This window comes from Schistocerca serialis, chromosome 6 (assembly GCF_023864345.2).
Source record: "Schistocerca serialis cubense isolate TAMUIC-IGC-003099 chromosome 6, iqSchSeri2.2, whole genome shotgun sequence".
Classification (NCBI taxonomy): domain Eukaryota; kingdom Metazoa; phylum Arthropoda; class Insecta; order Orthoptera; family Acrididae; genus Schistocerca; species Schistocerca serialis.
The window spans coordinates 397,238,998-397,311,086 of NC_064643.1; positions in this window are offsets into that span (position 1 = coordinate 397,238,998).

Genomic DNA, 72,089 nt, shown 5'->3' on the forward strand with positions numbered 1-72,089 from the left:
AGCAGTCCCCTAGAACTTAGAACTACTTAAACCTAACTAACCTATGGACATCACACACATCCATGCCTGAGGCAGGATTCGAACCTGCGACAGTACCGGTGGCGCGGTTCCAGACTGTAGCGCCTAGAAGCGCTCGGCCACCACGGCCGGCGATATCCTCTTCACTTCTGCATATCGACAATTATTTTTCTACATAAGCAGCAAAATTCGTCTATTAATTTTGAGATCTCCTTTGATCACCTAATTCCTTTAGCATCACCAGATTTAATTCCCTTATGTTCATGGTAATATTTAACTGATCTTCAAAATTCTTTGCGTTTCAGACCGACAGTTTCTTCGAGACCCCTTTTACTCCTTTAATAATAGCAGAACGTCCTACGATGGTCGTATAAAGACGAAAAATGAGTCCAAGAATTTTTAACGTTCAAATGCAAGAGGTATTCATTGGTGAATATAGAAACGAGCAAATTACGCATTTTTAACCAGTGAGTAATTGGTATAATTTTAACCCATAGAGATTATTTTATTCATTTATTCAACTATCACATAGTTAAAAACCTGTTGCCCACTATTTCAAAACATTCTTACCAATGAGTGACACAGAACAACAAAATGAAATAAATATAATTAAAACAGTTGCTCATAATAATGGATATAAACCCACAATAATAGAAAAACTCCACAACAAAATGCAGACAAAAACCACAGATCCACTTGACAGCAGTCACTTCAAGCCAAATCAGTGTGCCACTGAAGCCAAATCTAAATATGCCACTCTCCCATACACAGGCCCACTTTGATACCAAATAGCAAACTTATTTAAAACGAAGAAAAATATCACAATCAGCTTTTCCACAAGTAATAAATTACAACAAAAAGTAATCCATGATGTAAATACCTCCAAGAGTCCCTACTGTAAATTAGGAATATACACACTCAAATGTGATACATGCCTAAAATTCTACATTGGACAGACAGGCAGAAGTTTTGAAATTAGATACAAAGAACATATTAATGCTCTAAGACTTGGTAACTTGGAAAAATCAGCATTTGCAGCCCATATTGCTGAAGAAAACCATTCAGTGGGAACATTGAGGACAACTTAAAAATTTTGCATGTAGCAGAAAAAGAAGCCACTATGAATATATTAGAAGAATTAGAAATACACACACACAAAAACAGCACCCCAGACTATATCCTTAACAAACAAACAGAGTTAGCTAACACCCTTTCCTGAAAAATTTCCAAAAATTACTTTCCAGCCTCCAAAGCAAATAATATTAGTACACCTATCTGCAGTTCAAGTAGCAAATTTATATGTTACCATAATTCTCATGATGCTAAATGTGATTAAATAATATGCTATTTTACCTATACAGCTCTAAATATATATAAAAAACTTAGTAATTAATTTAGCAATATCAACTCAAAAATTCAATGTCTCTGTACTAATGTAAAAGGCATTACAGTTGTGTAAATGAATATATGATCCTTTCCAAACATAGGACATCATCGTCATATGTTACGATATATCATAGCATCTGCGATACTCATATGTTTGTAGGTTCTTTGTATGTATCAAAACATGTGGTGCGTGGTTGAAATGATCTCAGCGACAAATCTAAAGTGTTCAGTGAGAACTATTTACGTGTGCAACAACGAGGATGCAGTGGGAATAAATTTAAATCTGTTGGACGAATGTTATGAAAACAAACACTCGAAACCGACGTTTCACGTAAGTCACATGCAACGAAAATCTGTAACGCAACCATCTGTGTGTGGCATGTTTATAATTATGTACTATTCATATTTTAGGACAATTAATCTGTAAAAACACACCACATGTCATAAGGAAAGCGTGTAAACCGTCTGAGGATGAATCACAACGATTCGAAACCGTTAACGGCTTCCTTTGAATAAAGGAACTAAAAGTAAATTTGTGGTTGGTTGCTATCCTAACACCATCAACATTTGTCTTCAAACAACAGCCACGGTCTTCATCATATCATCATATGACAAAATTGCATTCTTACATTTTCCGAAATAATAACACAAATTGTTTTATATTTAGGGGTAAGTTTTGATTCCAACAAAGAAAATCAAAGTAATAATTAAAAGTTACAAATAAAATGAAGCAAAAAATAATCTACAAATCAGGTAAAGCAGAATTAAATCTGCTAGTAATTAACTCACAGTTAATCTTAGCAAATCGCACTTTATCAAAACTTCTATAAAATTTCTTGGACATGTAATTTCAGCAGAAGGCATTGCGCCTGACACGGAAAAACTTCAAGCTTTACGTGACATTACTGTACCTACAACGAAGAAACAACTACGCACCTTTTTGGGTTTAATTAATTTTTTTCGTAAATTTATGCACTACTCTGCTTTAGACACCCCTAGATTAGGAAATGAGGCACTTAAAGTAGTAAAGGAGTTTTGCTATTTGGGGAGCAAAATAACTGATGATGGTCGAAGTACAGAGGATATAAAATGTAGACTGGCAATGGCAAGGAAAGCGTTTCTGAAGAAGAGAAATTTGTTAATATCCAGTATTGATTTAAGTGTCAGGAAGTCATTTCTGAAAGTATTCGTATGGAGTGTAGCCATGTATGGAAGTGAAACATGGACAATAAATAGTTTGGACAAGAAGAGAATAGAAGCTTTCGAAATGTGGTGCTACAGAAGAATGCTGAAGATTAGATGGGTAGATCATGTAACTAATGAGGAAGTATTGAATAGGATTGGGGAGAAGAGAAGTTTGTGGCACAACTTGACCAGAAGAAGGGATCGGTTGGTAGGGCATGTTCTGAGGCATCAAGGGATCACCAATTTAGTATTGGAGGGCAGCGTGGAGGGTAAAAATCGTAGAGGGAGACCACGAGATGAATACACTAAGCAGATTCAGAAGGATGTAGGTTGCAGTAGGTACTGGGAGATGAAAAAGCTTGCACAGGATAGAGTAGCATGGAGAGCTGCATCAAACCAGTCTCAGGACTGAAGACCGCAACAACAACAAAAGATTATGTCAATTGACGGGTAAAACACTATTTGGTCTTGGGATAGCCAAGCACATTCTGAATTTGTCAATCTGAATCAAGCTTTGTTGAATGCACCACTTTTGTCACATCCAGATCTTACTAGAAATTTCTCCATTGCCACCGACAGTTCTAACACCGCTTTACGCGTACACATTTTTCAGGAAATTGAAGAAGACGGTACTACAGTAATTAAAAACATCGCCTTTGCGAGTCGCATTCTGTCACCTGCTGAACGCAATTATTCTGTTACAGAACTTGAAACATTATATGTTGTATGGGCATTTACGAGATTTCGGCATTTTCTTTATGGAAGACATAACGACTGTTTACACAGATCATAGAGCGATACAGTTTTTACTTTCCGCTAAATTTACACATGACAGATTAAGCAGATGGAAACTTTATTTACAGGAATTTAATTTTACAATTGTTCACATTCCCGATACACAAAATGTTGTAGCAGGCGCACTATCCCGTTCTCTCAGCAACAATCAGCAAGGCATCGCCACCAACTTCTGCCAAGCAAATTTTAGCGTCATGTATATTCAACAAGTTGCATTTGTAAATTTCATTTCGGCATCATTACGAGACATAGCACAAGAGCAGAGTAAAGACAATGAATGGAAAGAAATAAAACACCTTTGGCAAGATAGGAATAATGTTACCATTAGAAACCATTACACTGTACGCAATAATATTCTGTTTCGCCGCTCTCACCCTGACAGCAACAATTGGTTACTATGCATTCCTGACGAGCTTATTAACAAATTAATTTGGTATACTCATTTAAGTTACGCACATTATGGAGCCAGAAAATGTTTTCTTATACTGAGACAGAACTGTTATTTTGCCAACATGAAGTAACGTATTCGACGAGTTTTAGCGTCATGTAAAAAATCTGCCAGAAAGCTAAGTCAGACACGACATCACATATTCCTCCGTTACATCCCATTGTATCTGTTAAATGGAGACACATGGCCGCTGTAGACATTTTTGGTCCGATTCCCAGATCTAATAGAGGTTTTTGCTACATCTTTGTCGCTGTTGAACTCACTTCGAAATTTGTTACCTTCACTCTGTTACGCAAAGCTACTGCTAAATCTGTTTCGAAAGCATTTGTAAAACATTTTCTATTTCATGTAGGGCATGTATTGAAAGTAATTTCCGACAATGGAGCACAGTTTCGATCTGCTATATGGACACGTATGTTACGAGCAAGAAACATTTCTCCGATCTATATATCCAAGTATCACGCTTCTTCGAACCCTTGTGAACGACTAATGAAAGAAATTGGTAAACTATGTAGAATATACTGCAATAAAAAACATATTGATTGGGATACACACATACTGTCATTCCAGGGTGTAATTAACTCCATACCAAATGAATCTACTATGCTATCTCCGACTGTTGTATTGAAAAATGTTGAACCACCTAACAAAATTAAAGAATTATTATCCTTTCCTACATCTCGTCGACTGCGACACCATGAAATAATTGACATTGCGCTGAACAACATCAAACGTGCCGCAGAGCGCCGGAGAAGACAGCAAAAACAGGTTTGTACACGCCGTGACTTTCACATTGGACAGAAGATATTAGTACGTACACATTATTTATCCAACAGAGGAAAGAGTAGATGCAGTAAATTTGAGCTTCTATATGCAGGTCCATATAGAATTCGCAGCATTCCTCACCCCAATGTAGTACACGTCGAAACTCTGAGAACCAGAAAAAGTAAAGGCAATCACCATGTCTCCAATATTAAGCCCTTTATTGAATGAGCATAATTTATGATTTATCACACTGTAATGGCATTTTCTGATTTTTATATGACCACTTATGCAATTATATTTATATGAACACATACTGATGATTGTCATATTTTTTTCTTGGCAAGTGCCCGGCAAGGTAAGGTTAGCCGGTCGCTTTTCTTGTCGTTACACATCAGACCGTGGACATTTTCCATTTTTCCTGTATGTGTGATTGTTTTCCTGTTTTGTTTGTATGCACTATGTAATCTTTAAGATATAACAAACACCAGTTGACTTTGACTCTTTGCCTTATGATATCTCAACATCGTGACTATTTTACATTTTTTTGCTACTACATTATGATACTCTGTGTACATTTTTGCACCTGAACACTCTCTATGTTTTTGACATAATACGTTTTCTGTCATGCTATGCAGTATGCTTAATTATATCACTAGAAACAAGATTTTATTTAATGGGTATATGATTTAAATGCAAGATATTAATCCTTATTCATCATTTTCAGAAAGCAATAACGTGTAAAAGAAATAAATTAAACAAACCAGAGTGGATTACTATGAAATGGGAATTTCACCTTCGGAATGAACGAAAGAAAATGGAATACCTTGTGATGAAGAGTAAATGGATCAGAATTAACAAGCATCAACAAGAATATACTATACACATCGTATGATAGCAGTCTTAACTAATTATTTTTCTTTCAGAATACAAGGCAATTGATGCAGGCTGTCAGACAAAACTACACATCTTAGTTTCAGTGATGAAATATGCTAGAAATAAGAAACTCTATACTATGAATAGTTGTATGAAGTAAATGGTAATATGAATTATGAATAATGAAGTGTCTTTTTGCAGATGATAATGAATGATGATGAATAGTTATATGAAGAATATGCTAATATGAATAATGAGGTTTTTCTTTGCAGCTGATGATAGTGATGAAGTTATGGTAATATGAATAATGAAGCTTTTCTTTGCAGATGAGGATAATGATGAAGTTTTTATATTTACTGTTAGTTAAGAGAAGCTATGTAGTTATTTAAGTATTTGTTGCAGTTCGTTTTGACAGTATGTCTTATATTGCATGGTGTAATGGCTGAATGTTTTTGAAAGGACAGCTAGAGTACATATATATTGATACACGTTTCATTACCTGTTAATTCGAAGTTCACTACATTTCAGCATAATATGCGTTTCTTATTTCAGCTTAATAAACCATTTTGTATTTTTTCCAGGAGAAGCTATTCATGAAATTAATGTTCTATAAGCAGTTAGTTATTATATCTGTTCTAGTACTTGCATTTTTTTACCCATTTGTGTGTGTCATTCATGAATGTGATCACATACACTCTACTTGTTTCATAACCTTGCTACAGCTGACTCATGACGAATGACGTTACTAATCCTTATTCGCAGCAATAAGTCAAAAGCAAATATTTTCATGCCCCAGCAATTAATTATCGATCCCAACGCAATGCATTGCTAGCACACAAAAAAAATGTATTACCAGTCCCAAATAATGCTACTAGTTTAAGAGATATTTATAGTACTAAATATAATGCAGATTTGTCAGATGTATTGAATCCATTATATCTATGTATTATTGAACCACAGACCTTGAGTAATAGTTATAGTGTGTTACATTTTAAATATGTCCTACGTACTTGAATGATGAGTTCTGATTAATACTGAATGATGTTTTGTAATAATGCATAAATGCTATGCCAATAATTTCTGTAAATAATATTTATGTTATACTCTATAAATGCTATGCCAATAATTAATCTCATTTTGAATGATGACTTCTGAATAATCCATATAAATGGTTTGTAACTGGCCAATGAGTGCCAATGATTACTATAATTAGATGAATTATGTAAATGGTATGCCATTAATTAACTCTTGCTTTGAATGATCACTTCTGAATAATGCATAAAAATGATTTGTAACTGACCAATGAGTGCCAATATTTAGTGTAATCAGATAACTTATGAATGATGTTCTATAATACTCCACACATAGTACAGAAATGTTCAGTAACTAGGGAATGAGTGCCAACAATTACTCAAATCGGTTAGTAGACTAGTGTAATTCTCAATGACGACTAGCATGAGACTTAATGTCCTTCACCTTCTGACCTAATTACCAGAAATTACTGCAATATCTGTTTGTCCTGTCTATCCTCATGATCATGGAGCGCTATATTTGGTTTTTTCACTAATTCTACGTTGGTGTACCTTACAAGAATATGATGTTGACACATCATGTTGTCCACCACCTTGAACTATGGAGATGTTATTATGTTCCCACTCTTTGGTGTACCTAATGTACTACCAAAATGATAACATTGAATATTAATATGACATTTCAGTGTCTTGGCTACACTGATTAATACTTCAGGGAAGAGAACTTCAGATTGTCTCAATTGCTGTTGTGGTTTTGTAGAAAGATATGGGCTTTCAGTGCAGCTACATGCAACCTACTGTGCTATAACCATGATGCAATCCTTCCCTTTCCTTTCCTAGTTCTTATAAAATGGTAAAAAAATAAATAAATAAATATATATATATATATATATATATATATATATATATACAGTGCATGTGCACTTTATGTCATTTATTAATATGTTTTGTACTCATTGCATATCCTAGTTCTTGTAAAATGGTAAAAAAAAATATACTGTGTGTGTGCACATTATGTCATTTGTTAATATGTTTTGTACTCATTGCATATATATTTTGTCATTGCTTGATATGTTCTGTACTCGGTGCATGTGCACTCTATTTCATTTCATGTTCTGCACTTATATATATATGTATGTGACTGTAAAATTAGTTGTAGATTTTAGAAAAATTTGTTGCTCATGGCAAGTCCAATTGACTCACCATCGCTGCCAAATTTTTGTCCCCCCAGTGGAGGGTTATGTAAGAGGTCCGAGCAGATGTAATTTCGATGTATTGCTCATGTGCTGCCTGTGATATGCAAGGACTCTGACCAGAGAGCAGTGTTGACTTCAGTAGGAACTGTGTAGATGTAGCAGTAAGTTGTTGCTAGTCTGGAGTCTGCCCTGGTCTGGTATGGTGTATCGTGTTGGCTGGCCCAGTCGCGGTGCAGCGATGCCGGAGCCTGAGTATTATTGTATAAGGTAAAAAAAGCAGCCTCCCGCATATGTAGTAATGTTATCTCAAGTCCCATGTAAAAGTTTTTAAAAATCTCGTAATAATAATCTTGCTCATAAAAAATAACTTTTAACAACCATTCATTTCAATTTAAAGAATTTACTAATTTCTCCCATCCATGATCATCCCGATTATTGCAATACAAAAATTAGTTGCTTCCTATTATAAATGACAGATAGGTCGGTCAGCATTGCACATAGCTGTGCCGGAAAAATTTATTGTAAGAGCAGATATATCCGGTGACTTCATTGAGGTAAGAATTTTTGATTTTTTTATTCAGAATGATCTTTCAAGGCCATGACGCAGCACTGCTGTCGTCAAACATTTACCAGGTTAAATTCACAGTGAATTATTGAAAAGTCATAAGTGACCGACAATTTGATTGAGAGGTTAGTTACATTGTTTTGTTACCAGGTTACTGAATTTTTTTTTTATTGCGACGTTACACTGAATGTGAACGACATAATTGTAACTATTACTGTTGAGAGGTTTAGGAATTTTTCTGTTTTGAGCTTACATTAAATGGGAACGAATTTTATGGGGAAGAATTTTGTCTTGAGGTTACACTAAATCAGAATCATTATCCATAATATTTATTTTATTTCATGGGGAGGAAGAAAACGGAAAAATGACTTGTTCCCTCCAAGCAGAATTAATAATAGCGTATTTAGAATTAGATGGATTAATGGTGGAAAGAGAGGGAGCTGCCAAGTAATAGGCAAAAGAAGAAAACGTCAGAAACCACGTCCCAAATTTCGCTTAGCTACCAGTTTGGCCTGTTACCTGAAATTGGGGGCGAGGGAACCCTCGAAGAGTGTTTCAACTTAATAGGGTATAGCAGACTCGTAGGAACGACTTTAAGGACAGGTCGGTAGAAAAGTCACGTAGCGAAAAGTGTCTAGCTTCTATGAAGTAGTCACGAGGAAGTTACGGATCAATTGCTACAGGAAACGCTAGATGTAGATTACCAGGTCACAAGCATCGTGAAACTTAGCGCCAAGCTTAACCGGTAACAGGGAACATAGTGGCCTTTCTATGGATTTTGATGACGAGGATAAGGTATTTATTGTAGGAGGAGCAGCAAGCAGTCTTGCTAACAACTTAGAATATAGTATTAAAGGTGACATGGAGAAAATAAGAGCAGCAACAACTCAAACTCGTCTGGCGTTTCGCAAAGTTTTGCAGTGACATGACCAGCCATGGGTTAACACGGCTGTTAGGCACGTGAACAAAGAGACCGGGTGCTTATGAATGGAACAGAGTATCGTATTTGTGCCGTGCACGTTGCTACGGTTAGGATATGGGGATACGCTAATGCGGAAGGAAAGATTAACTCAGCACTTAGCAGAAGTTGCAAGGGGAGCCACAAGCACACAGCCGGCCGCGGTGGCCGTGCGGTTCTAGGCGCTTCAGTCCGGAACCGCGTGACTGCTACGGTCGCAGGTCCTAATCCTGCCTCGGGCATGGATGTGTGTGATGTCCTTAGGTTAGTTATGTTTAAGTAGTTCTAAGTTCTAGGGGACTGATGAACTCAGATGTTAAGTCCCATAGTGGTCAGAGCCATTTCATTTCACAACCACACAAACAAAATACCTGTGATTGCTGGAATCAAAGGGGTACATTTCTTAGATTAGAGTCACATTACATACATAGAATATTGAAAGAAATTTGAGCAGTATAACACGATAACACGTGTGACAGCTCAAGAAAAATAAAATTAGTTTGCTTCATCAGACCATTATAGGTTTAAAATAAAAGATTGATGTGCATATTGTATGCCCAGCAGATGTGATAATTCTGAAAGGATAGTTGCTCTGTGCTTCTCTGAACACCACGTAACCATAGGCATGGAGAAGCCCAATTTCAAGTTTTACAATCATTTTTTGTAGAGTTAACATGGAAAAAGGAGAAGTTGGGACATATGTGAAAGCTGGATACACAGTCGAAAATATTGAAACAAATGGTTTTTGTTTGGATCAGAACCTAGTAGGCCGCTGCGGCCGAGCTTTTCTAGGCCCCTCAGTCCGGAACCACGCTGCTGCTACGGTCGCAGGTTCGAATCTTGCCTCCGGCATGGATGTGTGTGATGTCCTTAGGTTAGTTAGGTTTAGGTAGTTCTAAGTCTAGGGGACTGATGACCTCAGATGTTAAGTCCCATAGTGCTTAGAGCTACTTGAACCATTTTGTACCTAGAAGCATGTGCTTGTGAGTTGTTACTGCAGTCTACTTCTCTGATAACTGTAACAGTCTACAGATTCCCTCTAACATCTGAGAAAAATCTGGATGCATTATTGAGCTACCAGTCAGACAAGAAGAAGGAATTAGTAGTTTCTGGCGATATCAGGGAAGATGTCTTAAAAGGTACGAAAAGTGAGCCGTGGCGGGACAGGCGTCAATAGTACCTCTGACATGAGTACGATCTATTTACTAGTACAGAGATTTGCCTTGGGGCTTGGGCAGAATCGGGATATAAGTGCGAGCCTACCGCGAGTATGGCGGGACAACGTTTTGAGAACGGAAAGCGGCGATGCGCGAGTCGGCGATTGGTTGGTGTGCAGAAGCGAAGACGGCGTGCCTGAGGCTGGGCGGCGGTTATCACGTGGCTATACCGGAAGCTGTGGAAGATGGCCGGTGCTGTGCATTCTCCGGCAACCTCGTGAGGCGTGGGTGTGCCATCTTCCTTGGAGGGACACGCTGTTAAGGTCTTTCGAAGTGATGGTCTGATATATTCGCAAAATCGCCCCAGCGTCAAGACACCCAGTTAAGTACTCTAATTGATAAGAGCGCTTAGTTAACTGTGATTGTGATCGCTCTTGGTATAGTAAGACCTTGCCGTCGCGTGATGTTATGTGTGTCCGATTTCATTTGATGCCTCTTACTAAGCGTGTGCTCTGCTTCCGCATAATATTCATGTATTTGTAGAATGTTAGTTCATTAGTTATAATTAGTAAGTATTTAATTTGCTTACGATATTGGTTAATCCATGTCAATACGTCCTCTGTGGGCAAACTGAATTTTTATTTCTAAAGGTTACCGTGTTGAGCTTTCGAGGCCCACTTAAGGTGGCCAATATGTGTGTCATTACGTTCTAGTGAGTGTCGGTTCTCGTGAGACAGTTCATTTTCAACTTTAGCGTTCGTTTATCAGGTACTGTTTCACTTAAAGAAAGGACTTGCGAGTGAAATTAGTTGTTGTTTAGCCTGGAATTTATAGAGTTAATTTACTGGTCAATCATGAATGTTAAAGTTAAGAAGAGTTTTCTTTAGCCTCCTGTTGTCGGATGTGGTCTGTGTTTCAGTGAGGCGAGGCAGCGGGCAACCGAAGCGCAGAGCTTCACTTCAGATTACAAGTTAGACTTACGGGCGGTGGACTTCGCCTAAGCTCGTGTGTTCGTCTTCGGTAACGTTTGCTGGGTTCACATTTCTGTGGCCTACTCGATGTGGGGCTGCAAACGGAGCCACGTCTTGGTTCGAAGTTATGTATTACTTCCGTCAGTCGGCTCCACCGTTCGTGGTTAAACGTCAGCCTTACAAGCTTGGGCCTTACTCCTGTTGTTACACATTTATGATTGTACAAAGTGGTAACATTCTATGCCCTAAAAGCCCATCTTACAAGCCAATGGGCATTTGAATAATTTCGTGGTTCACTCTGCAAGGTTCTCTAGTCTAGTAATTTGCAAGTTTGCCAAATTACGTTTTAATAAATATGTTCTAAGTATTCGTGTTAAAATTGACGCTGTGTGTCCACTGCTATTGCACACGTAATGTTAATGTATTGGAATTTAAATGGTCTTAAATAACGTGTCTTAACTATAGTTGTTTTGTTAAAGTTATGATAAAATTCAGCCTTAGTGGCATTTCTCAATGTTTATGGGAGATCGTTGGCTAATGATTTAGTAACTTGCTTATGATTTTACGTAATGAGTGTTTCATAAATAATCTTGCCTGTGTGGCATTTGTCAATTTCTATGTGAGATTGTTTTTGGTAGTTAATAAACACATTGGAATAGAAATGTTCATTTTATTGGGTCGGCCCCTCCACACTCTTTAGATTTAAATGTTAAACAAAGCAAGTGTTAAGTAAAATCGTTGCAAACAGCAAAAATTAAGTATGATATTATTTGAGTGTTTCAGGCTAATATCAGTAGTCAATATTCCTTTTCGTGTGCAGCAAAGTACTGGAATACCGTTTGACAAATTTTTTTTACACAGCACTCAGGCTGGAACAATTACTGTGCACCCAATTGTTAATGGAGTGTCTGATCACGACCAGCTCCAGAGGAGAGCGGAGATAGGCAGTAGCAGCAGCTTCTCGTTTTACACAGTTTGTTTACGTCGTTCTAACTTACTTCTGAGCAGAAGTGAACAGTAGCAGAATATTCAGCTGCTTTTAGTTGTGCTATACATTTTTGTTGGATGTTTGGATCGTTGCTGCAGCGTATGTGCGCTATGTATGCACCCGTGGTCTTGGAGAAAAGTTCCGGCTTGTGCGTCGAACAAGGTGGTTGTCCTTACTTCTGCCTGTACCGCCACCCCGCGCGTGTTTAACTTGTGTGTTTATCGGCCGGTGTAGCATCGCTCTTGCCTAGCAGAGTTAGTTGTTGGTTTCTTCTCTGGCGGCGCCGTCTCTGCCAGCGCTATGATGTACGTCGGGTCTCCCAAGAATATTCCTCACCGGGGTCCCTTTTGATTCAGTTTTGACAATAGTACGCTTCATGTTCAGCCAGGATATTTAGGAATTCAAGACTGGTTGCCTAATATGATTCGAATTACATCTGATCAGTTACATCTGCTTTGTCTGCCTTTCTTGTGAAATTTCTGTGCAGGTAGACCGGTTGCCTCCCAGGTGATGTTTACGTGCTCTTCTTGTAAAGGCTGTGCTAGACGATATTCCGGTTATAGAACTTACCATCTTCCGCCCAAACCTGACGATTCATTGCTTCAGGCGGCGTTGCTTTTCTTTGAAGTCGTTCGGCATATCCGATGGGAACGCTGGCCTGCGTAACGTCGCTTGCAGTGTAGCAATTGTTTCCGAACCGTAGAAATGTGTGTTGAATAGAATATTCCTTCACTCCTAAATGTTTATTCATTTTACTTATGTAGAGCGTGAAGTAACCTGCTTCCTCTGTAATGAAACTGGCCGTCTCAGATCCAGTTGCACGTGTCGTGTTACGGTTTTAAAGTCGACCTATGGAAAACACCGTCCGTTGACATTAACTTAATTAGTGTCCCTGCAATCTGCTGTCATTACATCTCTAGTTTTAGACGACGTTGAGGAAACATTATCCCCCATTCCGCGCGACTTCCTGCAGTTACCAGCACGTTCAGATGCGGTTCCTGCTGCCCTTACAGCGCCGGCTCCAGTAGCACAATTTAAACGCGGGTAGACTCAGGATAGTGAAGATTTTGAAGTCACCCGCCCCCAGTCTCACCTCTCCGGTATGTTGACGGTGGATGGTGCTTCTTCGCGCGATGATGCTTTGACTACTGACTTTAACTGCGGTTCTGGTTTCCCCAGGGATGACGCGGCTGGTAATGTTGATGAAATGAGTGTTGCATATATGTCCTCTCCTCCACCTGTAGAAACGTCTGTTCCGCTGGGTCCCGATTATTTTTCGGAAATATCATAGACAGTTCTGCCTTCACAGTGTATTAGTGAAATACCATCCCTTCTTCATTCACCGAGCGAGGTGGCGCCATGGTTAGCACAATGGTCTCGCATTTGGGAGGACGACGATTCAAACCCGCGTCCGGCCATCAAGATTTAGGTTCACCGTGATCTTCCTAAATCGCTTCAGGCAAATGCCGGTATGCTTCCTTTGAAAGGGCACGGCCGATTTCCTTCCCCATCCTTCCCTAATCCGAGCTTGTGCTCCGTCTCTAATGACCTCGTTATCGACGGGACGTTAAATGCTAATCTCCTCCTCCTCCTCCTTCATTCTGATACGGTGGAGCAGCGGGTCACTACATATCCTCTTCCGGGTAATCAGATGCTGCAGACAGTTTCAGATGCTCCATTGCCTGTCTTTTCTTCACATGATGATGAGCATCATCGTTCCCGGTTGTGTTTCTCGCACACCATTGACTGTACGCTTCCCTCTCAGCAGCGGACCTTGTTGAGCCCTCTATCCTCTCGTGTCATAAAGTTATATTGTCACGGAGTGGTGTCAAACAACGATTTCCAACTCATCATTCATCGTTGCGCCGAAAAAACAAACATGGAATCTGCGTTTTGGGTGAATAGGACCCAAATCCTGTGTGCCGAAGTTATGGTTCAAATGGCTCTGAGCACTATGGGACTTAACTTCTGAGGTCATCAGTCCCCTAGAACTTAGAACTACTTAAACCTAACTAACCTAAGGACATCACACACATCCATGCCCGAGGCAGTGTTCGAACCTGCGACCGTAGCGGTCGCGCGGTTCCAGACTGTAGCGCCTAGAAGCGCTCGGCCGTAGTTATGGGCAGCAGGACATGATGCGTAAATTCTTTTCTAATTTCTGTCCTTGCCTTACATGTGTTTACTAATGCAGGTGAGGACCTTTCGTACCCTAAATGTTGATAGCATAAGCTCTCCATTACGGTTTGAAGCGGCACGACAGTTTATTGATGATACGATGTTTCAGTGCCTGTGTTATTTCGAATTATTATGCAATGTTCGTTCAGACATGCATGCCTCTCCAAAGGAACATTGCAGCGTAAATCAGAATAACATAGGCACTGCAATATCATGTATATCCGCCTTCACCGAGCAAGCGACTCTGAAGTAAAGTGTCTCCTCTCTATTGTGATACGCATAATTACTGTACGAGCACACATTGTAGATACATGATTGACGACATATGCAAGTTCGTGTGTGGCCGTGGATCGTGCTTGGATAGTGAAATGGTAAAGCGACCTTCCGTGATAAGCGGGAATTCCGGATTCGACTACCGATCCGGCACAAAGTTTCACTGTCGTCATTCCATTATACAGCTGATGGTTGTTCACATTCGCAACTGCAAATACATTTCATGTGTTTATTTATGATTCTCAAGTTGATGTGTGTTTTCATAAAGTGTTATTTGATGCGATCTGTCTCCATGTGTGTTCTACATGTTTTAATGCTGCAACTGAAAACTCAACTGGCATGGCCGTGCTTTATAGGGACGGTATTATGATCTCGCCTTAATTTTTCTTTATGCTCCATATGACCCGGCCGTACCTTTCGCTTTTTTATAAGAAAAACGCCTTAGCAATGGCGGCTCATTTCACCTTCCCACTACCGATAACTTCTAGCTGTCCCTTACTAGATGTCGCATATTACTCCCTTGTGCGGTTATCGCTGCCTGGCTAAGCTTCAAAAGTGGCCGCTAAAGTGGCGTCCGGTATATGGCTGGATGACAGTGTGGTATGGAGGGGAGGGGGCAACGAACTGCGCATTGCAGGCAGTTTACGTGTAGTATTCGCGCCATCGGCAGTGCTTAGAGCAGAGAAATCGTGGTGCTGACCGCCACGACATGTTTTGCGGATCGTCGTTCACTCTTCTTAGACAGGACTGGGTGGGAGGCAAAAGATGGGGTCCGACTTTGCCGTGCGTATCTGCTTGTTCAGCTTCATGCACCGGTTTCCAACTCCGCAAACTCTTTCAGCAGATGCTCGTGTTATTATTCATTGAGACATCATGCACGCCTTTGTTATCTGACTCTGTGTGATTCTAGGAAAAATTTATTTTCTTGTCTGCTCTGTGTGTTTTTCGAAGTGATTTGTGTTAATCTGATTGCCAGCGTTCTCTCTAAAAATTTGTCATGGTTAATGTTGTTGTGGCTATGCAGTGTTCCCAGCTTTTGTGCGTAATTATATCAGGGGCCTACGAGTTTCTAGTTTCTTTAAAATTTTGTATTTCTTTTTAAATCGTTTTATGCAAGGGAACAAACTGTTTCTGGATTTTAATGTTTGCTTTCACAGTGTTTCAGGAGCTGGTGTGCTCTCAAGCATTATTATTATTATCATTATCCAGCCCTCTAAGTCTCCTTTATTATGACCCCCAGCTAATTGTAAGACGCTAGTGAGTTGTTATTTATATTTCTTCCTGGAAAAAGATACAGCTTCCTTTGAGTACTTCTCTTTTACTCTTTACATTTTTTGTGAAGCTTATTTTGTAGAGCATGTAACCTTAGTGGGAAGGTTCCATAAGTGCCATTGTGGTTAAACAGCAACTCTCAGTTGTTGATAAATTTCTGTTCAGTGTTTGTTTACAGTACCAACTAAGTTGCCAGGAGAGCGTTCCATTGACGGCTTCTTTCGCCATGGGTCAGGCTTGCTTGTGCCTGCGTGAATGGCTCTCTGGCGTTTCATTGTGCAGCTGGCTATGTGTTAGCATTCGTGTGTCCTGACTGTTCGTTCTCAAGTTTAATACTTTATATTATCTGACTTGCACTGTACATGACATTTTCCTGTCGGCCAAGAGACCTTTTCTAATGTTTATGTCCTATTTAATACATATTGTAACCTTGTTATAAATTCTATTGTAAATTATTAGGTTTCGAATTTCTTGGTTAGCTGTAAAGGCGAACTATTATGTCTTGTTAAGTTGTTAATATTTATCTTTTGTCGGTCTGCCTAATGGCTCGGTTTTGTGTTCGATCGCAAAAGTTTATCTAGAACTCAGTTTTAAGTGTTTACTGGTATATGTAAAAAATTTTAATCAAAATTTTTTAAAGATCCACATTGCTAAAAGCTTTATCTTCTTGCATCTTGTCTACGGCCATTAAAAGAGTAAGTGTGTTATTGACCATATGGATGTTTTTCAAGTGTGCAAATTTAGCGTCGCAAATTAACTTGAAATTTTCCTACTCGTTTTTCTTAAAGGCACCCTGTTATTACTTTGAAAAATAAATGTTTGTTGTCAAAAGGGTAAATGAAGTTAATAAAAAGGTTCTAGTCCTCCCATGTCATTTCCGTAATCCTGGTGAATCCTGACTACAATGGTAGCCACAGAGCGTGAATGCGTTCCTGTTGACTAATCCTGCCGGAGGGGGAGGGGGTGGGGTCGAATTGTCTGTCACTCGTAACATCATTTGTCCCTATTAACTGTAATACTTGTAACAGATTTCGATTTGTTTCATAGGACCATGGCTAGAGTAGAGGCAAGGATTTGAGCAAACATAGGCTGTATCAAACTTCAGTGTCTTCAGTATGAGGTGCACATGCATCTCTCACTTGTCGGGGGTGGTGTTTCAGAACTGGCAGCTACGTTGCGTACACCATTGTGCGATCCTGTCCATATTTCAGCTGAAACGATTTGCTAGGTAGGTGCCATTATTTCCACCATTTCTTTAGTTTTGGATGAATCATTTAAAACATTAAATTCTTTGACGGTTACTAACCCCTCCTCCCCCTTCCTTTCAGCAAGTGTGTAGGCTCAGGCCCAGTTGTGCCATTTCAGTAATCAGTGATCAGAAGAAGGGCATTGAGAAACAACTAAGCGAGAGAATTAAAGAATTACAGATTAGCGTGGATTCATTAGAGGGTGAAAGGCTGAGTGGGCAAGAGGGTGCTGGCGTTGATCGGTTCCAACTTAGAAATGGCGAAGCCCAAGCTCTTGGGGGACCCACCTAGGATTCTTTTGCTAAACTGCTGAGCTAGCGGTTGACCAAGTGAACCAAGTGTGTGATGTGTTCAAGCGGTTTCAAAAAATGGTTCAAATGGCTCTGAGCACTATGGGCCTCAACATCTTAGGTCATAAGTGCCCTAGAACTTAGAACTACTTAAACCTAACCAACCTAAGGACATCAGACACATCCATGCCCGAGGCAGGATACGAACCTGCGACCGTAGCAGTCCCGCGGTTCCGGACTGCAGCGCCAGAACCGCACGGCCACCGCGGCCGGCTCAAGCGGTTTGATCTACATAATATCGCGTTGCAGATCTCGCATTTAGTCGTTCTACCTCTTCTATATCTTTTATAAAAGCGAGTTGCTGTCAGGCGAATCTCCCAGAGTGGCGACAATTGGTGCAGCTTAGGGCCTGTCTAACTGAACATAGTTGCTAGCGGGTACTAGAAACGAACTAGAGCGCTTGTATTACTGGCAAGGGCAGTCTTATGATTAATCCTTGTTTCGATACATTCATTGTGCCCATCCTGCTGTCTTCGATTTCAGCTTGAATGGAACCGAACGGTTTTGTATTTCAAACATCTTAGAGGGCATGATGTCTGAGGACTCCTCACAGCTCATCTTCACTCGGAACCCAGCCACCTTCGCTCAATTTACAACTTACTCATTTGGAAACTTCTATCGAAGTCTTTACGTTTTCTAATGAGCAGCATAAAGGAAGTGAGGGTGAGCCACCCGTTTCTTCTTATTTTAGTGACAACTATCGCAGGACAGCTGTTAAAATATTATCTAGCATTCTAGGCGCGCAGTCCGGAACCGCGCGACTGCTACGGTCGCAGGTTCGAATCCTGCCTCGGGCATGGATGTGTCTGATGTCCTTAAGTTAGTTAGGTTTAAGTAGTTCTAAGTTCTAGAGGACTGATGACCGCAGATGTTAAGTCCCATAGCGCTCAGAGCCGTATTATCTAGCAAATACTTTTTTTGTGTGTTTCCCAGAGTCACTTAGTGCAGGAGTTCCCGACTGAGTATGGGCCTAGGCCCAACAGCTGACACCATTGTAAGAGAGTAATCACTTGAGTGACCAGGCCCAATTGGTTTTGAACGTTTATTCGCGTTTGTAATAAATCACTATTTGTAACGTAAGTGGCCAAGTTAATAGAGAAATAATTTGGGATCCGACTGAATCCGGAAGTTCTACTTCTTTTTGGCTTTATTGCGATTGGTACCTTTGGTTTCTACATTTGTGTAAGTTGGCTTCTCTTAAGCCTTCCCCTCCAGGAATGTCTTGTTGCCAATTGGCAGAAGTTTCCTCTGGAAGATGGGGAGCGAGTGAGCCTGTCGATTCTTGGTTTTTCCTGACCGGTTGTTAGTTGTGAAGAAATTATCTGTAACCTTATTGCGAAGATGTGATTTTATCGTACAAACTAGATTACTCCTCGATTTTGCCGGTAATGCCTTTCTCTTTAGGTTTCCTCCGTCAGAGAAGATAACCTTCTGTGCCTGTTACGCTAGTAGTGTCAATATTAAGAGCAATGCTTTACAGACTGAGCGGACGGAGGTGGATATTGGTCATTGAAGGGAGCCTCAGGCTATTCAGTTAAGGGACATTTTGAGCGAGTTTCCGATGTACTAACTGAAGGGTGGAGGGGTTAGGAGGGGGTGGGGGGGGGGGGGAGGGGAGGACAAGCTTCAACACAAAATCTGTTTAGTAGACGGTGCTTCCGTTTGTCGTGCTCCTTGTCGTCTGTCAGCACCTAAATGGAAGAGTGTAAGGACCAAGATTGAGATCATGCTTGGTGGTGAAGTAACTAGATTTTCAGCTTCTCCATACGCCTCTTCTATGTTTTTGTTGCCTAGGGACAGGGCTAAGATTTTAGACCGGTTGTTGATTATATTGTCTTCAATGAAAAGGTTATACAGGGTGTTACAAAAAGGTACGGCCAAACTTTCAGGAAACATTCCTCACACACAAAGAAAGAAAATATGTTATGTGGACATGTGTCCGGAAACGCTCACTTTCCATGTTAGAGCTCATTTTATTACTTCTCTTCAAATCATAGTAATCATGGAATGGAAACACACAGCAACAGAAGGTACCAGCGTGACGTCAAACACTTTGTTACAGGAAATGTTCAAAATGTCCTCCGTTAGCGAGGATACATGCATCCACCCTCCGTCGCATGGAATCCCTGATGCGCTGATGCAGCCCTGGAGAGTGGCGTATTGTATCACAGCCGTCCACAATACGAGCACGAAGAGTCTCTACATTTGGTACCGGGGTTGCGTAGACAAGAGCTTTCAAATGCCCCAATAAATGAAAGTCAAGAGGGTTTAGGTCAGGAGAGCGTGGAGGCCATGGAATTGGTCCGCCTCTACCAATCAATCGGTCACCGAATCTGTTGTTGAGAAGCGTACGAACACTTCGACTGAAATGTGCAGGGGCTCCATCGTGCATGAACCACATGTTGTGTCGTACTTGTAAAGGCACATGTTCTAGCAGCGCAGGTAGAGTATCCTGTATGAAATCATGATAACGTGCTCCATTGAGCGTAGGTGGAAGAACATGGGGCCCAATCAAGACATCACCAACAATGCCTGCCGAAACGTTCACAGAAAATCTGTGTTAATGACGTGATTGCACAGTTGCATGCGGATTCTCGTCAGCCCACACATGTTGATTGTGAAAATTTACAATTTGATCACGTTGGAATAAAGCCTCATCGGTAAAGAGAACATTTGCACTGAAATGAGGATTGACACATTGTTGGATGAACTGTAACCTCCCCACAAAAATTTAAAAGATAATATTTTAAATGCAAATGGACATAGAGCTAAGTGTAATCTCCCCAGAGAAATTTAATGACAATGACAATTAAATGAAAAATAACAATCTGACCCAAGTATAAGTTCCTCACAAAAAAAAAGAAAGTCAATTCAGTGATAATAAAAATCTCAGTGACAATGAAAACACAAATAGACCGAAATGTCGATTTTAGGCCCTGTTCACTAATTAAACTGAAATTCTTACCTTAGTAAAACTGCATCTGCTCTTATTTTTCGCCATAGCTTGGAGGAAATTCATTGCAAAAATTTTGAATTCAAGGGAAACTTTTCTTTAAGGAATAGCAAGGGAAATATTTCTTTCATTAAGGGATTCTTTGTTGAAAAATTGCTTTGAAAACAAAATTATTATTGGGGCGATTCTTGGACAAATTAGTTACAGTTAATTTACATCATTAGCTGAGCGCAATGCTGCTTCATTACCTTATTTAAAAATAATATACCTCGTCCTGAATCTTGACCAGAGTGCCATGTCGACGCCCGCCGACTGCTCACACACAACTAAACTCTCTCGCAACTAGACCGCAACTGAACTCTCTCATAACTCGACCGCAACTCCCACTACTGCGACTCGAGCGCAACTGCACTGAACTCTCGCGCGGTCAAGCGCAGACTAGGAACGACAAATAGCTCTCTGGTCAGAGACTCTGCAATGCCTCGCCATCGCCGCCACACAACATACGTGTTTCAGAACCATTCGCAGAAGTGTACCCGTGGAGGCCTATCAGCTGCTGATAGTGCCTGCACACGCTGTGCATGGTACGGAAACAACTGGTTCTCCCGTAGCACTCTCCATACAGTGATGTGGTCAACGTTACCTAGTACAGCAGCAACTTCTCTGACGCTGACATTAGGGTTATCGTCAACTGCACGAAGAATTGCCTCGTCCATTGCAGGTGTTCTCGTCGTTCTAGGTCTTCCCCAGTCGCTAGTCATAGGCTGGAATGTTCCGTGCTCCCTAAGACGCCGATGAACTGCTTCGAACGTCTTCCTGTTGGGACACCTTCGTACTGGAAATCTGTCTCGATACAAACGTACCGCGCCACGGCTATTGCACCGTGCTAATCCATACATCAAATGGGCATCTGCCAACTCCGCAATTGAAAACATTGCACTGACTGCAAAGCAACGTTCGTGATGAACACTAACCTATTGATTCTACGTACTGATGTGGTTGATGCTAGTACTGTAGAGCAATGAGTTGCATTTCAACATAAGCATCGAAGCCGACATTACCATCCTTCAATTGGGCAAACTGGAGGTGGATCGAGGAAGTATAGTACATACTGACGAAACTAAAATGAACTCTAACATGGAAATTAAGCGTTTCCGGACACATGTCCACATAACATCTTTTCTTTATTTGTGTGTGAGGAATGTTTCCTGGAAGTTTGGCCGTACATTTTTGTAACACCCTGTATTAGAATCTGGATCTCGTGAGGTATAAGTAGGGGGAAGCAATATATTCGATACCTCATCCAGAACCGCACCCTCTCGAAACCTGGCGAGCAATCTACACCACGATGCAGAGCGCCTCTCTTGCAGAGTCTGGCACTTGAGTTTATTAAACATCTCCGTAACGCTATCACGGTTACCAAATAACCCTGTGACGAAACGCGCAGCTCTTCTTTGGATCTTCTCTATCTCCTCCGTCAAACCGATCTGGTACGGATCCCACACTGATGAGCAATACTCAAGTATAGGTCGAACGAGTGTTTTGTAAGCCACCTCCTTTGTTGATGGACTACATTTTCTAAGCACTCTCCCAATGAATCTCAACCTGGTTAACGCCTTACCAACAATTAATTTTATATGATCATTCCACTTCAAATCGTTCCGCACGCATACTCCCAGATATTTTACAGAAGTAACTGCTACCAGTGTTTGTTCCGCTATCATATAATCATACAATAAAGGATCCTTCTTTCTATGTATTCGCAAGACATTACATTTGTCTATGTTAAGGAACAGTTGCCACTCCCTGCACCAAGTGCCTATCCGCTGCAGATCTTCCTGCATTTCGCTACAATTTTCTAATGCTGCAACTTCTCTGTATACTACAGCATCATCCGCGAAAAGCCGCATGGAACTTCCGACACTATCTACTAGGTCATTTATATATATTGTGAAAAGCAATGGTCCCATAACACTCCCCTGTGGCACGCCAGAGGTTACTTTAGCGTCTGTAGACGTCTCTCCATTGATAACAACATGCTGTGTTCTGTTTGCTAAAAACTCTTCAATCCAGCCACACAGCTGGTCTGATATTCCGTAGGCTCTTACTTTGTTTGTTAGGCGACAGTGCGGAACTGTATCGAGCGCCTTCCGGAAGTCAAGAAAAATAGCATCTACCTGGGAGCCTGTATCTAATATTTTCTGGGTCTCATGAACAAATAAAGCGAATGGGGTCTCACACGATCGCTGTTTCCGGAATCCATGTTGATTCCTACATAGTAGATTCTGGGTTTCCAAAAACGACATGATACTCGTGCATAAAACATGTTCTAAAATTCTACAACAGATCGACGTCAGAGATATAGGTCTATAGTTTTGCGCATCTGCTCGACGACCCTTCTTGAAGACTGGGACTACCTGTGCTCTTTTCCAATCATTTGGAACCCTCCGTTCCTCTAGAGACTTGCGGTACACGGCTGTTAGAAGGGGGGGAAAGTTCTTTCGCGTACTCTGTGTAGAATCCAATTGGTATCCCGTCAGGTCCAGTGGACTTTCCTCTATTGAGTGATTCCAGTTGATTTTCTATTCCGTGGACACTTATTTCGATGTCTGCCATTTTTTCGTTTGTGCGAGGGTTTAGAGAAGGAACTGCAGTGCGGTCTTCCTCTGTGAAACAGCTTTGGAAAAAGGTGTTTAGTTGTTCAGCTTTACGCGTGTCATCCTCTGTTTCAATGCCATCATCATCCCGGAGTGTCTGGATATGCTGTTTCGAGCCACTTACTGATTTAACGTAAGACCAGAACTTCCTAGGATTTTCTGTCAAGTCGGTACATAGAATTTTACTTTCGAATTCACTGAATGCTTCACGCATAGCCCTCCTTACGCTAACTTTGACATCGTTTAGCTTCTGTTTGTCTGAGAGGTTTTGGCTGCGTTTAAACTTGGAGTGAAGCTCTCTTTACTTTCGCAGAAGTTTCCTAACTTTGTTGTTGTACCACGGTGGGTTTTTCCCGTCCCTCACAGTTTTACTCGGCACGTACCCGTCTAAAACGCATTTTACGATTGCCTTGAACTTTTTCCATAGACACTCAACATTGTCAGTGTCGGAACAGAAATTTTCATTTGATCTGTTAGGTAGTCTGAAATCTGCCTTCTATTACTGTTGCTAAACAGATAAACCTTCCTCCCTTTTTTTATATTCCTACTAACTTTCATATTCAGGGATGCTGCAACGGCCTTATGATCACTGATTCCCTGTTCTGTACATACAGACTCGAAAAGTTCGGGTCTGTTTGTTATCAGTAGGTCCAAGATGTTATTTCCACGAGTCAGTTCTCTGTTTAATTGCTCGAGGTAATTTTCGGATAGTGCACTCAGTATAATGTCACTCGTAGCTCTGTCCCTACCACCCGTCCTAAACATGTGAGTGTCCCAGTCTATATCTGGTAAATTGAAATCTCCACCTAAGACTATAACATGCTGAGAAAATTTATATGAAATGTATTCCAAATTTTCTCTCAGTTTTTCTGCCACTAATGCTGCTGAGTCGGGAGGTCGGTAAAAGGAGCCAATTATTAACCTAGCTCGGTTGTTCAGTGTAACCTCCACCCATAATAATTCACAGGAACTATCCACTTCTACTTCACTACAGGATAAACTACTACTAACAGCGACGAACACTCCACCACCGGTTGCATGCAATCTATCCTTTCTAAACACCGTCTGTACCATTGTAAAAATTTCGGCAGAATTTATCTCTGGCTTAAGCCAGCTTTCTGTACCTATAACGATTTCAGCTTCGGTACTTTCTATCAGCGCTTGAAGTTCTGGTACTTTACCAACGCAGCTTCGACAGTTGACAATTACAATACCGATTGCTGCTTGGTCCCCGCATGTCTTGACTTTGCCCCGCACCCGTTGAGGCTGTTGCTCTTTCTTTACTTGCCCAAGGCCATCTAACCTAAAAAACCGCCCAGCCCACGCCACACAACCCCTGCTACCCGTGTAGCCGCTTGTTGCGTGTAGTGGACTCCTGACCTATCCAGCGGAACCCGAAACCCCACCACCCTATGGCGCAAGTCGAGGAATCTGCAGCCCACACGGTCGCAGAACCGTCTCAGCCTCTGATTCAGACCCTCCACGCGGCTCTGTACCAAAGGTCCGCAGTCAGTCCTGTCGACAGTGCTGCAGATGGTGAGCTCTGCTTTCATCCCGCTAGCGAGACTTGCAGTCTTCACCAAATCAGATAGCCGCCGGAAGCCAGAGAGAATTTCCTCCGATCCATAGCGTCACACATGATTGTTGCCGACATGAGCGACCACCTGCAGATGGGTGCACCCTGTACCCTTCGTGGCATCCGGAAGGACCCTTTCCACATCTGGAATGACTCCCCCCAGTGTGCACACGGAGTGCACATTGGTTTCCTTCCCCTCTCTTGCTGCCATTTCCCTAAGGGGCCCCATTACGCGCCTGACGTTGGAGCTCCCAACTACCATTAAGCCCACCCTCTGCGACCGCCCGGATCTTGCAGACTGAGGGGCAACCTCTGGAACAGGACAAGCAGCCATGTCAGGCCGAAGATCAGTATCAGCCTGAGACAGAGCCTGAAACCGGTTCGTCAGACAAACTGGAGAGGCCTTCCGTTCAGCCCTCCGGAATGTCTTTCGCCCCCTGCCACACCTTGAGACGACCTCCCACTCTACCACAGGTGAGGGATCAGCCTCAATGTGGGCAGTATCCCGGGCAACCACAGTCGTAGTCCGATCGGGGGATGCGTGGGACGAGCTGGCCGTCCCCGACAAACCCCCATCCGGACCCCCACAGTGATGCCCATTGGCAACAGCCTCAATCTGTGTGACCGAAGCCAACACTGCCTGAAGCTGGGAGCGAAGGGATGCCAACTCAGCCTGCATCCGAACACAGCAGTTGCAGTCCCTATCCATGCTAAAAACTGTTTTGCAAAGAACGTCTGAACTAATCTACAGAGAGCGCAAGCAAATCGACAAAATTTAAACGGTTATTAAAATACAAGATTGCCTAGTAAATGCAGTAATGCTGCTACTTGCGCACTGCTGACACTGCTCGGCGGCGGAAGGAGACTACGCGAATTTACAGTATTCAGGTACTAAAACGCGATGCTACAACTCTCAAATACTATAATACGCCCGAAATTTATGAATTAAACAATGCAAGTACCAAAAACACGCAAAGAAATTAAGAATTAAACTATGTAACAAATGAGTGAGCTAGGAGTATATGACATGCTGCTGCAGCTGCTTATCCAACGGCGGCAGGGAGCACACATGTCAAGAAATTTCCTTCTCCTAAGAACAAAAAGGCAGTCGCCCAATTAATCAGGATGGCCAACTACTTTCGAAAATTGGTCCCTAATTCACTCAAATAGCTGCCCTCATAATGAGCTTCACAAGAAGGGACCGCAAATTGTTTGGGGAGACACAGAGCAGGCCGCAGTTGAGGCGATTAAGAGCTCTAAGTAACCTGCCAATATTAGCCATTTCTAATTTAGAGAAGAGATTCTTCCTGCAGACTGTCACGTGTAATGGCAGGGTGTCCACAGTCCTTTTACAGGAAGTTGCAGGTCAGAGAGGACATGTCGCATTTGCCTCATGAATATTGATGGGACCTGAATTTAAGTATTAGGTGTATGAGGCTCTGGCTGTTCTGTTCACTCTTGAAAAGTTTAAATTTTATCTTGAAAACAGGGAATTTGGCCTAGAGAGAAAACCAGGTCTTGAGTTGGGCTGTGGCCCGCCCAAGAAAGACTGGCAAAATAGCGAGGTGAGCAGTGCATATGTCTGTCTTTTACTGTAAGGATCGCCATATCAGGGGCTCAGATAACCAGGTGGCCGATGCACTCAGCCGTATGATTGAGGAGAACACCCAGGAATCCAGTGAGTATTGTCCAGTCACCAGGTCTCCCATTCTTACAATGGTAACTGAGATACCTCATACTTTTTGCTCTCAGGAATAAGCAGTACGAAGATCCTCATTTAGGGCTGTTAAGAAGGCCGTTGTTGGTGGGTGAGGAACTTTGTGTCTATTCGTTGAGAAAAGCTATACCTTGATGTAAATTTGGGAAATTAGCTGAGCCCAAAGTTTGTGTAACAATTGAACTCGTGCCATCGGTATTCTCTTATTTTCACAGTTCCTTATTAGGTGAGGGCATTTGGGCCTCTATCTAACCATTGCTAAGGTCTATGCTCATCTTACATGGCCATCCTTGTATAAGAATATTCCCAGGCTGGTTCAGGAGTGTGAATCTTGCAAAATGAAAAAGGCTAATCCAAACTAACGCAAAGGGTTACTGCATTCCGAACTGGAGCGAAGCCCTATGGATAAAGCATTCATTGATTATAGTGTTAACCTGCCACGAACAAGAGATGGGAACCGTTAAATGTTAGTTATTGTTGACACTTTTTCTCGTTTTGTGTGGCTTTTGCCAAGTTCGGGGGTTACAACCTCGCTAACAATTTGTCGCTTAACTCATATGTTTTTCTGGTTCGGTCCAGCAAAGGCGCTTGTTAGTAATAATGACCCAGCCTTTGTATCACGAGAATTTAGGAAGTTTCATTTTGGTGATGCTATTAAGCACATTGCAAACTATCCCATATTACCCTCAACCTTCCTTTTCTGAGAAGGTAATGGTAATCTTAAAGCCGTCTTAATTATTTATCATGCTAAGAGTCAAACAAAACGGGACACCTCCGTCCCTTGGATTAATGCCGCTTTGAATTCAGCGCAGCATGAGGCTTCTAAAGCAGTTCCTGCTGCTTTGATGATTGCTTATTCAAATGGTTCAAATGGCTCTGAGCACTATGGGACTTAACTTCTGAGGTCATCAGTCCCCTAGAACTTAGAACTACTTGAACCTAACTAACCTAAGGACATCACACACATCCATGCCCGAGGCAGGATTCGAACCTGCGACCGTAGCGGTCACGCGGTTCCAAACTGAAGCGCTTAGAACCGCACGGCCACACCGGCCGGCTATTGCTTATTCCCTTAATTGTCCCCTCTCTAATTCGTGGAATGTAAACGATTTGTTGTCTAAGCGGATTAATCCTTGTCTGAGTAAAGGAAAATGCGATAGAGCCTGGAAAAGCTTCTATCTAGCCCATCGATTTCAAGAGAGATGGAAGGAGATCCTTTTGCTGCCGAGTTGGTGATAAGATCGTAGTCATTTTTTCATATGCGTGCGTGCGTGCGTGCGTGTGTGTGTGTGTGTGTGTGTGTGTGTGTGTGTGTGTGTGTGCGCGTTTGTGTACACATGAGCTGTTAATAATACATCGTAAATTAACATGAGGCTAAATAGAACATATTCACTACATCTTCTTTTCATGGAAAAGTATTTTCATTTTATTATATTGTTAAGACTTTCTATATTCAAGGGCTCGATAAGTAAATCACTTTGGAATGTCTGTATAGACGTAAGATAAATTTGGAACATCTCACTGTGAAGCACCTTACTTTTATAAATGTCTCTGGGTTGTAATGGAATGTCATCTCGCATGAATAATAATTTATACTTCCGAAGGTTCGTGCGGAGAAACACCTTTTGCCTGGTACGCTTATTATTAACTCATACGTGAGTGCTTTCTTAACTGTGAAAATCTCGTCACTTGAACAGAAGATAGCCGTGAAGCGGCAACCACAAGAATCTGTCTTGGTATGGCTATCAAGAAAATGAATTAAATTAACTTGACTTTAGACTGTTTACTCAAGTAACTAACTGTAATCCGTCTCTCTTTGCTTTATGTCATGTAATTTTGGGGTAATTTGAAAAAGAATCTGCTGTCTTGCAAAGGGCGGCCAACAATACTAATTGCAACTCGCGTTATACCGCACCTTATTAACTCTGAAAAAATGTACAATTAATTTTTCATACATGTAAGAATTCTAACGCTACTGAGATAAGTGGTTTGGTTATCAATACCATCATGTATTTGCCAGAAATACGTTACAAGTTATATACGTCTCCATCTGCTTCTTTCTCATAGGAAGATACGAACCAGAGGAAAATTTTTACAAAACTCTACTTCAATTGTTAGCATTTATCAGTATCTTTAATAAAACATATATTATCATGGAATGTCGATACTACTTTTCATATACATAACAGTGAGATAATTAAGATTTTTATGTACACTTTTGTACAGAGGAAAACAATTTGTTTTATTACTTAAATGTTTCAGTCAACCGCAAAAAAATGTTTCTCGTTCGCAGAGGACAAGAACGAGATCTTAGTTCGAAATTTTAGAGTGAGTGGCAATCAGAGTAATGTAGTTACCAGGGAGCTTACACCTGGGTTTGTCCAACCCTGTGAATTTGTTAAGATCCTAAGCCCTGTGACTGGGAAAACCTGGAGGGTACATGTGAGCCAAATAAAGACTAGCTAAGTGATTGGTTTCTCTCCTTCTATTCTCATTTTTAAAGAAAAGGGAGGGTGAGCGGATTTTGGATTGAGTGGGAGTGTTTGAGCCATGGCGGCTCATTTTATCTTCCCGCTATCAAAAGCTTCTAGCTACTGTCTCACCAAGAGCCGCGTATTATTCCCTTGTGCGGTTATCGCTGCTGCGGCTATGCTTCAGTAAAGGCCACTAAAGTGGGAGGGCTCGTGAAGGCGAGAAGGACGTGGGGGTGGTGGCTACGAACGGCGCAGAGCAGGCACTATACGTGCAGTCTTCACGCCAGTGTCAGTTCTTACAGCAACGAACACAGGGTGCTGACTGACACGACGTCTTTTCCGGAACATCGTTTACTCTTCTCTGCAATTACCGAGTAGAAAGCAAAAGATTTGGTGCACCTTTGCTGTGCGTATCTGGTTGATCAGCTTTGTGCGACGATTTGCAACTCAGCAAACTCTTTGAGCAGATGCTCCTCTTAATATTCATTAAGACATCATGCATGTCTTTGTTATTTGACTCTCTGTGATTATAGGATAATTTTATTGCCCTTTCTGCTCTGTGTGCTTTAAGAAGTGAAATGTTAATCTGAAGGCCAGAGTTGTCTCTAAGATTTTGTCATGACTAAAATTGTTATGGCTACGCATGTGCCCTGCTTCTACGCATAGTTATATTAGGGGCCTATTAATTACCTAGTTTCTTTAAAATTTTGTATTTTTTTTAAAAATCACTTTATGAAAGAGAATAAACTGTTTCCGAATTTTAATATTTGTTTCCTCAACGTTTTAGAAGCTAGTGTGCTCTCTGGTACTATTATCATTATCCAGCCCTTTAAGTTTTATGTATTATGACGTCTAGCTAATGGTAAGATCTTAGCGACTTGTTATTTGTATTTCTTCCTGGAAGAATCTATAGTTCCCTTTGAGTACTTCTCTTTTATAGCTTAAATTTTTAGCGAAGTTTATTTCGAAGGTCGTATGACCATATTGGGAAGATTCTATAAGGCGATTGTGGCTGTAGTTTAATTTGTTGAGACACTTATGTTTCGCCGGCCGGAGTGGCCAAGCGGTTCTAGACGCTTCAGTCTGGAGCCGCGCGACCGCTATGGTCGCAGGTTCGAATCCTGCCTCGGGAATGGATGTGTGTGTCGTCCTTAGGTTACTTCGGTTTAAGTAGTTCTAAGTTCTAGAGGGTATAAGATCAACATCAACAAAAGCAAAACGAGGATAATGGAATGTAATCGAATTAAGTCGGCTGATGCTGAGGGAATTAGATTAGGAAATGAGACACTTAAAGTAGGAAAGGAAATCTGCTATTTGGGGAGCAAAATAACTGATGATGGTCGAATTAGAGAGGATATCAAATGTAGACGGGCAATGGTGAGGAAAGCGTTTCTGAAGAAGAGAAATTTGTAAACATCGAGTATTGATTTAAGTGTCAGGAAGTCGTTTCTGAAAGTATATGTATGGAGCGTAGCCATGTATGGAAGTGAAATATGGACGATAAATAGTTTGGACAAAAAGAGAATAGAAGCTTTCGAAATGTGGTGCTACAGAAGAATGCTGAAGATTAGATGGGTAGATCACATAACTAATGAGGAGGTGATGAATAGGATTGGGGAGAAGAGAAGTTTGTGGCACAACTTGACTAGAAGAAGGGATCGGTTGGTAGGACATGTTCTGAGGCATCAAGGGATCACCAATTTAATATTGGAGGGCAGCGTGGAGGGTAAAAATCGTAGAGGGAGACCAATAGATGAATACACTGAACAGATTCAGGAGGATGTAGGTTGCAGTAGGTACTGGGAGATGAAGAACCTTGCACAGGATAGAGTAGCATGGAGAGCTGCATCAAACCAGTCTCAGGACTGAAGACCACAACAACAACAACAAGTTCTAGGGGACTGATGACCTCATATGTTAAGTCCCATAGTGCTCAGAGCCATTTTTGAACACTTGTATGTTTCGTGTTTGTTAACAGCATCAGCTAAATTGCCGGGAGAGCGTTCCATGACGCCTTCTTTCCGCAAGGGCTTGTATTGCTTGCGGCGGTGAGAACGGCTCTCGAGCATTTCCTAGTGCAGCTTGCTACTTCTTTGTAGTCGTGTGTTCTGACTGTCTGTGCTCTAGTTGAGTACCTTAACTATCTATCTCGCACTGTAAATGACATTTTGCTGTCGATTAAGAGGCTTTTATCTGCTTAATTGGCTGTTGTTGTTGTTGTGGTCTTCAGTCCTGAGACTGGTTTGATGCAGCTCTCCATGCTACTCTATCCTGTGCAAGCTTTTTCATCTCCCAGTACCTACTGCAACCTACATCCTTCTGAATCTGCTTAGTGTATTCATCTCTTGGTCTCCCTCTACGATTTTTACCCTCCACGCTGCCCTCCAATACTATATTTGTGATCCCTTGATGCCTCAGAACATGTCCTACCAACCGATCCCTTCTTCTGGTCAAGTTGTGCCACAAACTTCTATTCTCCCCAATCCTATTCAATACTTCCTCATTAGTTATGTGATCCACCCATCTAATCTTCAGCATTCTTCTGTAGCACCACATTTCGAAAGCTTCTATTCTCTTCTTGTCCAAACTATTTATTGTCCATGTTTCACTTCCATACATGGCTACACTCCATACGAATACTTTCAGAAATGACTTCCTGACACTTAAATCAATACTGGATGTTAACAAATTTCTCTTCTTCAGAAACGCTTTCCTTGCCATTGCCAGCCTACATTTTATATCCTCTCTACTTCGACCATCATCAGTTATTTTGCTCCCCAAATAGCAAAACTCCTTTACTACTTTAAGTGCCTCATTTCCTAATCTAATTCCCTCAGCATCACCCGACTTAATTAGACTACATTCCATTATCCTTGTTTTGCTTTTGTTGATGTTCATCTTATATCCTCCTTTCAAGACACTGTCCATTCCATTCAACTGCTCTTCCAAATCCTTTGCTGTCTCTGACAGAATTACAATGTCATCGGCGAACCTCAAAGTTTTTATTTCTTCTCCATGAATTTTAATACCTACCCCGAATTTTTCTTTTGTTTCCTTTACTGCTTGCTCAATATACAGATTGAACAACATCGGGGAGAGGCTACAACCCTGTCTTACTCCCTTCCCAACCACTGCTTCCCTTCCATGTCCCTCGACTCTTATAACTGCCATCTGGTTTCTGTACAAATTGTAAATAGCCTTTCGCTCCCTGTATTTTACCCCTGCCACCTTCAGAATTTGAAAGAGAGTATTCCAGTCAACATTGTCAAAAGCTTTCTCTAAGTCTACAAATGCTAGAAACGTAGGTTTGCCTTTCCTTAATCTTTCTTCTAAGATAAGTCGTAACGTCAGTATTGCCTCACGTGTTCCAGTGTTTCTACGGAATCCAAACTGATCTTCCCCGAGGTTGGCTTCTACTAGTTTTTCCATTAGTCTGTAAAGAATTCGTGTTAGTATTTTGCAGCTGTGACTTATTAAGCTGATAGTTCGGTAATTTTCACATCTGTCAACACCTGCTTTCTTTGGGATTGGAATTATTATATTCTTCTTGAAGTCTGAGGGTATTTCGCCTGTTTCATACATCTTGCTCACCAGATGGTAGAGTTTTGTCAGGACTGGCTCTCCCACGGCCGTCAGTAGTTCCAATGGAATATTGTCTACTCCGGGGGCCTTCTTTCGACTCAGGTCTTTCAGTGCTCTGTCAAACTCTTCACGCAGTATCGTAGCTCCCATTTCATCTTCATCTACATCCTCTTCCATTTCCATAATATTGTCCTCAAGTACATCCCCCTTGTATAGACCCTCTATATACTCCTTCCACCTTTCTGCTTTCCCTTCTTTGCTTAGAACTGGGTTTCCATCTGAGCTCTTGATACTCATACAAATCGTTCTCTTATCTCCAAAGGTCTCTTTAATTTTCCTGTAGGCGGTATCTATCTTACCCCTAGTGAGATAGGCCTCTACATCCTTACATTTGTCCTCTAGCCATCCTTGCTTAGCCATTTTGCACTTCCTGTCGATCTCATTTTTGAGACGTTTGTATTCCTTTTTGCCTGTTTCACTTACTGCATTTTTATATTTTCTCCTTTCATCAATTAAAATTAATTGGCTATGTACAGGGAATTTTCTCTGCAATGATATTGTTCTGTTTAATACGTACTGTAACCTTGTTAGAAATTCTGTTGCTAATTATTTGGTGCAAACCTTTTGGGTAAGCTGTGAAGGCGAGCTCTATGTCTCATTAAGTTGTTAGTACTTATTTTTTGTGGGTCTGCCTAACATTTTGTTTTTGACCTCGCTTGTAGAAATTTATCTAGAGCTAAATTTTAATTGTTTGCTATTTTATTTAAAGTCTTATCGTATTGTATCTTGTTTAGCGCTATTAGAAGGATAACTGTGTCATTCACCATCTGGATGATTTTCATGTATGTAAATTTAACAGGGCTGTGTAACTTGGAATTTTCCTACCTGTTACCTTCAAGGGATCTTGTAGTTACTTTAAAAAATAATCATTTGATGTCGAAAGGATTAATGATGTTAGTTAAAGGGCCCTAGTACATTTCCCTGATCCTGATAAATCCCATTTATGTAATTCTTCAAAGTCTGCGGAAAATCCTGATGGGGGGAGGTTTCAACAGCATCTTACATCCTGCAGATCGGACTCCCAATTATAACATTAGTGTTGTAAAGACGACCGGAACGGTCGCGGGGTTGAAGTGACGCAAAGCGCGGCGGAACCCGCGGTGCCGCCCGCGAACAACACAACTGGAGAGCACGGACACGACCACCGAAGGACAGAACGAACACCATCAAGGTCGAAACAACGGACTCTCAAGGAAACCTAACAACCACGTCCACTCGTACACAGAACAAGAAAGTAAATAAGCTGTCTAAGGCGGGGCGATGTGCCCAGAGACGTACGCAAGCTTAGACCGGCTGGCTGAACTTTTTTTTTCTTTATTGTTATTTTCATACCTGTACAAACAGGTAGGCTGGCAGCGGCATGCTACGCCGCCCTTCAGCCCAAGATATTACATTGGTAAAACAGAGAAACACATGAGTTGGAACAAATCGGCAGGGAAAGAACAGTAGACACAGGAACATAAAGAACATGAAGCCGTTCACACTCGATGACAATCCACACTACAAACTGTTGACACGACGCACAAGCACTGAAGACTGTGATGGTACACGTGAACGATGGAGCCTGACGGTGAACACTGAACACTAAACACGACGGCACACACGAGACACTAATGGCGATGACCTCCGGCGCGCGAATGTCCACGTAGCGTGTGCGAGTCCGGGGATCTGCCAAGAGGGGAAGAAGGTGAGGGGGAGGGAGAGGGGAGAACAAAGATGCCAATGGCCTGGGAGATGGGAGGAAGAGTAGAGGGATAGGGGAGGGAAGCCCGGGGGAGGAGTGGGGAGAAATGGAGGAGGGAGGGAAGGGGGAGAGAAGGGAGGGAGGGTGCCCAAAGGAACAAACACAGGAAGAGGTAGGGAGGATCAAAGTTGGTAGGAGGGGTAGATGGAGGGGAGGAGGGCATCATCAGGGAGGGGAGCTGGCGTAAGCCACCTTGGGAGAGGGTAAGTAGGGTGGAGAGATTGAGAGCAGGTGGGACATGGGAATACAGGTGCGGCAGTGGGTGGGGGTGGGAGAGGATGGGGGAGACAAGCGGGTGAGGAGGATCGAGTTTATGGGAGGTGTAGAGGATCTGTATCCTTTCAAGGAAAAGGAGGAGGTGGGGGAACGGAATGAGGTCGTACAGGATCTGCCTGGGTGTGGGGGGACTGATGTGATAAGCGAGGCAGAGAGCTTGGCGTTCAAGGGTTTGAAGGGATTTGTAAAAGGTAGGGGGGGCGGAGATCCAGGCAGGATGGGAGTAACAGAGTATAGGGTAGATGAGGGATTTATAGGTGTGGAGGATGGTGGAGGGGTCCAGACCCCACGTGCGGCCGGAAAGGAGCTTGAGGAGTCAGAGTCGGAAGCTTACCTTGGCTTGGATTGTCCGGAGATGGGGGTCCAGGAGAGGTGATTGTCGAGGGTGACGCCAAGGTACTTAAGGGTGGGGGTGAGGGCAGTACGATGGCCATAGATGGTGAGATAGAAATCAAGGAGGCGGAAGGAAGGGATGGTTTTGCCTACAATGATCACCTGGGTTTTGGAGGGATTGACCTTGAGCAACCACTGGTTGCACCAAGCGGTGAACCGGTCAAGATGGGATTGGAGAAGGTGTTGGGAGCGCTGCAGGGTTGGGGCGAGGGCAAGGAAGGTGGTGTCATCGGCAAACTCGAGAAGGTGGATGGTGGATGACGGCGGCGGCGTGTCCGCCATACACAAAACGTACAGAAGGGGGGAGAGGATGGAGCCTTGGGGCACACTGGCGGAAGGAAAAAAGGTGTAGGAATCCGTGTTATGGATGGTGACGTAGGAAGGACGGTTGGAGTGAAAGGAGCCAATCAGACGGACATAGTTAATGGGAAGGGCGAAGGTTTGGAGCTTGAAGAGGAGACCAGAATACCATATGCAGTCAAAGGCACGTTCGAGGTCCAGGAAGAGGAAGATTGCTGAGCGACAGGAGTTAAGCTGTTCAGAAAGGAGAGGAGTGAGGTGGAGGAGGTCATTGGAAGAGCAGGACGGCCGAAAGCCACACTGTGTAACGGGAAGGAGGCGGTGCTGGTGGAGATGCTGGTGGATGCGTCGGGTGAGGATGGTTTCCAGGATCTTGCTGAAGACCGAGGTAAGGCTGATGAGATGGTAGGAGGAGATGGCGGACGGCGGTTTACCGGGTTTAAGAAACATAAGGATACAGGAGGTTTTCCACAGGTCAGGGTAGTAGCCGGTGGACAGGACTACATTGTAGAGCTTCACGAAGGTGGCGGTAGGTGACACGATTGTTCCAGGAGCGGTGTTGCGTTTTGTGTGGAGTGTAGCAATGAGATCCTGTGTAGTGACAGGGGCATTGAGTTTCGTGTGTGCAGTGTTGTCCAAGTACTGGAAACCAGGTGCGAGGGGAGGGACAGAGGTGTCAGTCTGATCGCAGACATCGGGAGAGTAATCGAACTGGGGATCGTCGGGGATGGAAAAGACATCAGAAAGGTGGGAGGCAAAGTGATTGGCCTTACTAAGGGTGTCAGGGAAGGGATGATCATCATGGAGAAGAGGATAATAGGGGGAGGGTTTAGTTCCGGTAAGGCGACGGAAGGCTGACCAGAACTTGGACGAGTTTATAGGTAGGGTATCATTTAAACAAGTGCATGTCTATCGCCAGTCCCGGCGTTTCTTAGCCGCGAGCAAGTTTCAGATGTGTCGCTGGAGTTGCCGGTGGCGTTGCAGTGTGTCTGGGTCAAGCGTGTGGAGGAAGGCACAGTAGAGACTGCGGGATTCACGGAGGAGGAGGATGGCCTGTGGCGGAAAGGTAGGATGGTGGGGGTGGATGGCGACAGTAGGGACGTGGGCCTCCACAGCCTCAGACTAGGTCCGCTGGAGAAAGGAGGCAGTATAGGTAACATTGGCAGGGTGGTGGTAGGTGAAGGGTTGGCCTTCGACCTGTGTGGAGATGGTATCCCAGTAGGCATTCCACTTGGCACAGGAATAGTCATGGATGTACTTCAGGGGAGGGTCATTACGAGGGTCGGGGTGGGAGCGACGACTGTCTGAAATGGTGAGGAGGACAGGGAGATGGTCGCTACCAATGGGGTCCAGGACATCCACCGCTATGCGGCCAAGGAGGTTGGGGGAGGAGGGGATGATATCGAGAGTGGAGTTGGATTCGGGATGGGTGTGCTGGGGGATGGGGATGAGGTCGACCTGAAGGGAGGAGAGGAACCGATGCCATCACCGTAACTGGGCGGCGGAACGACTATGGATGTTGAGGTCGGCGGCGATCACATAGGAGGAGAAGGTACGGTCAATGTGGGAGAGGAAGTCGAGGGGAATAGGGGCGTTAGGGCGGACATAGATGGTGGCACAGATGACAGTAAGGCCGGGGAAGAAGAGACTAAGGATCAGGTGTTTGGTGGGGTCGGGAAGGAGAGGTAGGAGCCGAACCGGGATCTGGCGGTGGTGACCAATGGCAACTCCACCACGCGCAATCGGGAGAGGATTATCGGAGCGGTGGAGAAGGTAGGGCGAAGTGTGGATGGTATGTTGGGGTTGGAGGAAGGTTTCATTGAGGAGGAAGGCATCCACGTGATGGGTTGCAAGGGTGTACATGAAGAAGTTCTTGTTGGTGGGAAGGGAACGGATGTTGTTGAACGGGATACGGTGCTGTCGCGCCATGACAGGGATTCAGACGAGGGTGTCAAGATGGGAGAAGGTGAAATGGGCCTGGTTGCGGGAAAAGGTGGCACACATTTTTAGGTGGCTGACTGAACGAGAGGCAGGCGCTTAAATACTCTATAGGGGGCACCGGTATTGGCCGCTGCAACCACGTGTTCCACTGTAGCGCCCTCACACTAAATGCAGGCCAGGACGAGCGCGCCGTCACAGCTTACAGCACGATAGTGCAGGGTCTTCGACGTCCATGACGCCTAGCGGGGATTCAAATTCCGCGGCGCGCGGTACCAGAATTAGTCATGAAGATAATGATGTGGTGCCGTCTTGAGTCTACAAGAATGCTTGGATCCGCAGGCATCCATAATTAGAGTGATTTATGTATTTTACAGCTATTTCTAGTAGTCGAGTTGACAATTTTTATCTGTCTGCTACCCCCTGATGTTATTTCTTACAGCATCGATGGCCACTGTGCTGTTTCAATTATTCTTACTCACGTCCCACGGTAGGTACATCTTGCAAACCCCTCTGTGGGTGATGGGGACGGGTAAACCAATCCCAAGTGCATTATCCCTCACTGCTGTGATGGTTGGCTGGAATTGCCAAACATCAGCTTCATAGAGCAGTCGAGCACTTTAGCGCTGGTAAAGTGGCTGAAATGAGGAGAACTTAGGAATTTAATTATACTGTCCTTCGTGATCTCTGTGATAGGGCTCGGAGCGTCTCTTTGAGAGTTACAGGTGTTCAACTCGTGAAGTTGAAACACCTGCAACTCAAAGGAACGCCACTGGATGGTCTTCGTTTGTGTTCTCAGGCATGCTCGGGTCTCCAGGATGAGTTGGCGTTTCTGTATCATCTAATTCGGCTTCGAAAGTGATTTCAAAGGATGTGTCTCACTACCATTCGATCAGCAAATGGACGTTATTTGTTATCCTAGCCTAATATAATACGATATTAACGCTGGAGTGCCATCAGTCTGGTTACCGTCTGCTGATTTTACTTCCCTCATTGATAGTGTCGTTACGCCAGCTTTCCATGAGCAGTATCAGCAGTTCTTCGCCGTAATGAGGTATTGGACAACGCAGTTCACTCTCCTTTACGCAAATCACTGTGTCTGGATGGTTTTCTCAAAGACTTTTATTATCCATTTTGGCTTCTGCTAAGAGAAACGGTAACATGTATGGTGAATGAAGTGATGCTGTGTGTAGATATCCTGTCCTGCTTCAAGGAAGGGAATATTGTTTTATTTCGCAAACATACGGGAATTTTGATTATAAAAGAGTAATCTAAAAAAACTAAAACTTCTGCCGAACAGGCCATGAAGGCCCTACGGTAGCGACCAACCACCGTGTAATCCTCAGCCCATAGGCGTCCCTGGATGCGAATATGGAGATAAAAGACTAATGTTTACGATAAATACCCGTTATGAAAGTCGTCTCATTGGTCGTAACCTCCTAGCTCCCGTTGCTAAATGTGATCTCGTCTCGATTGCTTACACAGTTCCTGTGTTAAGAGCTTTACTTTTTTTCATTTTAATCATGCGTTTGAGAGCGCAACTTATGATTCTCTGTTGCGAGTGTCGACGGCTGTTGGTTTCACTAGTGCTGCACTATGGATGTTCACCTCTCCAATTACTGGTATTCTCCCCTGGTAGAAGTATGTGGACGTTTTATGCAGGGGAGTCACCTATCTATGTCGTTATTGTTGTTACTTCTGGAACCCTTATTGCTGTCCATAGCTGTTCGATTGGGATATTGAAAGGTTTATCGTTCGTGTGTATGCCGATGACCTCATGGTACTCCTTCGTACTTATGCCACTGCTCAAGGTTGTTTTGGATGCATTTTGTTGTCTTACTGAGGGACATGTTAACGACCGAAAACTTCGGTTGCTCAGTTTGTGGGTATTTGACGCAGCTGGGATTCCACGGGCTGTTGCGGTCTCCTGCCATCGATCGTTGGGTGTTATTATTGATCGTTGCCCGATGAAGCTGGCTGCGTTAAGCTGAAAGTCGCTCATGGACAGAATTCAAGAAGCGATCCTTGAACACGAACCTCACTCCGTCTCTCTACTTCACAATGTTCAGACCTTAGAAACTTATTCATTGCACTATTTTTCACCTTCCTACGTCGATGTTCCTAAAGTTACGATTATCAGTCAAATTTATCTAGTGGAACTTTATTTTTCTGGATCACTATGAGGTTATGGCGAGACCTCACGTTTTGGCCTCCCTGATATTTTGGCCAAAGTTTCTGTTTATTTTTTTGATACACGATTTTAACGTGTCTTCCCGTCACTCAATCGCTTACAAAAGGTATTGGTAGAATTAATAATAAGTTAAGGAATATTCGGTAATTTTTTGTTGATGTCAGTTATTTGGGGGTTGATGTTCTTCCCAATCGAATCTCTCTGTAAAAATGATGTTATGTCGCTGAACGTTCGCGTTCGCTCTGTGGAGTCCCTGTCGCCACAGACAGATTAGAAGGTTGTTTGCCTCAATGTCAGGCTCTCCTTTTTTCCGATGGAATAGGCGTCTTCACGGTACCAATTTGTTCATGATCTTGTACCCGCCAACGTTCGACTTTCTCGCATTGGCTTTAGTAAGACATACCGAAGCAGTCATCGTCATGAAGTGGATACATTATGTCACTGGTTTATCTTCTGCAGCCACAACACTGGAGTTGGTCCGGTTGACGTTTTGCGTTTCTAGCCAGGACGATGGAGGCAGCAGTCTCTGATGAGATTATCCTGTGTACTGGTTCACCCTTCTTTCCCAGAACGAAGAGCAAAACTATTATGTGGTTTCCTGAGCATTATGTTCATTATGTAGTGGGAAGCAGGTATGACCTGGACAGTTGAGCTTTCACAAGTATGTGGTTATGATCCATTGGACAGTGTAAATAGTACCATGCTATCGAGCGCTTTTCTCGAATGTGCTGTGTCTCATATTTAATCTTCAAGTAATTGGAACGTTTTTAGTAGTTCATTCCTGTAACCCTGCTTTAAGTATAAGTGATCAGAAGAAGAAAATTGATGAGCTAACCGGTCCTCATGGGATTTTCGGCATGGACCCTTTCAGGTGTATTCTTACACATTTAATTTTTGTGTCCTTGTTTGCGTTTTTTAATTAATGAAGAATTAAAGAAACAATTGTTGCAATCATCAACCGGAAATGAATTTTTGTAAGTGGTGGAAGCTATACTCGATTTAATTCGAATATGTCTTTTTTTCTGAGTAGCGATTTGTAAGGTTTCAAAAATAAGTCAATAAATAAATAAAAATAAAATGCTTGTACCACTGACAGGCTGATAGGGGGGGGGGGGGGAGGGGAAGGTTGGACTGTGACAAAGTGTCTATCTACAAATGAGAAAGTTGTAAGATCGAATCAGCGCTGGACCACTTTTTTCACTTCACCTTCTTACCTACCAGTCAAGGGAGAAAAAAAAAAAAAAAAGAGTTGGCTTCTTTAATGAGTAGTCAAAACGCTCTTAGTTCCAGATTCGAAACCCACCATTGCTTAAATGTTGGATGAAAATAATCGGAAAATGTGATCAAAGAGGCATTCTCTTGTCCTTGGTGTGGGAAACTGCCCCTGAAAGACAGAAGAAGCAACCATGATCAACGGCTAGAGGATGCAGAAGGAAATAGAAAGCACCTCATTAAAGACACATAATGTGTACCCCAGGGCTTGTGGCTTGTAATTCAAAAAGTGTCATGATGACCTCTCCACTGGCAAAATGTTCCAGACTAGTCCGTGATTTGCATCTCAGGAAGGAGACTGCCAAGGGAAAGGTGACCATAAGAAGAACATCGAATAACCAATCAAAGGATTACGTTCTCTGTGAGGCATGACGCAGTGTGTTAGAAGTTTGATTGTGGTAGAAAAGCCAGAAAATCTTAAAAGAGAAACGCTAAGGCTCAGTATAGATGTAGTGAGAGTCAGTGAATTGAAAGGAAACAAGGATTTCCGGTCAGATGAGTATATCGTCATATCAACAGCGGCAGAAAATGCTATAATGGGAGTAGGATACGTTAAGGATGTTATGGTAGAGCCAGAGACCGTGTTTCAGAGAAAAATTTCAGTGACAGGGTTGCTTTCATCCGAATCAACAGCAGACCAACACCGACAACAATAGTTCATGTAAACATGCTGATGTCACAAGCCGAACACGAACAGACAGAGAAAGTTTATGAAGATATTGAAAGGGTACTTCAGTACGTGACGGGGAAATGAAAATCTGATAGTCATGAAAGACTTAAATGTAATTGTATGGGTAATGGGAGAATGAGAGAGGAGAAAGGGTAATCGATTTCTGCAACAATGCGATAAATTCCAGCGTTTTGCCACTCAACCACGAATTGTGGAAGTGAAGCTGCCTGTAGGAAGAGCACCCTCAGGGGTTCAACATTCATTTGCTGGATACGTGCTTGTTAAACTCAGAGTTCCTGAACTGGGGTCTGGAAAGCACTGCCAGTCCCCAGTTACCGTATGCTCAGGGTATGCTCCAGCGATCATTGTGTGGCGTGGTGGTGGAAACGTTGTGTCACAGTGAATGGTGATCTTGTTTTGACTGCCTGGATCGTGTGAATGTTAAAACCTCTATAAGAAACTCTTCATTCTCAAGGTGTGCGGCGCACTAATGATATGCATGGCCCTTGAGATCGAACAGTCGTTTACGGCCAAACTCTGGGGAACTTGCCGCACCTCAGCTGTATAAGGCATACTTAGGCATGTGGGCCTCTGCCTACGTAGACTTTATTTCCACAGTTGATCATGAGACCTGCATGGATCCTTCAAAATCTTCTCCACCTCCTCCCAGCGGAATGGGTGGGCCACTGGTAGGTACCAATACCCGATCAAACAAAAGGGCTCATGTAACCACTCCTCCAGACTAGGACATTGTACAGATTGTGTCAGTTTCAAGTAACAGAACACATGCTGGTGGCCAGAAACACATTCTGGCCACCAGCATGTGTTTCTTATAACTAAACGGAAAGAGCTTTGAGAAAGTTTCACTGTTTAATACACAAAATATTTATAGGTTGTCGCTGGAAGTTTATTTGTAGGTAGTCGCTGGAAGTTTAAAATCTGTCAAGCACATACGAAATAAGACACTATTGGTAGAAACAGCTAATTCCCAACAAGTGAAGAAATTCCAGAAAGCTCTGCACCTCTGGGACCATGCAATATAAAGTGAACAGCACAACACCTTGAACTGTAGAAAAGGTGTTGTGTGTTGAAGGTATCTGGTTGACGTTCCTCGAGAAGAACTAAAAGTTGAGTGGTCCCAGGAAGGTGTCATTGATATACAGAACATAATGAAATGGGTGAATGGCGAGCTCGTGAAATCGGACTCATATATACTGACATTCAGCGGCAAAATACTTCCAGAGTATGTAAAGGCTGATTTGCTCTACCTCAGTGTGCAGTCTTATTTTCCTACCCAATGCGCCGTATTACATGCCAGCGCTATGGGCACATATCCTCAGGTTGTAAGGGAGCAGCCAATTGTGACACGTATGGTAAGACCACCCTGGAAGGTGTTGGTTGTTCATCGCCTCCAAAGTGTGTTAACTACTCTGGCAATCACCCTGTCTGGAGTAGCGACTGTAGTGTCCTCCTTGAAGAAACGAAGATACAGAGATCAAAACAACTAAGCGTCTGCCGGATGGTGAGGCCAAAAATTTCTATAAGGCTACTCTGCCCCCAAAGTTTGATGCCTCCTTTGCATCTGCTCTTAAACAACCACTTCAGAAAACTGATACTGTTAGGCAAACGGAGATTGCTAGTTTCGGCTCTAGCACTTGCACTTGCCAGTGTGCTTATGAGCCTGCTACTCCTTCAAAGCCTACACATCACCCCAAAACGACAGACAGATCTGTTGTCACTAACATTGCAGAGCTTCCTGCTCCTGCAGAGGTTCAGTCTGGTCTACCTTCGAGCAGTGCCGCTACCACTGTTGCGGATTTGGCTCCAAAGCCTACCCTGGACGAAAAACCAAAGGCCAAGCGTCCACCCCTGACAGAGTTGGGAAGCGAACAATCCACTGATGTCGCCGTTATAGTATTTGCCATCTATCATGACTCTTCAGTAGAAATAATGGGCTTTGATGTCGGACTGGAGCAATCATCTCATCCCAAGACTGACACCCAGTCATTACAGGCTCTCCTACCTGGAGGAAAGACACGGTGAAAGTGCACCTCCCCCCCATGATACACTGTTCCTATATTGCAGTGGAAAGTGGAAAGTTGATAGGTTCAGGAACTGAAACTGTAGTGCAGGAACACCCCCTGTGCATGTGTTTACAAGAAACACATTTTAAACCTGCTGACGCCCCTGTGCTATGTGTCTACACCCTTCACCTAAAGCATGACCTGAATGCGGACAGAGCCAAGGGATGAGTTATCGTGTCTGTCAATAACGAGCACCACTCCTCTGCTCTCCGCCTGGCTAATGACGTGTCGAAATTCATGTGTTACAGGATCACTCATTACTCGCTGTATCTGCAACAGGTTCTGAGAATCTCACCGATCTTGTGAAACAAGTCCCATGATCATTTGTCCCACTCCAGTGCCCATCATGTCTTGTGGTTCAAATGGCTCTGAGCACTATGCGACTTAAGTTCTGAGGTCATCAGTCGCCTACAACTTAGAACTAATTAAACCTAACTGAGCTAAGAACATCACACACATCCATGCCCGATGCAGGATTCGAACCTGCGGCCGTAGCGGTCGCTCGGTTCCAGACTGCAGCGCCTAGAACCGCCAACCTACTCCGGCCGGCATGTCTTGAGGGGATCAACTTCTACTTGCTCTCAAGGTTTCGTTTTGGAGAGCCTCATGACGTCTAATGAGCTGTGCATACACAACACAGATAATCAAACTCATTTCTGTACATAAAAATATGGCATTTCAGTCTTTGATCGCTATTTTTTTTTTCAATGAGCGGTTTCAGCCTAGCTGCCCATCTTCAGTCATATTGCAGTTACAGAGTAACTTGTCAGTACAGAAGTATCGGTTTACTGTCATAACTCATGACAGTGAACCGATAGTTCTGTACTGACAAGTTGCGCTGTAAGTGCAATATATGATCTGAAGATGGGCAGCTAGGGTCTAACTATATTGTGAACATGGGTGTGAGTTGTAGGAGGAGCTTCTTTTGACCACCTATAGCACTGCTTTTCTCCCAGAAAAATATTTGTCAGTGGAAGGCCTAATACACGCCACTTCATCTGATTCTTCACCACTGCTTTCTGACGTAACTTCTGAGGTGGGATCATGATCACTTAGTATCAATTCATCCTCATCTGCTGTGCTCTTCTCATCAGGTTGCAAAAACGCAGGATCATTCACTATTCTTTCCAACTCGTCATCTGTTAACGACTTCGATGATGCTATTCTCAAAAATAATGCCTATATACTCACATAACCTTAAAAATTGACGTTATCATTGAAATTTTGCTCTTTTGTAAGTACTCTAAGACTTCAGTCGTGTGAAACACTGATGTAATGAAAAACAACTTACGGTAATAGTCTTGTGGGGTATTCTGAGACTTTTTCTCATTATCTCAGAAAATATTATCGGAAACACCGCATCCAAATCTCCGCATTAAACGGCATCACTTCACTTAGGACTACCAAGAACACAGGCGCCATCTGTTGTACCGTTCACATACGATGTATAGTATTTATATCACCTGGGGTTCTCTATGACCCCACTTGAGCAATTTAGAGTTAAGTATTATCCTCTTTGCCATAGCCATAAACAGTATCAAGACCATGGTAAGGAGCCCAGTACAGTGCTCCTTATTTATGGACGATTACGCTGTTATCTGTTCCTCCTCCAGTGTGGCAACAGCGAGCTGTCAGTTGCAACTTACAGTGCGGAGATTAGAGGAGTCGGATTCAAAGACAGTTTTTCAGTATTTCTGCAGATAAGTGCATGTTCATTTCAATCGAACTTGTTGTTTTCTTAATTTATCTGACTTTCATATGAGGGAGACTCACTGAGGTTTGAGGTTTCTGGACCTCGTTTTTTACTCCAAACTGTCATGGTAGCCACACCTTAGAGATCTGAAAGACCTATCACTCATGGCATGGTACAAGCGAGGCTGCACTCCTCCTTCCATTTGTAACACAATGTTTTCTGACGTTTTATCTGAGCATCACAGCTATGTAGCTGTCTTTACAGATGGGTCGAAGCAGGGACCCCTATTGGTAGCTGTTGTTTTCCCAGATCGGTCCTCAGGATCCAACTGCCTGAAGACTTTACTGTCGAGTTTCAAGGCTTTGTGAATTGTCCAACCCCCCAAGCCTCTAGGGTTTTTATTTTATGTCTTAACAGGGTGGCTGGCTTACCCATATTTCGTTTGTTTTAATAAATGTAAGGGCACTTATGACCTCGCCAATGACCACCCATAATCTCCAACCATCATCATCATCATTGTCATTATCATTTCTGCAATAAATTCTAGCTAGTAATAGTGAATATTTCTTTGAAGAATCACAACAGAACAAGACTATGAGAGAGGAGAAGATTTCAGTTCGATTACATCATGATTTAGCAGAGATCGTGAAATCAAATCTTGGATTGTAAGACATATACACAAGCTGATATACTCTGAATACAATTTAGTGATATTGAAGAGTAGGCCTATATTCAAGAGTCAAGTCAGCAAGAAAGAGTGAGCAGAGAAGTGGGATATAGATATAATAAGGAATGAAGAGTTACACTTGAATTTCTCTGAGGCTTTAGGTACTGCGATAATGAACAGCTCAGTTGACAGTACAGTTGAAGAGGAATGGACTTCTCCATAAAGGCAATCGCAGAAGATGGAAAGAGAAATATAGGTACAACAAATGTAACTGCGAGGAAACGAAGGTAAAAGAGTAATTACGTCAGCTGATCGACGAAAGAAGGAAGAAGAGAAATGTTTCGCAAAATTCAGGAATACGAAGATAGAAGTCACTTAGGAATGAAAGAAACATGAAATGAAGGAATCTAAGGCAAAATGGTTCCATGAAAAATGTGAAGAAATCCAGAAATGAATGTTTGTCAGAGATACTGGCTCAGCATATAGAAAGTCAAAAGAACATTTGGTGAAATTAAAGGCAACGGCGGTGACATTAAGAGTGCAATGGAAATTCCACTGTTAAATTCAGTAGAGAGAGCGGATAGGTGGAAGAAGTGCACCGAAGGCCTCTATGAAGGGGAGGATTTGTCTGACGACGTGTTAGAAGAAGAAACAAGAGTCTGTAGAAGAGAGAGGGGATCCAGTATCAGGGTCAAAATATACAAGATCTTTGGTGGATTTAAGAACAAATAAGGCAGAGGAGATAAGTACATTCCACGACAATTTCTAAAATCATTGGGTTCAAAATGGTTCTAATGACTCTCAGCACTATGGGGCTCAACATCTGAGGTCATCAGTCCCCTAGAACTTAGAACTACTTAAACGTAACTAACCTAAGAACAAAACACACATCCATGCCTGAGTCAGGATTCGAACCCGCGACGGTAGCGGTCGCGTGTTTCCGGACTGAAGCGCCTAGAACCGCTTGGCCACAGCGGCCGGCAAAAACATTGAGCAAAATGGCAAGAAAACAACTACTCAAGTTGGTGTTTGGAACGAATGACTCTGGCGATATACCATTAAACTTCCGGAAACGCATCATCCACACAATTCTGAAGACACAAACAGCCAAAGAGTGCGACAATTTTGGACAATCAGTTTAACAGCACATGCATTCAAGTTGCTGTTAGGAATAATATACAGTAGAACGGGAAAGAAAATTCCGGATCAGTCAGATGACGATCAGTTTCGCTTTAGGGAAACACCTGGAAAAAATATTCGGCAGTGTAAAATGGTGCAGAATGTCTGACATTCTGAGACAAGCTTCAGCTATAAAATTATGATCACCGAGCTACTATCAATATAAACCCCTCTAGGACATAGCAGCGGCACCTGCCCAGGAACGTCTGCTAGACACAAGGTTGGTGAATGTAGCATCAGTTAGTGCTGTCCATATATAGAGTGGAGAAGGCGCGCAAAGTATCTGAGTTTGACCAAGGCAGACTGTGATAACCCGGAGGCCCGGCACGAGCATTTCGGAAGCTACGCGACTTGTCGGATGTTCGAGGAGTGCTGCGGTAAGTATCTTCAACATGTGGCGAAACCTATATGAAACCACGTCCAAATATCGCGGGGTTTGGAAGCCACTTTTCGTTACTGATGTCGGACGTCGTAGGCTGGGCAATCTGGTAAGACATTACAGGCGCAAAAAAAAAAAAAAAATGGTTCAAATGGCTCTGAGCACTATGGGACTTAACATCTATGGTCATCAGTCCCCTAGAACTTAGAACTACTTAAACGTAACTAACCTAAGGACGTCACACAACACCCAGTCATCACGAGGTAGAGAAAATCCCTGACCCCGCCGGGAATCGAACCCGGGAACCCGGGAGTGGGAAGCGAGAACGCTACCGCACGACCACGAGCTGCGGACACAGGCGCAAACTGTGGTGGGCCTATCGCTAGGCTATAATGCCGAGCAGAGTACAGGTGTGTCTGAACACACATTACACCGAACTCTCCTAACGATGCGCGCCCGCAGTGGACGATCCATGCAAGTGCTAATGTTAACACCACAACATCGACAACTACGACTGAAACGGGCACGTCACCATTAGCACTGGACATTGTGTTTCGTGGTCTGATTAATCACGGTCTTAATTATGCCCATGGGAGGACGCGAATCCGTTGTCTTCCGGGGGAACAGCTCCTTGACACCTGTACTACAGGACAGAGACAGGATGGGACTAACGAGTGTAGAATAACATCTTGCGGGTGTCTCACAGAAAACACAGAGAACGTATAGAACAAGCAGGACACAGGGGTGCTTTGCGCTCAGACCTCACAGGAGCGGCAGAAAGAATCGCGTCATCGGCTGGACGCTCAATTGGTATGGGATCAGGAAGAGAACGCATGACAGAGCGCACGCTCTGGCACCATTTCAGCTCACTGAGGAGGTGCAATGTGGAGCTGGAATACTAGATTAACGCACGGTTTGTCGGTCACTACAATGAACAGGGGTATCTGGGCACGTAGGGCAAAATAGGATGTGTGACTCGGGGCTTAGCGCGAGGACAAGAGCAGGACCGGACTTCGATTATAAGCGCTTCCTGTCAACGGTGAAACTCCAGAATTTTCGGGAAAAGGGAAGTCCACTCCACGCGAAAGTTTGGCTGTCCCAGTTTCGCCACTCATTACCGGGGCTATGGCCACTAGGGCCAAAATAGGAATTTATCAGAAGACAAATTGAAGGTCATACAGCAGAGAAAATTCGCGGGATGTCGGCAAACTGCCGATCATTCCAAGAATTCTAAGACGCGTTTCTTGGAATATGTTGATAGCAGGAAATGCAAGACCGAATAAAAGGAGAAATTGCCCTATGCCCACACCTTGAACCGACATGCAAATGCCCTACGAAACTACTCGAAGGACTAAAAAAAGATCCAGCTCTTAGACGCCTCACACAGTGACAGTGACATCATCCGGCTCACGTTTTCGAAAGTACCAAGAAATTACCAGTGAGCCGTAGATGGCAAATGCGGTACAGATATCGAGGCCTTTCTTCGTGAACTTGAGCTGATATTCGACAGACAAGTTGCTTGAGAGCGAAATGCAGAACAGAACGACAAATTTCAGGAGCAACAACGGACGAATGGCGGAGGAAACAACAGGAATGGACCATCAGGACGACAACAGCACCGAGAACAGAAATCGGGAAGAAGAGGAAACTTATCTAACTCCAAAGAGGTAATAACGAGCGGCATTTTGAACAAAAATGGCGAGAGATAAGGGGGCCCTGGTGGGCAGCTAACCCCAATAGCCAACAACGAAGTAGTAGTACGACGCAAAACTGACGCCAGGTTCGTGCGGACACAGCTCAAAACGACTTCGCAAACACTCTCGGACCGAGGCGGTTACAAATGTTAAAATATAAGGACCTTTCGGAGATACTGCTGGAGGAGCAAAATGTAAAAACGCAACAAGACCTTCATCCCATGATCACTGAAATCATACATGACGTGCATTTGCACGGTATAATCTACAGTTGGAGTCACATTAAGGTCATTTCGTAGGCGGCATACCAACGTTGTTCAAAGAAGAGGAGCTGGTCGTTCCTGTCAGCAAGGAAGACGAAGATAAATGTGGCAGTTGGAAGAAAATGCACGGAAGGAAGCCTGCAGACTGGAATTCACATTTCAAGGACACGAATGAGAAACCAACTTCTTAGTCGTGCCGAATTTGGCAAATGGTATGATCATAGGAATGAATTTCCTAAATGAATTCCAGGCCATTCTGGACGTTGGACGAGTGAAACTGTGCTGCGCAAGGGCAGTAATATCTGCATAAAATTTGAGGAGTACGCGAAACAAGCATAGATTCCGATACCATTCATATGAGACTCGAGTTATGCGAAAACTTTCGTGTGCGTGTCGGAAGTTGGCCAATTTTGTGACATGAATACGGTTGCGGTCCTGCTCGCCCTGTATCATGTACCATTACACAGATCTGAGGTAGCACTCAACTGATTTACTGCTTAGGCAGGGGACACAATTATGCTACACGGCTCTTGATCTGTTCATAAGCAGTTCTCAGCATCACCACATGCACACATTTATCAGGAATGGGAAACAGCTAGTCAGTGACACCCAGCCTCCACACCAACGGAGGCAAGTTACCCTCCTTCACCAGAACATAATCGCCGATCTGGGGTTGTCTTGTTGCTTCTGATGCCCATTTTCTGCATTGCTGCAAAACGTTTATGTATTCTGTGGACCACCTCTTCCAAACGAACTGATGCAACTGCCGAACAAGTTGCCATCTGTGCAACCTGTTGGCAGGAACCTCAAGGGAAGAGGGTCCAGGATGAGCCCAAAGGGGCTGTCCGATTGAGAAATGACGAGGAGTGAGGTGAGAGTGGCAGGAGAATCTAGGTCATCAGAGAGAAGAAACGATGGCCTTGAATTCAAGCATGCTTCTATCTGGATTCACAAAGGGGTCACTTCTTCAAATGTCAGTACTGCATTGCTGATGATGCATTTGAGATGCGACTTCATGTATTTGATTCCTGCCTCCCAGAGTCCACCAAAGTGAGGGGCATGAGGTGCAGTGAACCTCCAACTGATTCCCTCTGAGGTCGAAAAATTAACCACACCCTCAACAGTAGCACCATTAGAGAGAAATCACTTAAGTTCATTGTTTGCACCTAAAAATGTGGTGCCATTGTCACTGTGCATGTGAGAAGGTTTTCCTCTTCTTGCAATGAATTTCCTGACGTCGGCCAAAAATGAACTTGCTACCAAGTCACTACGCAGATGGCCTTAGTTGCCATGCAAATAAATAAATCAATATAAGCCTTGGTGGCAACCTTACTCTGTCTTCCACCATGCTTTACAGCAATAGAGCCTGCATAATCTACTCCACAGTGCTGGAATGGACGAAAGTGGTTTACTCTAGCTGCAGGTAGATGATCCATGAGTTGAACTGCTGTCTTGAACTTAAGCCTAAAGCATTTTAAATATTTCCCGATAACTCCTTTGACTGTGTTACACCTATTGGGGATCCAAAACCTTCTACACAACGTATCCAACAAAAGTTGTGACCCAGGGTGCAACAGATTTTCATGTTCATGTATTATGAGAATTTTATCAAATGATGCTTAGGAAGTACAATAATAGGATGGCGCTCATCACATGGTATATCAACATTCATTAATCTCCCTCCTACTCATAAAATACCTCCATCATCAACAAACATGTGCAAATTCCTTAATATGATACTATGTGGAATAGGGGAACTGGCCTTCAACAAAGCGATCTCATTACCATATTTACTACGTTGATCTGTTCCAACGGCCCTTTTGATAGCGTTTTGGCATTCCTGTGGAGTGGGTGGCCCAGTTATCCTGTCTGATTGCTGAACCCTAGTATTATTTGCAAACCTCAGTGCATACGCCAAAACACTGTAAATTTTCTTGAATGATGAATATTTACACAGCAGTTCATCATCAAGTTTAATGACCAACACCAAGGATACTTGTACACATCTTCTTTCAGGCACATCTTCTACACTAAGAGAAGAACTGATGCTTCGGTCGCGGTCGCAAGTGGATAGCAATGAAGGGCCACACCAGCACAGAATAAGTGAACCTAAAGCAGCTGTATTAATACCACATGATATGCGGTCAGCAGAATTATCCTCTGAGTTGACATGTGCCCGGTTGGCAACCGAACTAAGTTCCTGAATTTCAGAGAGTCTGTTGGCAACAAATGGTTTCCAATGACCAGGACTAACTGCAGCCAACAGAGAACTATTTTAGAGTCCATCCACAAATGAATGTTGCCACTATCTGTGATGTCTAAGGCATTAATCAACTTGTGAATGAGTCAAGCAAGAAGGAGTGCAGCACATAATTCCACTCGAGGAAGAGACTGTTGTTTTACAGAGGCAACCCGAGATTTGGCGCCAGCCAATGAGACCAACAAATTATTATTGGGGAGAACACATCCGACGTATACACACGAACCATATGCCAACTGTAAAGCATCACAATAAGCATATATTTCTAATTTAACATACTGGTGGCAAGGAATGATCTTCCTGTTAATCAAAATACCATTTAGGGAAGGCAGTTGCGCACAGACGGCATTCCATTCATCAGTGAGGTTGGGTGGAAGAATTTCATCCCAGCAAAGGCTTAGTTGCCACAAGCGCTGAAAGAACAATTTACATCTTATGACTCTGGGACCTAGAAGCCCCATTGGGTCATAGATTGATGCTACTGTAGACAGGACATAGCGCTTGTTAACCTTTGAGAGCCGATGACTCTTCAATTGCACATGGCGCTGGAATGTGTCAGAGCCAGGGTGCCATAATATTCCTAAAGTTTTTATGGCTTGTTCATCAGTAAGATGACAAGGCAAAGACGTTTCTCTGTCCTGCACAAGAATTTTTTTCCATGACCTTGTGACGAAACACAATTTCCTCTGTGGAAACCGCCCAGTAGCAAATAGTTGAGTCAGTTGGGTTTGAAGTTCCTGAGCTTCAGCTTCTGTAGCTGATCCACCTAAGAAGTCGCCCCCATAAAAGCTATACGTCAACGCTTGTAAAGCTCCCGGAAACCTGTTTTGATTTTCCAAAGCCAATAGTTGAAGACATCTAGTAGCAAGAAAGGCAGTGGGAGCCGTTCTGTAAGTGAGTGTACACAATCTATATTCTTGCATCGAATCAGACAGTGATCCCCACGACAGAATTCTCTGGAACTTCCTCTCATCAGGATGGAGAGACACTTGGCAATACATTTTTGCTATGTCAGCTGACAGAGCCACATTAAAAGAGAAAAATTTTATAACGGTGAAAAATAAATCTGGCTGGACAGTGGGACCAACTATCAAGATATCAGTGAGAGAAACTCCATCAGAAGTGGCAGCAGAGCCATCAAATACTACCCTCAACCTAGTAGAGGAGCTGCATTCTTTGATGACAGCATGATGTGGAAGGTAACATCTTGGACCAATAGTACCTAGAGAATTAGAGTCCTCCGTGTGCCCTAGTTCAACATATTCTTGCATTAATGCAGCAGATTCGGTTGCCTTTTAAATCTCCTCTCGAGAAGCACCAGTCTCTTAGAGCTTGTTTTCGTGATTCACCTAAGGGTTTACACTCAGGTTTCACTGGCAGTCAAAGCAAAAATCTCCCTTCTTCATCTCGTGCCGTGTGGCACTGAAAGTGTGCCTCATATATTTCATCCTGCTTATTTATCGTTTTTGTAGACAGTTCCTCTAACTCCCAAAACCTTTGCAGTTTGGCATCTAAATTGTCACCTCTAAACAGCACGAAGTTATTGAAGAACAAGGCATGTTGCATGCAGCTGACGGCATGCTATCACATAAAGTCCAGCCTTTTCGGTCACTGGTGACATTGACTACGATAGCGCAAGTGTGTCTAACATGTAAGACACTGAGGCTGCAAAGGCATTGTTTATGCCTTTCACAGAAAACGAGTGTTTACTTCTTTTCAGCTTTAATTTCTCAGCCATGTCCTTAGATATAAAGTATATCTGAGTCGCACTATCTATCAGAACTCTGCTAACATGCTGTCTACCCATGCTGTCCTTAGTGTTAACAGCAGCTGCTGCCAAAAAAATATTACAATAGATATTTGCTTTCTCCTTAGTAGCTTGATGGCTCAAAGAATGGTCTCTAGATTCACTATTCTGCCCATTCCTTGGATGAGCAGGCTTGTGGAGCAGTATGTTGAGCCTTTCCTTACAGGCCTTACAAGGAGAAGCGTTTAGTCGAGAAAAGACAAGAAAGGATGCACAAAAAATAAAGCTTATCTTTAGTCACACATGCCCGCCGCTCATCGATATTTAGTGATTCAAACCCTTTGATTTGGTGATAGCATGAGGTTCACTACAAAAATTACATGACTTCTCAGTATCAGCATTAGCCCGATGAGCCCGCCTCATATGTCTCGTTTGATTTGATTTATTGGCATTTCTTTGAGGATCCCTTGCCGTGTTATCCCAGAAGCTGATCAACTCAAGGGCCTGACATTTTGTTTCCAAAAACTTTATAAGTTCATTGAATGTGGTCGAATGTCAACCCAGAAATCTTTACCTCCCAGCCATGACGATTCGTGGGTCGCATACTTGACAGAATTACTTCCGAAAGAATAACTTCATGAAGTGGAACGTCAGGTTTGAGAGCTTCTAAGGCCTTCAAATGGCTACATACGTGGTTAATTAGTTGCCTATAATCGCTCGCTGCGTCATGACTGATCTTAAGTAAGGGCAACAAAGCCTTAGCATGTCTGGCTGCAATTATTTTTGGCTTATTATAACACCTCCGTGTAATAAGTCCCCAGGCTATCGATAGGTTACTTGCTGTGGTAGGTATATGTTTCAATATGTCTTGAGCTTCATCTCGCAAAGACGAATTAAGGTAATGAAGTTTCTGAAGGTCATCAATTGAATTGTTTTTCATAATGAAACTCCAAAACTTATCCCTATATGATGATCACTCTAGGCAGTCGCCTTGAAAATTTGGCCAGTAAATTGCGGGTAGTTTCAAACAGCTGTCAGTGCCTGACGGATTCGAGCTGAAAGGCTGCGAAAGCTGGGTGTACTTCTTCATTGAACCCTTGGTCGTAGATTCAGTTAAATCCCACGAATCCTCGATGATCTGCTGATTTGTCTTCAGTTTCCAGCTGTGTTTGAGATGACTCAAAATCAGTCTGAATCCGAATCAGTCGACTTAATTTTGATTCCATCATTTCGATGTCCGCAGACTGCACAAAGCTCACTATGCGTGCGAGAGCGGCCTTTGCTACACTTCTCTCGTTGACTAATTTCGTTTTCTCTGAGGGCTCCATTTTTGGACTGGTAAGATGATAGCAGGAGGCCAACAGCTGCACTTACCAGGTTGCAGCGGCAATACGAGGCAGTACGGATTGGAACAGCAGCGGCGTTATAGGCACAGGCAGCTGGCGTGGCAGGCGCTGCAGCCTCAGACGGAGCGAAGTTTCGGTGGGAGCAGGAGGTGACGTCACCGATGATACTGGCATCGACACGTTTCTGTGCTTCTGGAAATTGAGATATCATTGTTAAGACTGTTACTGTCCAAGTCCAGTACAGGCATTGGGACACTCGATAGCGGTCACTAACGTAACCAATAACGTGCGCAGCTCACACGTGGTTTTTCAAAAGTTCACAAATACCGGAAAATAAATCAGCGCGAATGTAAATTCCGCGTAGTCACTGTATCTGGCCCAGAGGACAAAAATGTACTCACAGACACTTCCTCTCATGATGGTACACTTGAGTTTGAGCGTATAGCGAGAGAGGACTCAAATGTCCTCCTCTTATTTCCACTCACAATAATTGGATGGAACACGTTGTCTGGTATAAATGTTTATTCTAATAAATTTTACAACGTGCACAGGCTGCGCGCCAAACTGCGGCTCTTGGCTTAGCTGAGAGACATACATGCCCGTCCGCTACGGGTGAAACTTCTACCTTTGAATGTAAAGAACGACTGTGCTGGTAAATTTCTGCGTTATTTGATACGGAAACGGTTGAGTACAACTGAACGTACTCAGACAGTTTTCTCTTTACTGATTCTCATCATTTCTAAACTGTCACACAACATTTTAGCGCAATGCAATCTGACTTTTAATTACACTACTGGCCATTAAAATTGCTACACCAAGCTGATCACGTGCTACAGACGTGATATAACCGACAAGAAGAAGATGCTGTGGTACGCAAATGATTAGCTTTTCAGAGCATTCCCACAAGATTGGCGCCGGTCGCGACACCTACAAATGACTGACATGAGGAAAGTTTCCAACCGATTTCTCATTCACAAACAGCAGTTGACTGGCGTTGCCTGGTGAAACGTTGTTGTGATGCCTCGTGTAAGGAGGAGAAATGCGTACCATCAAGTTTCCGACTTTGATGAAGGTCGGATTGTAGCCTATCGCGATTGCGGTTTATCGTATCGCGAAAGTGTTGCTCGCGTTGGTCGAGATCCAATGACTGTTAGCAGAATATTTATTCGGTGGGTTCATGAGGGTAATACGGATCGCCATGCTGGATCCCAACGACGTGCTATCACTAGCAGTCGAGATGACAGGCATCTTGTCCACAAGGCTATAACGGATCGTGCAGCCACGTCTCGATCCCTGAGTCAACAGATAGGGACGTATGCGAGACAATAACCATCAGCACGAACAGTTCGACAACGTTTGCAGCAGCATGGACTATCAGCTCGGAGACCATGGCTGCGGTTACTCTTGACGCTGCATCACAGATAGGAGCGCCCGTGATGGTGTACTCAACGACCAACCTGGGTGCACGAATGACAAAACGTCATTTTTTTCGGATAAATCCAGGTTCTGTTTACAGCATCATGATGGTCGCATCCGTGTTTGACGACATCGCGGTGAACGCACATTGGAAGAGTGTATTCGTCATCGCCATACTGGCGTATCACCCAGCGTGATGGCATGTGGTGCCATTGGTTACACGTCTCGGTCACCTCTTGTTCGCATTGACGGCACTTCGAACAGTGCACGTTACATTTCAGATGTGTTACGACCCGTGGCTCTACCCTTCATTCGATCCCTGTGAAACCCTACATTTCAGCAGGATAATGCACGACCGCATGTTGCAGGAGCTGTACGGGCCTTTCTGGATACAGAAAATGTTCGACTGCTGCTCTGGTCAGCACTTTCTCCAGATCTCTCACCAAATGAAAACGTCTGATCAATGGTGGCCGAGCAACTGGCTCGTCACGATACGCCAGTCACTACTCTTGATGAACTGCGGTATCATGTCGACTGTGCATGGGCATCTGTACCTGTGCACGCCATCCAAGCTCTGTTTGACTCAGTGCCCAGGCGTATCAAGGCCGCTATTACGGCCAGAGGTGGTTGTTCTGGGTACTGATTCCTCAGGATCTATGCACCCAAATTCCGTGAAAATGTAATCACATGTCAGTTCTAGAATAATATATTTGTGCAATGAATACCCGTTTATCATTTGTATTTCTTCTTGGTGTAGCAATTTTAATGGCCAGTAGTGTATCCCTACAAAAGAATAGACCTGATTAACAATAACCTATCTTTCATGAATCACTTACCTCACCAAAATCTTCGTTAGTCGAACTACTGTAATACAGAGAGCGCCAATACTGCCACCTAAATACAAGATTCTATCTACTGAAGGCATTAACTATTGATAGTCATATAGTTAGCAAATGAAAGATTTTGACAGAGAACAAACAATGTATTTATCTTAATACTGTTGAAAATATATATATAGTGACATCCAGTTCGACAGATTTCCTTTTTCTGCGGACACACGTCCAGATCTTCCTGTCATATTAACATCTCAGAACCCTAGCATCTCTCTCCCCACATCCACCACTGCTGGCGGATCATCTGCAACAGCTCAACGCTACGCGCTGTTCACATCCAACTGTCCAACACTACACTAACGAATAATCCAACAATGAGTCCAACCGGCCAGACAGCACACAGCGCAGTCAGCGATTTTAATACAGAGCAATACTCGGCGTTACCAACATAAAAACCAAAACAGCCTACTTACACGAGTCTCGAAGCTACCTGCTCGGACGTTACAACCCCACTCGTCGCACCAAAGGGGGTGCCCGACGATTTTGCCCTTTATAGTGTGGTGAGGAGGGTGTCCGGGAAGTGGGCAGCGTCAGGGTCAGGGCTTCACAAACTGTTTTAGAGCACTGGAGCCCGCAGCTCAGATACCAGACAACACCGGACGGCTGCACAGTCTGCTTCGGTTCGGAGAATTATGTTCGTAATGTCTGTTTCCATGGCGGATCTACAGTACGACGCCCACATAGAACAATGCTGTCCAACGGCTAGAGGCAGTGTCAGGCCTATGCTTTCCCGCGCATGGACCGAGATCCGCCAGCTGATTGGTAGACCAGTGTGACGTGTGCTGATGTGGAGTAGCGCATTCCAAATATAGCGGTATGGCCAGTTACAGGACGGAAACTTGTTGCAATGTTTGGAGGAAAGGAGTGGCAGAATCTAAGAGTATGATTCGAGGCTCTTTATGTTTAGTCCCACGACGGGAGATTTTCCTGCGCGGTAGGGACAAAGTGCTAATCTTCTGGTGAGAATGCAGTGTGAGGAGTTGAGCGGCTTCGCGTCTGGACGGCCTGAGAGGTCGGCCGTGTTTCGTTTCTGGACCGCCAGAGCGAATGTTGGAGTGCTTCACTTCTGTTCAGCAAGGGTGAAGGTGATCCCAAGAATCGAGAATATTGCTGTAATGGTAGTCCGGCAGAGCGGGTCTCTTATCACTTGGTGACAACAATCAGTTTTGTTCGTCGTTTCACGCTGGTTCTGTTTTCGTCGGGTCTTTATCCAAGGACGCGGATTGTCACTGAGAGCAGCTGGAACAGCATCCCTGTGCTCCGTGCTGTAGGCGTATGCCCTGTCTTGCAGCTGGTAATGTATTTGCAACGCCGACGCAGTAGGTACTGCCCCTTCCCGTTTATGCTGTCGTGTTGTCGCTAAACACAGCCACGGCTCGCATGTGTGATCTGTATCAAAGGCTCTCATTCCCGATAAATATTGTTACTCAAGGGTAACGTGTTAAAGTATACCCTCACAAAGTTTTAGGGCTGTGTAAAGTGCTAGTTGTTTCCACTCCTGCACGCGAATTCAGCCAAGATATCATCGCCCTAGTTACATTGTCCATATTTCAATTACATTTAATATTTGTGTAATACTTTTCTAATTCTCGTAATAAATCACTTCGTGATACCAAAATCTTTGTGTTATTTAATAGTTGAATTTGGCCTTTGCTATGACGACCATTTGTAAGATACGAATGATTAGTTATTAAATTATTGTGAATAGAATTACGTAAATTGTAAACAGGCCTCAATTGGGATCATATCATAACTTCCTCCATAGCCTAAATAATACGGATTTCTTGACCTGTTGTGCTCGTTCCATTTTATGTTCCCTTGCAATTTTACACATAGGTATTTGACTAACGTGTGTCAAGCTGCACACCGACAATACTGTATTCGAATAATACAGGAATAGAATGAGACCGGGCGTGAGTCGTGCTTCGGTAGCTCAGATGGATAATCTTCCATCAAGTGTAAATTTATTCCCTCGAGTGAAAATTTATACGTGAGCCCGTGGTCTAGTGGCAAGCGTCGTGCGTTCTAAACTTATACGTATGCGGTTCCCATTGCTTTTTGTCGATGCCATTCGCCGGTTACTCCTTCCCGCGGTCTCGATGGTACAAGTCAATGGGAGGCTTGTAGGATCGATTCCTATACGCCGCTCTGTGCGTCAAGGATGTCCTATGTCTACTTTACTATATGCCATTGCACTTGAGCCCCTCATCACTGGACTTACCTCTAGACTGCAGGGCCTCACTTTGCGTGACCACACCTTTCACTGTAGGGCTTATGCGGACGATCTCCTCTTTCTCACCTGCTCCTCCACGGAACTCAATGACGCCATCCAATGGATCCACCAGTATGGACGTCTTTCTGGTAGCATTCTTAATGTCCGTAAATCGACTATGATGCACATTGGGCGCGGCCTCCCGGCTATGGTGCCGACCCCACTCCCAGTTAGTGCCACCCTTCCTTACTTGGGTATCGAATTTACGAGCTCCACACACCGCACAGTGGCCCTGGCTTACCGGCGGCTTTTGCAGTCGATTCGGCACCACGTCCGCGGTCAAGTGCACCGTAACTTAAACCAACTCCAACGTGTGTCCTATGTCAACATCTATGTCGCCCCTAAACTGGTACACGTCGCCCAGATCCTCCCAATGCCGTTACTCCTTGGCCGCCGCATCCAATCAGCCTTTGGATATTTCGTGTCAGCAGGGGCACTTTTCAAAGTCCGCTACAACACTCTAACACTGCCTCCTGCAAAAGGTAGCCTCGGACTCATCAACGTACGGGCACGCTCTTCTGCACTCTTTGTCCACACTCTGTTGCGGCACTGGCAGGGGCCGGTCCCGTCTTTAACACGCAGTCTCTTAGATATCCTCCGACCAGATATGACATTAACTGGCGCACGGTTTGGGGGTGTGTGCATGCACCCTTTTTACCGTCGTCTGTGTCTGCACTCTGGTATGTTTTGGTCTATGGAAAATTCCCGACTAATAGTCGACTTTATCGCATAGGACTGGCCACCTCCCCACTCTGCCCTGACTGTCAGCGCGAAGACACCGACGAGCACCGTCTTACGTGCCCCCTGAAACAAAACGTATGGCTCCTCATCCAACGAATCGTGGGCTTTTACCTCCGTGCCCCGCCAACGACGGTAACCCCGGATTTCCTGTTGTTGCCCCAGACATTTCACTACCCTCTTGCTAAGCACCATACCCTAATCTGGTTTCGAGGACAGGCTTTAGAATATCTCTTTCGGAGTGGTCCGCATACAGTCCTTGACTTCTGGTACAAAGTTGTGACCGCGCATAGCACCCTCACCCGAAAACCATCTTACCGACAAACTTTTGCCGGTTATCTCCGCAGCGTCTTCGTTGACCCCCCTCAAAGTTGGGGTGTACCATGCCTACCTGTCACATGATGCAACACCCTTATCCACGTTCTCATGCATCGACCAAAAACAAACACAATTTTTTTTTAAAAAAGGAAGAAGACAGAATATGTTATATTTTGTTGTATTTAATGTTTTTCTTTTTTAATATTTTTTTTTGTTTAAGTAACAGTCATTTGTATATTTTTAAATGGTACCTTGAAGAACTCTTGCATAGTGAACATATATGTACTTTTAGTTTGTTCAATACAATTTTTAAACAAAAACAAAAACAAAAAAAAACAAAAAAAGGAAAACAGGATATGTTCTAATTTGTTGTATTTCATGTTATTCTAATAATTTGTTTACCTAACACTCATTTGTATATGTTTAACTGGTACCTTGAAGAACTTTTGCTTTGTGTGTATATATATGTACTCTCCGTTTGTTCAATAATAAAAAAAAAAGATGGAAGAGGACTTGCCCGCGAAATGCAAAGGTCCCGAGTTCGAGTCTCGGTCGGGCACACAGTTTTTATCTCGCAGGAAGTTTCAATACAGGAATATTTTTCCTATGTTTTCTATCCTGCGTGGCGTAGGTAGAAACTGTTTATTGGCATTGCTCCGGTGGGTACACCAAACTAAACTGACACCAGCACAAGTTCTTATAAAACCGCCATAGTCTGAGGTTTTGAAGTGAACGAAGGACAAGACAGGGTCAAAGCCAAGTCTGCACAGCGTAATTCCAATAAGTAACCAGTCATGAGGGAGCAGAATCTAATTGGCTGTGCAGTGTCGCGCTATGGACAGCTACGCAGTATACCGCGGAATGAGCCGCTCTGGGACCAGCGGCCACAAGCTCAGCGGCAATCAGTCGCCACTGGGTGGCGCCTCGTGACGCACCTACCTCGCCGGTGGCTCCCTCTACGACGGCGGTACGCAGCCGCCCTTAACAGCCTTAGTATCTCTGACATGTCCATGTCTGTGCTAGGCGGAGAAGCGGAATGACTGTCGGAAAAGAAACTTCTCAATTGCACAGCTTTACATTTTTCCGTATTTAGTGCAAGCTGCCAGATGTTTTTCCAAGTCATTCTGTGTCCTACAGTCAGCCACCGACGACGACGTCATTTTAACCGTTACTTAACAGTGAGATCAGGTCCGTCAGATTGTTTACGTATACAGAGAACAAGAGAGGCGCCATGCATTTCCATTGGAGTATACTGACGGCACCTTTGTCTCCAGCGATCACCTGCCCTCCTGGACCACATAGCATGTCCTTTCGGAAACTACTTCGTATACTCGGAACTTCGTGAACAGTTTTGAATGGTGTCAAGCACTTTCCGGATGTCAAGGATTATGAAATCTGCGATTCCCCTTCATCCACATTTCGCAGGATATCGCACGAGAAAAAAACCGAGCTACAAACTAATTATACACAAGGTGCGGTGAATGCTTTTAATTACTTACAGATTTAAAGTGAACTTTAGGCAACAATTCCCGGTCACTGTTCGCAGACTGTACTAAAATATCTTTTATAAACATTTATTATAACAGCGTTTGTTTTCAGTTCTGTACGGGGATTGTCAGCACGGCAGATCACGGACTGGAGTCATCCATCAACTTTACGTGTAAGTGTCTCTATAATGTACGTGAAAAATGTAATAAGACTGACAATATCATATCAGCGATCTGGCAATGCTGTGTCGTTGTCCTTGTATAAACCAGTGCGTTCAGCAATTCCAGATACTCAGAGTTTGAGCTGGGTACAGCCATAATGTAATTTTTCAGAGCGCTGTCAAAATGGTTCAAATAGCTCTGAGCACTGTGGTACTTAACATCTGAAGTCATCAGTCCCCTAGACTTAGATTTACTTAAACCTAACTAACCTAAGGACATCACACACATCCATGCCCGAGGCAGGATTCGAACCTGCGACTGTAGCAGCAGCGCGGTTCGTGACTGAAGCCCCTAGAACCGCTCGGCCACAACGGCCGAAAGAGCGCCATCAGCGAAGTTGTGTTTCTGTTGTGTGTTACGGAAGCGGAGAAACGGTATTTAGAGCATCGTTAAGGAATCAGGTTTTGTGTTAAACTTGGAGAATCTGCGGGCATGACCGTTGAAATGTGGGAAAAGGCCTACGGGAAACATTCCTTATCAAGAGTACAAGTTTTACGCTAGCACAAATCATTTTTGGAAGACCGAGAAGTCATTGAAGTTGGACGCCGCTGACGGAGACCGTCAACTTCAAGATCCGACGAAAATGTCGAATGTGTGCGTGCTCTTGTGAGATCAGACTGAGCTTTAACAGTAAAGATGGTGGTGACCTGATAAACAAATATTTTGACCGTACCTCTGATTTTTATCAAACTTTTGCATCTGCGAAAGGTTTGTGCCAAAATGGTTCAGGAAAACCCCACAACTGAACAGAAACACAGTGGAATAGACATGTGCGTTGAACATCTTTAGAGGATTGCCAATGACCACGAATGGTTCAGTCTTGAGATCACAGGTGATGGATTTTTGATTACGATCATGAGACAAATCGGCAAAGTGAGGAGTGGCACACCGAGGCATCTCTTCGACCGAAAGGCTCGAATGAGCAAAACAAAGATCAAAACAATGCTGACTTGCTGTTTTCAAAGTGGGGATATCTCACACAAAGAATCTGTTTCTCCAGGACAATCTGCCAACCAAGTGTTTTACAATGACGTTCCCGAAATGCTCAGGAAAAGGGTGAATCGGGTGAGACCAGACATTTCAGACAAATGAATGCTGCATCGTATAACACCCCATGTCATACGGCCACTTCCGTCACGGAATTTGTTCAACTGCCCCCGCCCCAACCGACTTTTTTCCTTTCCTGAAGTTGAAAAATTTCTTAAAGGAATGTCGTGTTGGTGCACTGCGGAACATTCAAAAGAATGTAGCCGATATGTGAAGAGGCCCTACAGGTTGAAGCCTTTCATCGCTGCTACCAAGACTGGGAACAATGAATTCTCCAGTGTACAGCTGCCTAATGGAACTATTTTGAAAGTGACAGTATTGTTGTTTGAAAAATATGAAAACTTTGGTAGATAAAAGTATCAGTCACAATGCTTCCTCAATCTCATTGCTATTTTTTTATATAATTCAGTCTCTGTATACTGTGCTACATTTTATTGTAGTTTTACTGCTACGTTTGTACTGTACGCTACCTTGTCTTACAAAGGGACCGCGCCCGCTCGTCAGCAACGATTTCGTCGAAATTTCTGGTATGGTACGGGCAGTGCTTGGCCAGAAATGAAAGTGAGTGAATTGGGTACTCCAAACTGGAAAACGCTCAGAAAAGGAAGCATTCTTGATGCCGGTCGGACGAGGAATGAATCACTTACGTTTGCTTGGGTTCAAGGCGGCTGTTGACAGTTGTACAGAACGGTAATCGAAGGGCTGCGGGATCGAGTCCCTATGCGGAAACATTTTCCTTATTTTCAACTTTTACGTTAGTTGCACTGCACGTAAACCGAAGTGATGCTCAATTTATTGCATTAATTAATATTTTATAAGGGGGACGAAACGGAAAAGCAAAGGTCAATTTTGGAATGCAATTAAGTGTCCGACGTAGAACTGTGCTTACAACGTCCGCGAGGCATCTGCAAATAATTGTCCAGGAAGCGCTTTTATTTGCAGTGGACGAGACTTTATATTCCGTTACTTTCGTTTTGACCTTCGAGATGTCCTAGGTAGCTACACGTGAATAACTATTTGTCTGTGCAGGTAAATACATCTGTTGGGAACATCTGATTGGTAGCTCTCGATTAAGTAACGTAAATTTCTAGAGGATATCTTATAGTTCAAGCGAAAATATTGATGATGGAACATTCGTAGAAGAAAAACAGAAGTCACACAATGATAGCATCCGTGGCGAAACGCCGGCCGACGTGGCCGTGCGGTTAAAGGCGCTGCAGTCTGGAACCGCAAGACCGCTACGGTCGCAGGTTCGAGTGCTGTCTCGGGCATGGATGTTTGTGATGTCCTTAGGTTAGTTAGGTTTAACTAGTTCTAAGTTCTAGGGGACTAATGACCTCAGCAGTTGAGTCCCATAGTGCTCAGAGCCATTTGAACCATTTGAACCGTGGCGAAACGTCGAAGCCAATATTGAAACAGGCACTGAATTATATTTTACATCATTTGGCCTGAAACAATCCCGTCAAATCAAATAGTTACGCGGTAGTAACTGAAGGAAATATTAAAAATGTAAGTAAAACGAGAAAGCTATGTAAATTTTATTGGCGTTCACGTTTGTATGAAACGTTGAGTAGATGTGGTCCGAAAAATTCAACAATCGAGGGGAATATGAAGAAGTGGAGGATGACTCTTCGTGTGGCGTAACAATGAAAAACAAATAGATTTCAACATAGATATTAGACCCCCGTATTAGCCTATCCTTCTGGACTTTTTCCGCTGCGCCAGCAGTTGCGTGGAAAATACGCTAATGCTCTGACGTTCAAAAGTAATCGAGTAGCAATATAGACATATACAGATGGTGGTGGTATGGCTTACACAAGGTATAAATGGACAATGCATGGGCGGAATTGTCATTTGCACTCAGCAGACTCATGTGAAAAGGTCTCCGTTCCTAATTATACCCACACTACGGGAACTAACAGATTTTGAACGAGAAGTGGGAGTTGGGAGTAGATGCATGGGAGATTCCGTTTCGTAAACCGTTAGGTAATTCGTTATTCCAAGATCTATATTGTAAAGAGTGTGGCGACAATACCACATTTCAGGCATTACCTCTCACCAGGGACAACACAGTGGCCGGCGGTGTTCACTAAACGACCGAGCACAGTGGCGCTTGCGTAGAGTTGCCAGTGCTAACAGACAACCAACATTGAGTGTCATAACCGCATAATTTAATGTGGGACTTGTGAAGATGGTATCCGTTAGTACAGTGTGGCGAAATTTGTCTTTAATGGTCTGCGGCAGAATACGACCGATGTGGGTGCCTTTGCTAACAGCGCAACATCGCCTGCAGCGTTCTCTCCCGCGCCGGTGACCATAGCGGTTGGAGTCTAGGCCCCTAGAATGCCGTCGCTTGGTCGGATTACTCCTGATTTGATTTGCAGAGGTTAGGGTTCGAGTTGACGCAGGCTCCACGAAGCCCTGAACAGAAGTTATCAAGAAGGCACTCTCCAAGTTGGCGGGGGCTCCATGATGGTGTGGACTGTACATCGAACTGACCGAGTCCCCGGATATGTTTGGCTACTTGAGACCATTTTGAGCTATTCTTCATGTTACCAAAGAACAATATAACTTTTTTTGGTGGCTGTGCACCATGTCCATGGGCCACAACGGTTCACGATTAATTTTAAGAACATTCTGGGTACTTCGAGCGAATGATTTAGTCACCCAGATTGCCCGATATGAATCCCTTCAAAAATTAATGGGACGTAATCGGGAGGTCAGTTCGTTCCCGGATGACTATAGAGGCAGTATGGTTCGGTATTCCTTCAGTGGACTTCCAACAACTTGTTGAATCCACGCGAAGTCGAGATGCTGCACTATGCCGGGCAAAACATGGTCCAACATGATATTAAGAGGCATCCCATGACTTTTGTCACCTCAGTGTGAATTGCTTGTGCCTCACACGACTTGCGCAAAAGATGCTCTTTTTTTCTAACCGGTCAGCCATCTGAACCTCCAACTTCTGTCACTTGAGGGCCAACCCCTATACATACCAAAAATTGGGACTAGTAGACACTTTACCTTGTTAGTGTGCGCCTGTTTCATCTTCTCTTTCTGTATCACTACTTTTGTATTTCGACACATAGTGCTCGACAAGGCTTCAGTGCCACTGATTTTCTACGTAAAGGCAATGGCTGTGTCTCGCAGACATTGCAATTAATTTGCCGTGACAGAGGTGGACATTGGTCGTCTCACGGGGCCAGTGTGCTAGCGGAGGTCGGAGTCGTCGGGCGCGGGGCGTGTGGAGACAATGCGCAGGAAGCGGGCCAGGTGGCCGGCCTTTGTAGCGCCGCCTAATGGATTGGTCGCCGTCTGGGGAGGCGGCGGCAGCGACAGCGGCAGCAGTCGGTGTGCACAGCCAGCAGGCGGGCAGGCTCTCGTCTGGCAGCGCAGCTCCCAGCAAACTTCTGCGACAGCTGCAGCGCCTCCGTCAAGGGCCGCCACGCAGCACAGGCGGCGTCGGGTCCCCGCAGCGCTAACAGCCAGCGACGCCTGCTAACCCTACAAACGCGCTTGGGAACAAAACACGCTCATAAATTGAAGACATAAAGTCTGAAAATGAGTCCGTGGTTACATTTTGGCACTTTATTTTACAGGTCCGTATTGATCACACAAACTTTTACACTTCACATTTTATCACCGGTTTCGGCTATTGCCATCTTCAGTGCACTTACTATGGACCTGAATGTTTAGTTTCACGTTGACACTACATCAGAATATTTTATGATGTGAAGAAGACAGTAGCCGAAAGCGGTTGCGAGGTGCCGCGGCTAGCAGTGTGTTTAACACTAAATTCTTCTAGAATCTTCATATGGAAATGATGCTCTAAGCCTCCCCTTTTCTAACTCCGACTTTTTCCGTTGCTCATGGATTAAGAAGAAACGCGAACTTACTGTAATCGACCCTGCAAGGGGAGTAAAAAAAAGTTTGGCACCTGCAATTATTTAATTTCATAGAAATTAATTAGATTAAGGAAAGTTTCATTAACGCAGTGAGACATGAAAGGGTTGCTCTACCGATTAACAGAATGAAAGTTCTGTCCAAAATAACAATTTGATTTATTATGACTAAACTCAAAATAGTAAACAAAACACATGAAACATTTACAATACATCAAATTGGATACTCAAATAAATGCTGTGAAGGTGAGGTTGTCCATAAACTTGATTGTGACATTTATGACCAATTGGTATGTGGAGCCAATTCCTTGCAGCTCGAATCTTAAGAGAAACACCAGGCCAACCCAACATTAATTGCTGCTACATTAGTGAGAACTCAGGCAATGAACATCCAAGACAGAACCACGTAAGAAAAGACGGGAACAGGCGCGCTCTGCTGAACTCTATCACAGAGCAAATTCCCTAACCTGCCGGTGCTGCGGACATACATTACCAAGCTGTCTTCTTAACTGCAAGGACACGATCTGGCGTACCGGAAGTGATGGCCGGTTGCTTCGACGTCCCGTCGTGGTGACGATAATGTCGCGAGTATAGTCCGAAACAAATTATCCTGGTCTGGTAGTTCTAGACTAAAGACTTCCTATCAATACAAATGCGCTTCTGAGAGAGACGAAGAAGGCTCGCCACAGAATCACTGACGGTACAGTGATTGATTTTAACAAGCGAAGTCATACAGTAACTCCGATACAGTCAACTTTAGCCAAAACTGCCCAAGACGGACAATATAGGCCGCTTGTACGCAGAACGCTCAATTGCCAACTGTACTCGGAAAGTTACGTTAAAGTCGAAACTTCAGCAACTTCGTCAAACAGTTACAGTTAAATGAAAGTATATTAGACAGCCAACGGAAGGCAGGCTGTCCAGGGCAGCGAGAGCTCAGTCTTGTAACCCACCCCACCGAAAGGCGACAGCCGACTCCCTCAAGAGCACCCGTACAAGCCGAACACAGAACATTCCCACCCCCACGACAGTGGCCATGGTTAAACGTTCGTATCAGCAACTCGAAAACCGGCGGAAAATTTTATTCTCTTGCCGAAGCACTACCATACCACCAATGGAGATTCTTGGCGCCAATTTCTGCGCCGATTTTGCTACGTCACGGAGCTATGCCCTGAGCAAGCCAATCACAGTTACGATATTGCAGAAAACGCGGGAATTTTCCCGCCAAGACTGCCTGGGAACACAAGTCATTCCCACGCCTCGCTGGTAGCTCGCCAGAAAGTGTTTTCTGCTAAGTAACGGTTTCTCTAGCCCAGCCGCTCCTTCAGGCCCCTGTGAGCGTGTCGCTCCCGCTCTTATGACAATGTCGACCTCTGGAAAGCATCCACTCGACTCCCTCACACCTGTCAGCTTAACCCTATCAAGACCAGCAGAACCCGCCTGTCACCGGACCACCCGGGTGACGAGAGACACTGTGTGGGAAGTCTGCGTGTGAAGGAATAGCAAATTTTCACCGCATGCAATTAGAGAGGAAAATCGAATTACTCAGACTCAGATAGAAATATGAGAGGGGGCTCATGCCACCTCTCACGGTAACAGTGAACTGTCAAAGTTTGTGTGATTAAGACGGACCTGTAAAATAAAGTGTCCGAACACGCTGTTTGCGGTCACCCCATGTGTCACATTTACGATGCGATCCCAGAGTTCATTCCACACATTAACGTCGAGATTCACTGCTACATAAAGGACTCCTGTGGAGTTATCCTTGTTTTACAGTGTTCAACTGTATCCAGTCATGCAGTTCAAGCGTGCATTTTATCTGCCGATGTTCCATTACGTCTTCTAGGTCCTTTCTGACTTCTTATATGTGCTCTACGTCTACATGATTACTCTGTAATCCACAACTGCCTGGCGGAGGATTCATCGAACACCTTCAAGCCATTTCTGTACCGTTCCATTCTCGAAAAATTCCCGTGAAAAACGAACACATTAATCTCTCTGTACGAGCTCTGAATTTCTCGTATTTCTTTATGATGATCGTCCCTCCCAAATTGGTTGGGTACCAGCTAAATATTTTCACATTCTGAGAAGAAAGTTGTTGATTGAAATTTCGTGACATGATACTGCCACAACAGAAGAATTATAGTAAGACTAAAATCATGTGCCACAAGCAAATAGAAATGAAAATGTACAAATTAAGAATGAGCCATACAACGCATTGCTGCGTCTCTGTATTTGCGGCAGTAACAGATAGTGACAATTCAGTGAAGAAAGATATAAGCAACAGTTATGGGTCACCTTTATTAACGAAAACATAAATTTGAAATTTTAACTACTAAGGAGGCTTAAATTCAATGTCAGTATGCGTGTATTGCATGATTTGATATACAACAGAGAAAAATAAACGTGTAATCCAAAATTCAAGCACATTACTTGAGGTTGCACAACTATCAAGGGAAAGATACATTGATCTGCTGAAGCACTCTGACCACCTGCTTAATAGCACATTGATGCAACTTGGGAATGCAATGCACCAATGAGTTTGTATGGCATGGACTTAAGAAGTCCTTGGTAGGTTTCCAGAGGAATGTTACACCTGAAGTATGGACAACATGGCTATTAAAGCACCCTAGTGTAGAGGAAAAAGTGGGAGTTGAGAGAAAATAAGTTAATAGGTCCAGATGGAATCCCATTTCAGTTTTACAAAGAGAATAGTAGGGAAAATCTAGTATGACATTACACACATCCATGCCCACGGCAGGATTCGAACCTGCGACCGTAGCAGCAGCGCGGTTTCTGACTGAAGCGCCAAGAACCTCTCGGCCACAGGGGACTGGCTCAACAAACGTCAAACTGGCATGATGCACACTACGTGCTTGCATGAGTAAATCATAGTATTTCAGCGAAACAGCTTAAAGTAAGTAGGTGTAACACCACACACAGCTATCCGAGGAGAATATGTCTATGTAGACAACATCTTTGGTTTTCGAGTTACAGATGATTTCTTCTCAAAAATTCTACATTTTTTTACCTTCATTAATTACTTTACCAAGATTACTAAACGATGTGCGGCAAACCATGATTTAAATCAGTTATGTCTACTTGAAAATGAAGTTTCACAAAAAGCTCGTGATCGTTTCGTGGGTTGGATATTCTTTTTCTGAAGGCCTGTGGTTTTCCTAAGAATGGAATCAATCTTCTAAACCCTCAAAAGCTCGAACTCTTTTTGACTTCACATCGCACAAGTTGTCCGTCGACCAAGTCACCTGGCAACCTCTTCGACGTGCCAGTGATACTTGCTGCCCCGAATCGTGGTTTGGCACTTAAGATGGCTGCTGTCACGTCTAACCTGAGGACAGGGGTGACAAGACTTGTTACGAGCCGAGGTGCAGGGAGTATCAGTTCCTGTCTTGTGGTGTTATAGTGTTTCACCAGTTGTCGGCTCTTCACCACGGGCAGCGACGTGCGAGTTGCTTGTATCAAGGCTTCAACACGCTCTCCGTAATGGAGGATGTTCGCTTGACTACGTTGCCGGAAATGGCTTGCGGTACAACAGGGCAGTGCGGCTTCTGGTGGGTCGCGGTGGGCATTGTGGTTGCGCATTACGGCAAAGGGATTGGTTCCCCGAGAGGGTTCGCTTGTTGGTGTGTTGCGGACGTGTTTACCTCTGGTGTGGCTGCTGCCCCTTGGTGGGAACCGTTGCTTGCCACTTGTACCGTTCTGAGGCCAAGACTCAAATTACTCTGTGACCTGTAGAGGATTGAATTATGACCGCTTGTCCTTGCGCAGATGCTGCACGGTTTATTTGTTTGACTTGGTGAACATCTGACTTATAATTACCCTGCGATAGTGAGAGTTCTCAGTCTTGTAATGTACTGTCCTGGTTGTCAGTATAGTGCACTGTGATTTGAACCCTTCACACTTTGCAAAACCCATTTCGACAGTCCTAGGTTCAAATAACTTGAAGGAACGACTTCTTTTTCAGCCATGCTGGGTGTTATCATGCAAGCAGGAAATGATTAATTTGTGTCAAATCGTTATTTATGGTCTAGTAAGCTAACAACTCAGAAAGTTGTGTTCTGGTTGTGATTAGTATAAATGTATTCAAGTTCTCCAGAAGAACTATTTAGGTTTACTTAAAATGTCATTTAACTTCTTTAAGCTGTTCAGGCGTTTGTTAATTATTTAGGGGTGATTCTGTTGGCCACCTCAAATATTGGTCGAACTCATTGAACTATTCAGTCTATGAATGATGAAATTATCTCTCATGGTGATGTTCGAATTAATTTAATTTGATACATCTATTGTGTATTGCTCTTATCTTTATAAATTTTGGTGTTGTATTGTACATTAGAATAGTTGAAATTAAAAGTGGTTATGAGGAGGTCGTTCCTTCTCAAAGTTGCTGCATGTAAGCAATTGGCTGTTGCCGCTTACGAAATTAGCCTTCACGTTTTGGAAGCTGACTTGCCTAAAAGACTGGACATTTCTTACATATCATTCGTAACGGTTAAAATTTATTTTTCCGTTTGAAGGCGATTTGTGTACAGTATGTTCTGTCACTTCAGTACTGTGCGTTCTCTCTTTTCTAAACTTTGGTATCCTAGAACTCACACTTTAAGAGAATTGTAATAGCTTTTTGTTTTTAAATTTGTTATGGAAGTTTCTTGGTCGCTACCTAATATTTTAAGCGTTCTGAATTGACCAGTGAAGAGTTTGTGTCAAAAAAATAAATAAATAAACAAATTTCTGCGTTATCCTTCATTTATGGTAAATAAGTTGGCGTCGAAACTACAAGTATATTTATATTTAAATTCTGACGAATAACTTACCACAGCAACACTTAGATCCCTACCGTTATACTTTAGGATCCTGCTTTCCAGATATTACTGCGAATTTACTGTTAACTAACAAGGACATAAAAAACCTATTTCACATACTCACCAACAAATATCAGCTCAGAAGAGACCCAGTTCCTACTGTGAACGACTCTGCACACACATCACATGATACAATGATTTCA